The sequence below is a fragment of the Triticum dicoccoides genome, chromosome 4B (assembly GCF_002162155.2).
Source record: "Triticum dicoccoides isolate Atlit2015 ecotype Zavitan chromosome 4B, WEW_v2.0, whole genome shotgun sequence".
Taxonomy (NCBI): domain Eukaryota; kingdom Viridiplantae; phylum Streptophyta; class Magnoliopsida; order Poales; family Poaceae; genus Triticum; species Triticum dicoccoides.
Window position 1 is genome coordinate 567,264,175 of NC_041387.1, and position 72,089 is coordinate 567,336,263.

The 72,089-nt window shown below is 46.6% G+C and overlaps 1 protein-coding gene and 1 non-coding gene across 2 annotated transcripts; both read left to right on the forward strand.

Annotated features, from left to right (window-relative positions):
* Positions 1-45,739: 45,739 nt before the first annotated feature.
* LOC119291478 (serine/threonine-protein kinase EDR1-like) lies at positions 45,740-54,393 on the forward strand. Its single transcript, XM_037570237.1, has 13 exons — positions 45,740-46,428; positions 47,355-47,777; positions 49,494-49,597; positions 49,758-51,013; positions 51,266-51,306; positions 51,474-51,542; positions 51,656-51,756; positions 52,304-52,382; positions 52,462-52,560; positions 52,659-52,727; positions 52,836-52,885; positions 53,458-53,634; positions 53,744-54,393. Exons 1-13 carry the CDS (start codon positions 45,991-45,993, stop codon positions 53,880-53,882), a joined length of 3,045 nt encoding a protein of 1,014 aa, XP_037426134.1. The 5' UTR covers positions 45,740-45,990; the 3' UTR covers positions 53,883-54,393.
* A 742-nt stretch (positions 54,394-55,135) lies between these two features.
* On the forward strand, positions 55,136-55,332 carry LOC119296621. Its single transcript, XR_005145344.1, has one exon. It is a non-coding gene; the product is annotated as a U2 spliceosomal RNA (small nuclear RNA).
* The last annotated feature ends 16,757 nt before the right edge of the window (positions 55,333-72,089 follow it).

Genomic DNA, 72,089 nt, shown 5'->3' on the forward strand with positions numbered 1-72,089 from the left:
GATCCGCATTGTACAAAACTTTGTTGACCGACCATGGGCTTCAACCTCCTCGGCCGGTAGCCGAGGAGTGTTTGTCCTACTTTATAAAGCCTTTATGAGGGCAAAGATTTACGACAAACAAGGCAATCTGGTCATACGGTTTTCTAAACAAAGGTACGCAGAGAGATATGTTATATTGCTGTTTAACAAAAGAAATGTCTTCCAAAGAAAATAGTCCTGCTATCGGTTCCTTTCTTTGGGTTGTCATGCTAAGCATGATCATGAAACCTCAGCTCCAATGTAAGAGCAAAAGATCGAGGATTTAGTTTGGGAGGCCAGTTAATAGCCCCCGGTAGTGTTCGGCGACAGTCGAGGTCAAGCCGGAAACACTTCGGCCAATGTTATGAATGGCCCGTCATTTAATATAGTCATCGGATCGCTGACCAGTTTACACCTATTGTGACAGTCAGTTTTCGGCTTTCTCCACTGAGGTGCTTGACCATGCGAGCTGGAAGCACAATCGCAGTGGTTCTCCCTTTGCACACCTAGCCAAACAAAGCGGAACGTAGGAGGCAAGCGCGGGAGCCGGGCAACCCAACTATTGACCGAAGACACAATTCGAAGCTGATGCATATATAGCAATATCCGAGAATGTTTTTGCCGAATCTCTAAAGGTGTCCGGTGTTGCACTGCGAGACTTGTGCTGAAAACACACAAATAGTTAAAAGTGCCAAAAGCTTGGAAAACCAAAAAACGTCAGTAAAAACATGACGTCCGAACAAGATCAAGTGTTCGGTGCCAATCCGAAAATTGGACTTTAGAAAAAAAAAGTGCTTCTGCCGTGCTTTAACTTTGCAACGACTAAGAAGAAAAACACTTAGTATGAAACGGCTCAAATAAACATAGGAGCCCCCAAGCGACTTGGGTAAAAGTTGACTATAAAATGTAAGGTGGCATGTAGAATGCCTTCTAGCCGGATTGTAGATCGTTTGTCGTAGCGGACCTTTTCGCTTCAACCTCTGGACCCAATAGTCCGGAGTGTGTCCGAATACCCTCGCGGTTATAAAAACCGGTGCATGCGTGGAGGCCAGGCGTAGGGGTCATTAGTGCTTTATCAGACAAGTGCCCAACTAGTTATGTTATATTACATGGTTAGTAAGAAACATCTTCCAGGGAGAATAGTTCCATTAGGGGTTCCTTTCCCTGGGAGGCATGCCCTAAAGTGCATGTCCGGACTGCGAAAAGAGCAGAAAAACATCTGGGGGCAGGTAAATAAATAGGTAAGAAATCATCTTTTAGTTCACCGACCGAGTATTCCCTTAAGAACGCTAGCTTTCGGCTTCACCCAGTCTGAGGTACACCTCCGACTGACCCGGCAGTAACAATCGCACAGGTGCTCCCTTTACCACCTAGCCGAACAATCGGGAACGTAGGGGTAAGCACAGGAGCCAGGCAACCCAGCTTGGCCAAAACTTAAGTCATATCGATGCATATAATGGTGAATAAAAGGTACATGCGGAAGTGTGACACATGTGTTGGGCATAAAGCCCGCATTAATAAGCTTCTGTTAAAGAAGCCCCCAGGTATAATGAGCGCGGGTAGCGCGTCAAGTGTGTGCGAACAAATTTTCGACAAGGAAAATTTTTACAAGCAACTTTTTTACAAAAAAGTATAATTCTTGGTCGAACAGAACACAAGTTAGAAATTTAAAACTTTGAGCATGAAGGCAACTTAGCTGGTTAATGTGTTCGGTATTGACGATGCGGTCCGAGCTTGATGCGGGACAAGGTTCCATCTCCCAAGCCGGCCCCGAGGTGGCGGAGCAAGGAGCTCGGCACTCCGAAGTGGTGACATAGCACGGTCAATGCAGGACGGCAGAGTGATGCCGAAGTCCCCGGCATGTGGTAATGAAGTGTTGACGAAGCCCCCCGTCCAGCCGAGGTGACGTCAAAGGATATAGTCCGGCTGGATCATTTTCCTATGCACAAAAAATAGTGCAGACCGGGGATAATAGTAATAATAGGAATTAAAAAAATGTTACATAATAAATAATTTATGCAAAGTGAGTAGTAAAAGAAATATGGCCTGGCGCCGAAGTCGATGTCGATGCAGGTCGTCGGCGTAATGCAATAAAGGCGTGGCAAAGCCTGGATTCACAGGTCGGTCCGAGTTCCGGATGCGGCATTCGCCCAACTGTGTACGGAAACTGACCGAACCATCATGCGACCGTCGATAATGCGGCCACCATTTGATAGACCTGTGTACATATGCTGGACTAACCAGAGTAATAATTCCTTGGGAAAAATTTAACCCAAACAAGCAAAAAGAAATACTAGGATTAATAGCACCTGGTTTATTTGTTGTAGCAATCCGAAGGAAGGTGATTCCCAAAATTGGGACTCGATCCGCGCACCCATGCCTGGTCGGCTAGTGACGCCGAAGTGTCCGGAGTAGGTTGATGAAGAGATGGCGAAGCCCCCGGTCCAGCCGAGATGTCGAAGTAGGTCGGCGTGATGGACACCAGCTTGAAGAAGCAATAGTGCGGCCCTACCGATGCAGGTCGTGACGTGGTCGATGCCGGTTTGATGAAGCGACCGTGCGGCGATGCCGGTATGCCCGCTCCGTGTAATCCGTGGGGCGGCGATGTTGGTGATGATTTATCCTTCGCGATGTCGTACTCTTGTTCATATTGCCAAGATGATGATCCGAAGAAGTTGAGCTTGGCTCAACAAAGTGACGACGTGTCTAGCGCAGGTCGGCAGCCGTGGAGCAATATTGCCGGACTGGTTTGACACCAGCATGATGTTGAAGATCATGTTAAAAAAATCTTAAAGTTAGTGGGATGTGTTCGGGAACAAAACACAATACCCCATACAAAACTTCCTTCAAAAAGGATGTCCGAAATCCCGTTCATAAAAAAGACGAACTCGGGTCGGATTCGTTTTCGTGCAGAAAACAGATCCAAAAAATGATGCACTAATTGGAAGTTTCCCGGAGTTTGGACGATCGGATCGAGCTGAATTTTTGGCAGGTGGTAGATAAGGGAATTCCTCAGCAAATCAACGGTTGGATCCTCCAAAGGACATCCGAGCTAGACGCTGGATACCACGCCTAAACTCGTTCGGATTCTCGTCCAGATTCAACAGGGCTCCGGTATATCGGAGATTGCCGGAGATTCCTCCATCGGAACTCGACGAAATTTTTGCAGGGTTGTTGTAGACTTAATTCCGCATAATTCCACCGAAGTAATCGTTTAGGCGACACTCGAGGAGGCGGTGGCGGCGGGTACAAGTTTGTTGTCCAGAAAAACAGCACGGTCGCCTGAGGGCAATGTTGACGTTGAGCCCCCGAGCTCCATGGATGACTCCTCCATGATCTTGATAGAGATCGGAGTTGGTGTTGATGAAGGCCTTCATCCGAACATGACGATCGGAGGTAGGGCGCAGTCCTTGGTCAAGTCAAGGTGACCAGTCGAGCTGGTGACGAAAAAGCCGACGTCGCAGTTGACCTGCAGTCGAGCCATTGATCCTTTCGCTGATCACACAGCAGAACTCTCAATGAAAGCACCAATGTTGGTGTCAAAACCGGCGGATCTCGGGTATGGGGTCCCAAGCATTGCGTCTTAGGATCAATGGTAACAGAAGGCAAGGGACACGATGTTTTACCCAGGTTCGGGCCCTCTCGATGGAGGTAAAACCCTACGTCCTGCTTGATTAATATTGATGATATGGGTAGTACAAGAGTAGATCTACCACGAGATCGTAGAGGCTAAACCCTAAAAACTAGTCTATGGTATGATTGTTATTGTATATGTCTATCGACTAGCCTGGCCCCGGTTTATATAATGCACCAGAGGCCTAGGATAACAAGAGTCCTAGCCGAATACGCCGGTGGGGGAGGAGTCCTTGTCTTGATCGCCAAGTCTTGTTGATTCTTCCTTGTATGCGGCAGCTGTCCGGACTGGCCCATGAGTATACGGCCATGGGGGTCCTCGACCCAATCCAACTGATCGGGAGACGATGCGTTGAGTACCCCCTAGTCCAGGACACTGTCAGTCGGTTCTCAATTGCCGTCCCACATGTGTGTGCGAACGCAATATGACGCGTGTTCCATTCGAAGAGCAGCATGCCAGACTGACCGACCGTCTGGGGTGTGACGCGAACGCGACGGGCGTGCTGTATACTCCATACATGTGTACCGCCATTTTCTAGACGCTTTGCTCCATGGCGCGGGTGCAATCCATGGATATAAAATTAGTATACTGTATATATTTAAAAGTCGAGGGCGGGGCTTTTCCTGCGCGGTAGGCGGCGGGGCAGTTCCGCCTAGTCGGTTTGACAGAGACGCGAGAAGACGAGGGAGTAGGCTGCTGCAAACGTAGGGCTGTGTGATTTGATAGCGAGTTACTGCTGGACAGGTGAGGGCAGACGAGGGAGTAGGCTGCTGCAAACGTAGGGCCCCGTGATTTGACTTGCCATTATCATTTTAACTGCGGTGCTACGACCGGCGTGAGTCTCCCGATTCCTGACTACCTCCATACAGGTGCCTCTCCCAATGCTCCACCATGTAGTAGAGGCTGGCTCTTGCATGAGAGCCCACTTCTCCACTTTTTCCTTACCTCTCTTTCCTCCACATATGCAAAAATGCCATGTAAAGCGCACTATTGTACTTACTTGCTCCTACAGGTGCTTAAGCTTGCCACATAGGCATAAAGTCTGATGTGGCAAGTTAATCAAGAAGAGAGAGACTAGTTTGGTGACCCAAGGAAGAAACGGTGCTAAGCGCATGTACCTAGGTGAAAAGACAATTTTGAGTCTATAGCTAATTAAATGAAGCAAACTTAGCAACATCATTTCATTGGAAGAGGTCACTCCTTGGCAAATGCAATAAATACTAGTACTCCTTGTGTCCCATAATATAAGAACGTTTTTGGCACTACACTAGTGTCAAAAACGTTCTTATATTATGGGACGGAGGGAGTACGAAGAAATAGATAGAGAGGAGTAAAAAATATACACTTATAGCCAACCTTATAGCTAACCTTGTTGTAGTATGAGTGACTAAGTGATGGCTATGTATGACAAGCCAACATCAGATAGCCTAATGCACCATGTTAAATCTCCAAGGGCGCGACCGCGCGTGCGACGCGACGGTCGTGGTAGGTGCGACCATGATACGGGGTGCTGGCAGCCCTTGGATCTGAGATCAAACGGTCGCATGCTAAGTTGCTGAAAATTTGCAGAATAACCCTCCCGCGGCAACCGGCAAATTTCCTCCCGCGGGCCGGAGTAGGTTTCTTGGTTTGGATGCGGGTTTAATGGAGGCGAGGAGGCGTGTTCAGCCGGGCGTGCAATGGACGGCGCAGTACTATTCAATTGACAACTACAACTAGTATATTATAAAAAACAAAGAAGAGTAGTAGAGATAGAGATAAGAATAGAGACTAGGGAGGAGCACCGTCTACTGCTTCATGGGCTACTCCTGCGCTCCATTCGGCGGCCGCAACGTCCCCTACAGCCACTCCCTCCTGCGCTCCATTCGGCGGGCGTTGTTGACATTTGGGGAGCGCACTCTCGCGACTGCTAGCAGCCACGACTTCACCGACGACGACTTCTTCCCCGACCTCGGCAACCTCTTCCTCAACGACATGGGCGACAACCTCAACGCTAATGGTGCTGCTCCCGTTACATCGTAGGTGTTTCTTTCCTTCATGTTCGAAATTGTGGTAGAATTCATGTTTCTAGTTTGTGTCCTAGACTCGATCTGTTCATCTACTATGCTAGTCCGCATGATTAGTTTAATCTCTGTTATAGCCGTCATGATTTATTTTGTAGTAAATCTCGTAGTAACTTGCTCATATATTCAACTGGCGAAAAGTCCCCTACAGCCACTCCCGTTTCATGGATGGCCTGGTCGATGCCTCCAAGGAGCCCTTCGTCTACTGCTATGAGTGCCCGGTGCCGTTTTGGGGCTCGCCGGCGGACATCGTGCATCACCTGACGCAGGCGTGCAGCAATCACTACTGGCCCTTGGCGAAGAACATCAAGTACGAGACGTGCTACCCGTTCACCGTGCCGGAGTCGCTGGAGGATCAGCGCCGCCTGCTAGTCTCGGAGGAGGACGGCAGCGTCTTCCTCTTGATCGTGGCCACCGGCGAGGCTCGCGCAGGCTGCCGCCACATCTCTGTAGTGCGCGTCAAGGGCGACGCCGCTGACGCTGACACTGACACGAGGCCGATGTACGGGTGCGTGCTCACTATTACTACCCCTCGGAGGTCCATGGGCGGCGACACTTGCTACATCAAGCTGACTTGGACTCTGCCGAGCTGGGACCTTCCCGCCGATGTGGACATGGAAGATGCATGGTATTATTTGACCCCCAACAATGTGCATGGGGACTCCAAGGAGGTTCACGTGGACATATGCATTACTAAGTTAAATGTTGATCATTAGTCTTTGCTCAATGTAATCCGCTGTCTAAGCATGTGGAGACTTCCATGCATGATCTTGCTCTATTGGAGTATCGCGCAAGAATAAAAGTGTATCCATTTATGGTTTAGTCTAGAATCTTCCATGTATGAATTTTTACTACAGTACCGGTGAAAGACTTATGATGAACCATTTCCTACAAAGCACAATAAGAGTTATTTCTTCACAAGTTTTGGATGCAGGTTGAACAGTTGAACGCTTTTGTTTGCAAAAGATACTTTTTTTATCTATTTCACCCGGATGTTTCTGAACTCTAGAGATGAAATAATATCCAAAGAAACCTATTGATACCTGTTACACATGAGATGACCACCACATCCTTTGTCAAAATAAACAACACCCCGATCAATGCATTTCACTCTTCCGTGCAACGGACGGGCACCTTACTTGCTCCTACAGGTGCTTAAGCTTGCCACATAGGCATAAAGTCTGATGTGCCAAGTTAATCAAGAAGAGAGAGACTAGTTTGGTGACCCAAGGAAGAAACGGTGCTAAGCACATGTACCTAGGTGAAAAGACAATTTTGAGTCTATAGCTAATTAAATGAAGCAAACTTAGCAACACCATTTCATTGGAAGAGGTCACTCCTTGGCAAATGCAATAAATACTAGTACTCCCTGTGTCCCATAATATAAGAACGTTTTTGGCACTACATTAGTGTCAAAAACGTTCTTAATTATGGGACGGAGGGAGTACGAAGAAAGAGATAGAGAGGAGTAAAAAATACACTTATAGCCAACCTTATAGCCAACCTTGTTGTAGTGTGAGTGACTAAGTGATGACTATGTATGACATGCCAACATCAGATAGCCTAACGCACCGTGTTAAATCTCCAAGGGCGCGACCGCGCGAATGACGCAACGGTCATGGTAGGCGCAACCATGATACGGGCTGCTGGCAGCCCTTGGATCTAAGATCAAGCGGTCGCATGCTAAGTTGCTGAAAATTTGCAGAATAACCCTCCAGGATAGGATATTCACCCATAGGTCTAGAATCACGCCATGCAACCGTTCGATCTCAGATCCAAGGGCTCTCGGGAGCCCGTATCATGGGATAATGGAAAGCCACTACCCTGCCGTTCGCACGCTGGCAGTTCGCTCCTACTTATCCCCGCACGTCCTTTAATACTACGTCGGTTCGCTCCTAGTCGTCCCGTCCATTCACATTACGGCAGTTCCACTAATCCTAATCCTCCTCCCAAATCCATGGCGTCCCAAATCTCCCCGATCGGCGGTGAGTACAAGGTTAGAACCATCACCGGCGATGAGTTTGACATCATCTACACCTATTCTTCCGCGACGGTGAAAGGATGCCTTTCTCGCTTCAGACGCATGTTTGAAGACTCGGATGATGAGTGGGTCACTGGGCTAGATGTTGAGTACACCACAGTCGTGGGACGAGAGAAGGATCTGAAGGACGAAGAGAGGAAGAAGACCGCCATGATCCAGGTTTGCGTGCATGACTTATTCTTGGTCTACCACATATGCCATGCCGACGTTGAGTGCCAGGATTTTAAGGACTTCCTCGAGAGCAACCTAGTCAAATTCGTTACTGTAGACTTTGGTAACAACAAAGAAGTCATGTGTCGGATAGGCCTCGTTGTAGGCAACACCTTCGACCTCCAAAAGAATCGGCTGGTGTCCTCTCGTCAGCCTTCAATGCTGACCCTGGCAGGAGCCATGGTTCATCCTTCGTACGGTAAACTGGAGAAACCACCATACACGTTTCATCGTCATTCATGGTAGCGGAATGTACTAGATATAGACCACATCCACTATGCTGCAATGGATGGCTACCTTTGTTTCAATATCTAAGAGGGTTGGATGAAGAGCAACAGCCAAGTTGGCGGTTCAAGCAAAGAAGTATCGGCCAAGAGGAAGAGGGACAAGGACGAAGTCGAGGACGTGGAGAAGGACTCCGAGTAAGGTGGCAGTGTTATTGCTCATGGTGGTTCTAATGCAGTGTCTACCAGAATAGTTGCAAAGTTTAATTTCAGGTGTGCTTAATTTAATTTCAGGGGTGTGTTGTGCTGAGCCCCCAGCAGAACTATGTTATGTTCCTTCTTGTTACATTAACTCTTCAGTACGTACATACTAGTATTTCTTACATTTCATCTTTTAGTTGGTATAGTACTACCACTCATTTCTTCAGATTATATACATACAATATATATGGCCAACATCATATAGCCAGCAGTTTAGTTGTCAAAGAATTTCAGGGTGCTTAGTTTTGTCAAAGAATTCCAGGGTGCTTAGTTTTATTTGAGGGGTGGGTTGTGTTGGACACCATTATTGTGACTAGCCTTTTTAATAGTACTATATGCATAATTTGGCGACGAGCGCTCTCTATATGTACCACCTTTTTTTTAATTTCAAGTTTTGCTCCATGGCGCAATCCATCGAAACCACTGCTGTACAAAAGTATACATTTTTTAAAAGGCTAGAGGGAGGGGCAGTCTAGCTTGGTCGGTTTCACGAGAGGCGAGGGCCTTTGTGATTTGACGGCTCATTACTGCTAGAAGGCGGGGCCTTGTGATTTGACTGCTTGTACAAATGCGTCGACGACCTAATCGAGGAGGAGCAAAGAACCGTGCGGTATACTCAAGTTTTCCACTGGAGTAGTACTGCGATGGAGGAGCATGAAACACGGCAGCCCAGTGCCATATGGCGATAAAAATGATCTAATTTGCTAGTAATCTCGTTGTTAGCATTGTCCTATTCATTCCCTCAAAAAACCATTGTTCCATTCATGCCTCGCAGAGAACGTGACACATGCGGCGAAACACCCGAAGCAAAAGATGAAACACAACAGCAAAATAAGAAGGAAGATTATCACCCCAAATGATCTAATTCGCCACGGAGTCGTAACTGCTTCTTCATCGCCTCCACGACCTCCATCTCCTTGCGCGTCTCCTCCGCCATCTTCTTCATTCTGTCCATGACACGGGATTTCTCGACGCGAGCCTTCATCATCTGTTCCACGGCCGCATTACGTACCTTGACAGCAGCCGGGTGCTCGATGCAGAGCTTCGCCAACTCCTCCTTCTTCTCCTTCAACGGGTCGATCTCGTGGCAGAGCTTCGCCTTGTCCTCCTGAAGTCGCAGGATTTCGCCGGTCGCCTTCTTCTCCGAGGCAATGCTCTTCTTCAGCAGCATCACCAAGCTGACTGTCAACTCCCCCTGCTGATTGAGCTCAGCGGGCATGTCGTCGAGGCTCTCCTTCAGCAACTCCATCAAGCCTTGGATGAACTCCTTCTGCTTATTGAGGTGCTTATTGACCTGATCGGGCATGCCGTCGAGGGATAACGACTCCAGCTCCGCCGGCTCGGCATGTTCGCCTCCGCAGCTAGGGCGCTCCTGGGAGCCATCGCCTGCCCGTGAGAGATCTTTCGAGGTATCTGCGTGGCGGCGAGCCCTCTCTTTTTTCCGCAGCCTTGGTTGCCGCTCCCTTGTTACGAGTACTTCTCGAGCTAGAGCTCTGCTCACCGGCCATGGCAACGACGGACGAAGAAGAAGCACTTATGAGGAGGAAAGGTAGAGTAATTTTCGGTTAGGTAGTTCCCCTTTTTATAACCTAAGTACTAGCACTAGTACTAATACCTGCATAGTGGGAACACATTCAGGTTTGGTACGTACTAGTAGGTGTGAGCAGGCTTTCGAATGTGATGGGAACGAGGTAAAGATTAATTGATGGTTTTGGTTTCGAGGCCCGAAACGGCTCCCGATGAGTTTAGCGGAACATAAATTTCAAGTACTACACTGCTCAAATGCGTAAATATTATGTTACTATCAAAAATTGGCACAAAATACGAAGGAGACCAACGGAAGTACTACTAGCAACCCACGATTTAACTACTCGCATGCGCGCAGTGGAGTAATAATGTCTTTCTTCCGCCCTCACGTCCACTCAATTTGCATGCACTGTATTAATTGACCATCAATGAAGTGAACGACTTTTCACGCGTCAAATTATCACATAGGGTGGATCTTGGTACAAAATTGCGTCCATCCGTGTACCCGCATGTGCGTGCGAGGGAATGAGTGCGTGCGTGGCATGCGTGCACATCTTCGCTTCATGCATGTACCGCCAGTATGGCTTAGGGAGGATGAGTACATTCTTCTGGAACAAGCAGCACTTCACTGTGATCAATCCACGCAAGGAGGTCGCGACAATGCCTCCACATGTGCCACGTGGCTTCATGAACTGTAAGAGAGACACTGTGTAGCGTGCCATTGGTATTCTAATTTACGTGTTTTGCACATACTCGAAGTACTAGTAACGTACATGTGCATTGCACGCATCAGATTTTGCAACCAAATTATGAATAAATACCACACTATAGCATGTAAGCTCTGAGTCATATATGCCTAATGTAGCCCGTCATTTAATTCTTATAGTTCATCTCATTCAAAATCAATTAGAGGGTGCTTGGATACGTTTTAGTCCCATGACTAAAAGTAGTGAGACTAAAACATGCTAGCCTCATCCATGCTTGGATCCAAATACTAAGGAGACTAAAATCAAGTTAATGAGCATTTATTATCCTCCAAACCCTCCAATCCAGAACTCGCTCGTGTTAAAGGAGAGGAGTTAAATGAGGAGAGAGGACTAATCCACATTTTAGTAGGGGTACCCATGACTAAAAAAAATTAGTCTTAAGACTAGTTTTAGCCCCTCTTTAGTCAGGGGTGCTTGGAACTTTAGTCTCTTAAAGAGACTATTTTTATCCAGACTAAAATAAGTCCCTTGGATCCAAGCACCCTCTTAGTTTTTATAAAAAAGCTAAGAACGCGGAATAGGAAAAACATGGGATTATAGTGGAATGTCATCTTGAATCCTGCAGGATTGTAAGAGTGTTTGATTATGCATGGAAAAAACGCAAAATTATTTCAAAGAGGTTTGAGTGGATGGGATGTTTCCTATGAAATCTAGTGCAAATGAATCATATGGAAAAATTTCTATGGTTTACAATCCTACGAATCAAACAACCAAGATAGGAAAAATTCCTAATGATTAGAATCCTCCAAAATTCCTTTGAGAATCCTTTGAATCAAAGAAGCCCTTAATCTATTTTATGATTCATGGAATTGTGTGTTGTAAAGCATAAAGTAAAAACAAATTATGGCAATTCAACTAGAAAAAAAGTTTGGGCAGTTATGATACGGAAGACTCTAGAATAAAAGAGAACCACTGTTGTTTTGAGGTTTGTGCATTATGCTTAAGTTCAACCATGGAGTCTGCTAGATTGTACATGTGGCAAAATCCGGTGGGGGCTAGAAGATGGTGCGAGGGGCCGAGTGGAGGGAGACTATGAAGGAATGCACAAGTGCGAGATCGATATTTAGAGAGAGGGGGCGAACACGTGTGCTGTTGCACGCAGTGGTGGAGCCATGAAAAATAAATGAGCTAGGGGGCCAAGCATTGCTAATCCTTTACGAGGAGGGTCTATTCATGAAATTAAACCTTTTTTAGCAGCAATTGTCTAATGATCACATTCATATTAGCCTCGATATATAGTGATGTTAGGGGGGCAGGGCCCTTACTGCCCCCTGTCTTCGCCATTGTGCACGCGTATGAGAGATGAAGCGGAGGGCATGGATGATGAGAGGGGGGCATTGGATATATAATTAATGTGGGTGTATTAGCTATATATGTTAATCCTATATAGAGAGGTATAGATTGATCGATGTGGACGTGGGAAAGAGGGTGAGACCTCACTGGATATATCGATTGATCGGTTTGTCTGGAAAACTATGAAAGACCTAGCTATATACACACATACATAGTGGAACATCGATCATTGTGCATGCACGTGTGAATGATAAAGAATGCCCGATATGATGGAGAGGGGGATGTGTGTGGCTGTGTGCCTTCATGGGAGACCGACCTGAAGAAAAAGATTGCATGCATGCGATGGATAATGCCGACTGGTAGTGTGTGTGCATGCATGCACGAGAGAAAGTTAGTGGTACAATTATAAAGAGAAGACTACTGTGTGGGTGTAAAAGAATAGGTGAGGTCATAATCAATGTAAAGTTGAATTCAAATATTTGAATAAGAGATCCTGATGTTTGAAACCCATGCATGCATGAATATAACGGAGATCTATGTGGAGTGGTTTGGAAATGAGCATATTGTAATGTATACACATTGAACAAGGTCAGACTGATTTGAATTTGAGATACCGCTGGCTGACATCATTTGGCCACGTCGCATCCCTGCATGGACACACTATTCTAATTGGAGATGATGGGTGGCTTTCGCATCACATATCTATATCTATACCCCTATATGTATATTATATTATATATATTTTTTATATTGTATCCGGGTAACTTTAACTTTGAAAGATGGTCGTTGGATGAGGCGAATCCGATGGTCCAAAGATGGCAAATTTGAGCACTATTGGCCGTTGGATGTCATCTAGATTCCACCAGATTTCGCCACATGTATAATCTAGAAGACTCCACGGTTGAACTTAAGCATAATGCACAAACATCAAAACACAAGCACTTCTTATTTGTTCTAGAATCTTCCATATCAGAATTGCCCAAATGTTTTTTCTACATGATTTGCCATTATTTGTTTTTACTTTATGTCTTACAACGCACAATACCATTAATCTTAAAATAGATTAGCTTTCTTAAAAAAACTAGATGATTTTGAATGAAATGAAGTATAAGAATTAAACAAACATCTACATCATGCATATATGGCTCAAAGCTTGCATGCTATAATGTGGTATTTATTCATAATTTGGTTGCCAAATCTCATGCGTGCAATGCACGTGTACCTTACTCTAGTCTAAATGGTGTTTGTGTGTGTGTTGTGCGTGTTGAGGTGCAAATTGTCTCTTTTGGGGTACACGTTAAGCTTGTTCCTCCGAAATTTCAAGCCACGCCTTGTTATGCCGAAAATTGAAGCTAGCGTCTCTGTCTATCATGCTGCGAAACTCCCGCCTCTTCAACCCGTGCCTTGTTAGCCCGAAATATTTAAGATATATCTTTGTCTCGTTGTGCTCCGAGAAATCCCTCCATCTCAACCCGCGCATTGCTATTCCGAAATTACAACGCGCGTGAAAACTCCCACCTCCTGTGAAATCCTGACACGCAAAATGCCCATGGTACCCCTGAACCGAAAGAACCGCCTCAAATCGGTGGGGGGTACTTTCGTAACATTTTGGACAAGCGCGTCTATAAGCCATGGTTCCCCACTGCCATCCCATCCGCCCACCCATTCGTACACCGAGGCCGCGAAAACCCGCGAAGAAACCCCACACCCTGCTCCATCCGCCACCCAGCTAGAGCCTCTTCCCCAACGATGTCGTCCACAGCAACACCTCGACGTCCCTCATACACCGTACCGGATGAGGATCCGTCGTCGATCTCATCGTCCCGCCAGTTCAGCCATCCCATCCTCCACCTCCAAGGAGCTGCCCCGACGTTCCCCTCGTCTTTCGCGCCACCTCCATTCCCACACCACCGTCTTCACCTGCACCAGCGGAAGAGCATCATCATCACCGTTTCCTCAGATGAAGCTGCGGCCTAATCAATGCCACCAAAGAGGTTGTACACTAATCGATGCATTCTTCTTCATTCGATCTCACGGTGTTGCCGGCGCTCGGTCCCGAGCCGGCACGGCACGGCTCCATCCACAGCGGCGTCGCCGGCCACTTCCTCCATGGCGTCGCTCCCTCGGCGGCGGCGGCCACATCAGTAGGAGCTGCTGCTGTTTTAGCTCTCGCTCGCGTTGCTGCTCTGCTCTTGCTCTCGGTCCCCTGCCTGGTCTGCTCTTGCTATTGCTCTTGCTCGCGCTGCTGCTCTCGCTCTTGCTCTTGCTTGCGATGCTGCTCCAATTTAGCTACACTTCAGTCGACTGAATCGACTTTTGGGTCAGTCGATTTTCAAGGGGTGGGCTCGCCGGGGTGAAGGAAGAACCAGCCGCAGCGGGGAGGGGGGCTCGCCGGAGAGGTAGCCCACTATCTATCTTAGGGTTCAGGATGGGGGCGGTGGTCGCCGGCGGTGGCGGGGCATTGGCGGGGCGGTGGCGTGGGGATCGCCGGAGAAAAAGCTCGGCACGGGGGGGGGCCTAGAGGGATGGCCGGGGCGGTGGCGGACCGGCAGTGGGGAGTGTTTTCGGGGCGGGAGGGGCGGCGCACCGCTGGCCGCGGGCGGCAGGGGGCTGCTGTTTGGCCGGTGGTGGCTGGCGGCTCAGGGGGGTGGAGGTGGAAGATGAACCGCAGGCCCTTGATTTCGTATCCAACGGCTACAAAATCGACTGACCAGAGATGAAAAAGATAGTCGACCGACGTGTAGCCTCACGTTGCTAGTGCATTCAGTTTCGACAGCAAAATTCAGTTTCGACAGCAAAATTCAGTTTCGACAGTTAAGTTCAGTTTCGACCGTGAAGTTCAGTTTCGACAGTTAAGTTCAGTTTCGACAGTTAAGCTCAGAGATGAGCGGCTGATGTATTTTACATCTAGCACTTCGTGGTTATGTATTTTACGTCATGTATTGGAGATGCTATTAGAATTCCACTCAGGTTAATGTTGTTCATTGTCTCTCTTGTCCTGCTTCAGCCTCGGCGTCGTACAACTCACCGGAGCTGCTCCAACGACGAAACCCTCCATCACAGCAGAGCAGTTCCTCGGGCTCCATCTCCAGGCGCTTAAGATCTTCTTCCCCTCCTCCGACAACAAAGTCAGACGGAGCATCCTCACCGGCCAACCCAATCACGCTGAGATCGACATGGCTTCGCCAAAGAGGTTGCACACTTGTTGCATCTCTTTTTTACTCTACATGTTATATATATTGTCAACTAAGCACCCATAGTAACGGGAAATACGATTATTTTATCCTACTATATGACAAGCAGTGAGGTACCAGGCAACTTAGCTATCCGTGATCGACTCTCTTGAACGACATCATTATTTATCTCTGCGCATTTGAGCTGTGCATTTGTTGATGGGCCTGGGAGTTGAGATAGTATGGCAGTGGCCTGGGTCCAAAGTAATAGAAGTAGCACAAAAACATTTTTTTAGTGTAGGATTTTCCTTGCTCAAGCCTGCCTACTAGAATCGCCAGTGCTTGAAAGGAAAAGTGAATGAAAAACATAGGAATTGGAAAGTTTCCTATGGTACTACTTTTCATGAATTTGGTGCAAAGGAATGGAGCAAAGGAAAACTGTAGGACTTGTTCCTTTAGTGTCTCCTTGAAAGAAAAACCGTAGGAATTCTAATTTCCACTTCTCCTCCTTTTCATATTCCTATTAATCAAGCACAAGACTAAGAGGTAGTAGCATAATAGCATTATAACCGTACATTTTCTTGTGGTTTGACTTAATCTGACCAAGCTTTTTTGCATCCTGTGATCTTCCAATTGTTGTGAATCAAACACCCAGATTGGTAGAAATCCTATGTTTTTAAATTCTCTGTTTTGCATGTGCATTCCTATCCTATTCCTATCTATTTCCTATCCCTGCATTGTTAGAATCCTCAAATTCAAACAAGCCCTTACTCAATTACTTCTATTACAGATATGTGTCAAAGAAAACCTTGTGTGGTTTGTCCTCCTCCTGCAGCGCTGTGTTCCACCCCAGCTCAGCTGCTCCAACGATGGAAGGGTTCACCGCAGCAGGGATCCGCTCTCCAGACTGTCTTTCGCCACCTCAGATCTTCTTCCCCGCTGCCGGCAGCCACGACAACTGCATTACCATCATCAACTGAGCAGATGACCTTGAGGACTAGACGGGTCCGCAAGAGAGGTCGCACTCTTCCATGTCTGCTTATGTTATGCGTCGCTTAATATGATGACATCCTACATTATCGTCGTGTTCACCTATTAGACTCCGAGTCAGGTCCAAACTAATGCTGAAACTTGAGTTTTTATATGGTTGTGGGGTACATATTGGGGCAGCAATCAGTACTATCTGTCTACTATCTGGTTAATCTCCGGTGTCTACTATGAGTTTCATGTTGGGTGCAAACAAACATTATAGGAGCCATTATATGTATTTTTTAACTAAAGCTATTATCTGCCTGCTATCATTGGTTTTGGGTCTATCCACAGTTTGCTACCATCACTCTAGATTTGTGCATGCACTCCTTACATAATCTCACTATGTTTTATTCCTATGCATGCCAGTTATTGTACACAATAGAACTGATCATGTAGAGCAAAAGAGACAAGCCTTGCGTGGCAATAAAATTTCATGCAGACGTCGTTCCATGGTGGGTGCAAAGACAGTCCCCCCTCCACCCATTTCGGATCGTAATCAAGAGGAAGATAACTGTTCTGAGGGGGATTCAGAAGGAGAAGACCACTCCTATTTACCCCATGAGGTATTCGCTCTAACTTGGCATGTTGATGTTGGTAATATCATGCATATGGTGCCTTGCATTGCTTACTGTATACATTAAAGATGTCATCTGCTTAGTTTAGACATGCTTTGTGTCAATGCCATCTGTTTAGTTTCTTTATCGTATATGTGAATCATGCAATGCCATCTTGTCTAGCCAGGCATCATATATGTGAATTTTGCAATGCCACCCTGGTTAGCCAGTCATCTTATATGTGAATTATATCATGCCATCATTTTTTTTATTACGTGTTAAATTTGTCAACAATTTTAGTACGTTCAATTACTCTTCCTGTGCATCAGCCATTCGGCACGGTCATGGAAAAATCTGGAGTGGAAACAAGGTCTTCAGAGCATACAATGCTATCTGACGAAGCGCATGTCTTGCTGGTTACCGATAGCTCCTCACAAGAGGATTCAGAGACAGATGACCAGTCATATTTCCCCCCCGAGGTGCATGCCCTAACTTGGCAGGGTTATGTTGCTCATATCGTGCATATGGTATCTTGCATTGCTATGTCATTTGCTTAGTTTAGACATGCTTTGTGTGAATGCCGCCTGTTTAGTGTCTAATTACCATATATGCGAATTATGCAATGCTATCTTGTTGCAAGACATTATATATGTGAATTATGCAATGTTATCTTGTTGCAAGGCATTATGTATGTGAATTATGCAATGCCATGCTGTTTAGGCAAGCGTCGTATATGTGAATTATATCATGCCATCTTTTTTTTGTATTTCCCATTGATTTTGTCGACAATTTTTGTATATTCAACTGCTCTTCCTGTGCATCAGCAATTTGAATTGGTGATGGAGAAATTTGGAGTGAAAACAAGGTCTTCAGAGCAGACAATGCTACCTGCTGAAGCAGATATCTTGCTGGTTACAGATAGCTCTTTAGAGGAGGATTCAGAGGCAGATGACCAGTCCTATTATCCCCCGGAGGTGTATGCTCAAACTTCTAGGGTTATATTACTCATATAATGCATATGTTGTATTGCAATGCTTAGTTTTTACATCATATACACAATATTGAATGCCATCTCCTTAGTTGACACATCATATATGCGATTGCCCTCTGCTCACTTCCTTAGTATATAAATCATATATTTGAATTATGTCATGCCATGATGTTTACATAGACAGCATGTATCTGAATTATGGCATGCCAACTCATTTTCTAAAGACATAATATAGTTATATCATCTCATCTTGTTTACATAGTCATCATATTTTAAATTATGGCATTCTATCCGTGAATTATATCATGCCATCATGTTTCCATCGACGGCATGTTTGTGATTTATGGCATGCCAACCACTTTAATAGACACATCGTATAGTTATATCATGTCATCCTATTTACATGGTCATCATATTTTGAAGTATGTCATTCTATCATGTTTAGTTAGCCATCATACATGTGAAATTGTGTCATGCTATCCTATTTAATTAGCCATCATATATGTGAAATTATGTCCTGCTATTCTGTTTGCTTAGACAACATAAATGTGAATTATTTCATGCCCTGTTTTCTTCCCTACTATCCATTGCACCTGTCTATCTTACAATGTCTGTACATTCAATTACTTTTCTTGTTTATCAGCCATTTCAATTGGAGGGAGTGATGGCAGTATCTGTGGGAGTAAAAACACGGTCTTCAGAAAAGATCGTGCTACCTGTCGATGCAGATAGAACCACGGTTGTACTTGCCCAAGAACCAGCCCCACCACACATAACCCACACTCATGCAGATTGTACACCTACCTAGTTGGACAGAGAACCAGCTACACCCCTTCTAACCCCAACCCCAGCAGATAGACACCCAGTTCCTGTTGACACAGCACCGTCTCCACCACAGAGCACCCAAACATGAGCAGTTAGTAAGGCAACTGCAGCACCCAAATCACGAGGACCACCACTCCGAACCTGAAGTCAACGCTTAAAGCAGAAGAAGAATTGTTCTCAGGTCAGGTTTCGTAGCTATGGTTCATACTACTTTGCTCTTGCATCACTGTATTTACTGATACCAACCAATTTCAAATTTGAAGGATGCAATTGAAACTCCAATGGCGCAACAGGTATGTTTTAAACATGTTTCTTCAACATGTTTGGTTGTTTGCTGTTGTAACTTGCTCTATGCTGATTTCAGTTTCAATTGAATAAACAGTTATGTTCTCATGCCGTGCACATTACAAGTGTTGTTATTCTTGTGTAGTTTCCCACACTTATATTCTGTCTATGCTGCTTTGTCTTAAATAGATATGATTCGAACTATATCTATCTTGATTTGGCAACATAAACTAGAATGATATAGACCATACAGTGACCATACTACATAGATATATGTTTGTTTCATGCTGTTATCATGTTCACCTTACTACTGAACTAGTTTACCAAAATGAGTTCCATATACTACATTGTAAACCTGAGATGTGTTTGTTTGTTTCTCTTTTAGAACGCGGATAAAATATTGGAGAAGAGTACCCAGTTATGCAATGGTAAAGGAAGTAATGCAGATAAGGTTCAAGATAGTGAGACATCCCTGTTGGTCTCCAAGAAAGCTGATAAAAACTATATTGAAGACACTGAGAAACCCCAAAGTCATGTCTTGATGTAGTGTTCGAGTTACTGGCTACCACTTCTGGCACCAGCTCTTCGAACTCGTTGCCTGAATCAGTTCGGCTTCTTGAGTCTCAACTTCAAGTTGGAAGACATCGATCAGATGTTATGCGACAGGAAGCCGAAGGACTGAGGAAGTCCCTGCAGAATTCAGATGCATACTTTCTGGTGCAACAGCAAGCGCTAGAGGACTTAAGCGCCAAACAAGAGAAAGTTAATAAGCTTGCTAAGCATCTTGCCAGCATTATGGGTACCCAAGATATTGTTTCTTGAGCTCTTCTAAAGTGGTTTCAGTTCTGGACTTTTTTTGCTGCGGCGTTTATATGTTGTTGTGTTCCCTATATTTGCACTGGTGGCAAACTTTGATGCCCAGTGGATGTAATATGTGTAATAGCCGTGATAGCCTAGTGTAAGTTGCTTGCTTATTTATTTCCTTGTTGTCTTGTTTATTTGTTTGCTTGTAGTCAGTGCAGTTCTTTTTCTGCGGTTTGCTAGTGGCTGCAATAACCTATTTTCTAAAACTAGGCCACAATAACCATGGGCTAATATTTACTATAGTGACACTGGACCTACGGGTCGTAGAAACACTGGGCCTTCTACGGGCCGTATAAACAGTGGGCCTTCTACGGGCCGTAGAAACAGTGGGCCTTCTACGGGTCATGGAAACAATGGGCCTTCTACGGGCCGTAGAAACAATGGGCCTTCTACGGGCCGTATCATCAATGGGCCTTATACGGGCCATATGATCGATTGGCCAAACATGGGCCAAACAGACCGCATTATGGCCATAAATGGGCTAGAGTTGGAATAGTCCGTTCATGGGCCAACCATAACGGGCCATCGTTAATAGGCCGTATTTGATGACGCTACGAAAACGGCCCAACATATTAACGGACCACAAACGGGCCAACTGTAACCATGGGCTGAATTTGGCCCACAAGTAGAAAATGACAGTAACGGGCCGTAAGTAAACGAATGCTGGAAATGAGCCCAAGAATAAATGGGCTCTGAGAAAGCCGATAGATAACATGGGCTGGAAACGGCCCAACGGAATAATGGGCCGTTAATGGGTATAAAGTGATACACTATTCTATACGGGCCAGTTTCACCACAGGCCGTTAATGGGTGTAAAGTGATACACTGTTCATTACAGGCCAGTTTCACCACAGGCCGTTAATAGGCAAAGAGTTACATAGGGCCTCATATGGGCCGAAAGACGTCATGGGCCATACATGGGCCAGAAGTGAAAATGGGCTGGAATCATATTGGATGGCCCAGATGATGCTACTGGGCCTAATTCGAATAGGGCGTAACGGGCATTGGGTTAGCGGGCTGTAAATGGGCTATATGCGAACAGGCCATTAACAGGCTTTCCATGGGCCGTCCCGCCACCTTTTGACCAAGTCAAACGGGCCGGCCTTTTCACGGCAATGGGCCTCTGTTGGGCCGTGCCACGTGTCGATGTATCATAGGCGCCTTCTGTCCAATGAGTGGATGACATATGTCCCAGCGATGAGTCGACACGTGTTTCCTCCAGCCAATGATGATTTTACACGTGGAAAATCCCCATTGGTCGGGGCTGTTAACGGGTTATCGGATCCAAAACCTGACCCGATAGCTTAATGGCGTTCCGTTACGGTGGATGCCATGTGTCGGTCACCCTTGACGAAAGCACTTCTGTGACGCGCGATTTATCGTCATGGAAGTGGACACTTCCGTGATGATAATTTTGGTAATGTCATGGAACACTTCTACGACAGCAGAGGTATGACTATCTTGATTCTGTCATAAATTTGTCATGGATGTACATGCATGACAAAAAACGCGACCTACTGTGACAAACACGTATCATCACGGAAGTGTATTTTTTTGTAGTGCAAGCACACACGAGAATATCAACTCCACGCTATTGCACCCCGGCAACGGCGCCAGAAAAGAGCTTGATAATCCCCAAGTGCAGGGAATCATCGTAGAAATTCCCAAAGGTGGAAGTGATAAGTATGGAGTGTCGAACCCACAAGGAGATAAAGGTAAGATCAGTATTCTCTCAAGGCCTATCTGCCACTGATACGACTTTACGTGCACCGAACGTTTGCTTCCAACTAGAAACAAGAAATAAAACTGTGTTGTGGGTATAAAGAAGATAACTTTGCATGATATCGGAGAGCTAAAATATGAAAGTAGGTGTTGTTATCATAAAGTTAGAATATATTACTAAATATTATAAATAGCGAGTGTGGAATAATGATGGATCGGTGTGCGGAATTGTCCTAGGCAATTGTTAACCAGACCGATAGTCGTCATTGCAATTTCATATGAGGGAGAGGCATAAGCTAACATACTTTCTCTACTTGGATCATATCCACTTATGATTGGAACTCTAGCAAGCGTCCGCAACTACTAAAGATCATTAAGGTAAAACCCAACCATAGCATTAAAGCATCAAGTCCTCTTTATTCCCATACGCAACAACCCCCTTACTCGGGTTTGTGTTTCAGTCACTCACCAACCCACTATAAGAAAATCATGAACGTATTGCAACACCCTATAGCGGGAATCCCTCACGCTTGCGTGACACGGAGGGCACCATAGGACAGCACCAAAATAAAACATACAACTCGTACCAATCTAGACCATCAATCAACCCAAGGACAAAAGATATCTACTCAAAACATCATAGGATGGCAACACATCATTGGATCATAATAAGCGGCATAAAGCACCATTTTCAAGTAGGGATTACAGCGGGGTGCAGGAGAGTGGACCGCGTAAAAGAGATGAGGATGGTGATGATGATGGTGATGTTGATGAAGACGATCACCGCGGCGATGATTCCCCTCCCGATGGCACTCCGGTGCCACCAAGAGAGAGGAGGAGAGGTCCTCCCCCCTTGTGCTTCCTCCTCCATGGCTTTCCCACTCTGGTCCTTGGCCTTCATGGCGATGATGGCCCCTCCGAGATCCTCCTCCATGGCCTCCGGTGATGATGGCCCCCTCCAGCAGGGTGCCGGAGAGGGCCTAGATTGATTTCTCGTGGCTATAGAGGCTTGCGACAGCGGAACTTCTGATCTAGGTTATTTCCCGAAGGTTTCTATATTTATAGGAATTTTGGCGTAGGTTTCACGTCAGGGGGGTCTCTGGGCTGTCCACGAGATAGGGGGCGCGCCCCCCACCCTCGTGGGCAGCCCGGGTGAGGGAGTTCCGGACTAGGGGGTGTCCGGATAGCCGAACTATCATCATCGGCCGGACTCCAAGACTATGAAGATACAAGATTGAAGACTTCGTCCCATGTCCGGATGGGACTTTCCTTGGCGTGGAAGGCAAGCTTGGCGATATGGATATGTAGATCTCCTACCATTGTAACCGACTCTGTGTAACCCTAGCCCTCTCTGGTGTCTATATAAACCGGATGGCTTTAGTCCATAGGACGAACAACAATCATACCATAGGCTAGCTTCTAGGGTTTAGCCTCATTGATCTCGTGGTAGATCCACTCTTGTAACACACATCATCAATATTAATCAAGCTGGACGTAGGGTTTTACCTCCATCAAGAGGGCCTAAACCTGGGTAAAACATCGTGTCCCTTGTCTCCTGTTACCATCCGCCTAGACGCACAGTTCGGGACCCCCTACCCAAGATCCGCCGGTTTTGACACCGACATTGGTGCTTTCATTGAGAGTTCCTCTGTGTCGTCACCGATAGGCTCGATGGCTTCTTCGACCATCATCAACGACGCAGTCCAGGGTTAGACTTTTCTCCCCGGACAGATCTTCGTATTCGGCGGCTTCGCACTGCAGGCCAATTTGCTTGGCCATCTGGAGCAGATCGAAAGCTACGCCCCTGGCCGTCAGGTCAGATTTGGAAGCTTGAACTTCACGGCTGACATTCGCGGGGACTTGATCCTCGATGGAGTCGAGCCACAGCCGAGCGTGCCGCACTGTCACGGCGAGCATGATTTAGCTCTGCAGTCGGACAGTACCCTGGAGGCCGCACTCGAACCCGCTCCGATCTTCGATTCAGAGCTGGCTGCGCAGATCGGGGACGGATGGCTAGACACCGCCTCGGGGGCTGCAACCTCTACGGCGATAGAGCCGAACACTGATCTTGTCCCTCATAAAGCTCGTGACTCCGAGGTGCCGAACTCCTTGCCGGACTTCGAACCTCCCGCGCCCCCTCCGATCGAATCCGATTGGGCGCCAGTCATGGAGTTCACCGCAGCGGACATCTTTCAACTCTCACCTTTTGGCGACATCTTGAGTTCGCTAAAGTATCTCTCGTTATCAGGAGAGCCCTGGCCGGAATGCGGTCATGACGGTTGGGATGCGGACGACGAAGAAATTCAAAGCCCACCCACCACCCACTTGGTAGCCGCTGTCGACGATCTAACCGACATGCTAGACTATGACTCCAAAGACATCGACGGTATGGACGATGATGCCGGAGACGAACAAGAACCAGTGCCTACCGGGCACTGGAAAGCCACCTCATCATATGACATATACATGGTGGATATCCCAAAGGATGGGAATGGCGAAGGAACAGAGGAGGATGACCCCTCCAAGAAACAGCCCATGCGCCGGCGTCAGCGGCGCCGCTCTAAATCCCGCCACAGCAAGAATGAAGATTCCGGCACCGGAGATAACAATACACCGGACAGTGCCGAAGACAACCCACTCCAGCAAGATCCAGCGCAGGAGGATGGAGACGCCAGCCCTCATGACAGAGCGGCAGAAGAAGAGGTAGAGGATTATATGCCTCCCTCTGGAGACGAAGCAAGCCTCGACGACGATGAATTCGTCGTGCCCAAGGATCCCGTCGAACAAGAGCGTTTTAAATGCAGGCTTATGGCCACGGCAAACAGCCTCAAGAAAAAGCAGCAACAGCTTAGAGCTGATCAAGATATGCTAGCCGACAGATGGACTGAAGTCCTCGCGGCCGAAGAGCATGAGCTCGAACGCCCCTCTAAAAGCTACCCTAAGCGCAAGTTGCTCCCCCGATTATAGGAGGAAGCGTATGAACCCGCATCACCAGGAGACAATACGGCTGACCGACCACCCCGTGGTCGCGACAGAGAGGCCTTTAAGCCCTTCACTAGACCCGTATCCTGGCACCGCTCGAAAAGCACAAGGCCACAGGGGAATGCTCCGGACTTGCGAGATATATTGGAGGATAAGGCAAGACGATCAAGATCGATCTACGGATCACGTGGGTGCCCCACGGTACGTGACGACAACTGTCGCGCCGGACATAGTAAGTCTGGCCGGGCCGAACAGAACAGACAAAGCTCTTTTGAGCTCCGTCATGATATTGCCCAGTACAGAAGCGCCGCACACCCACTATGCTTCACAGATGAAGTAATGGATCATCAAATCCCCGAAGGGTTTAAATCCGTGAATATCGAATCTTACGATGGCACAACAGACCCCGCGGTTTGGATCAAAGACTATCTTCTTCACATCCACATGGCCCGCAGTGACGATCTTCACGCCATCAAATATCTCCCCCTCAAGCTTAAAGGACCAGCCCGGCATTGGCTTAACAGCTTGCCAGCAGAGTCAATTGGGAGTTGGGAAGACCTGGAAGCCGCATTCCTCGATAACTTCCAAGGCGCGTATGTGCGACCACCAGACGCTGATGACCTAAGCCACATAATTCAGCAACCAGACGAATCGGCCAGACAATTCTGGACACGGTTCTTAACCAAGAAAAACCAAATCGTCGACTGTCCAGATGCGGAGGCCCTCGCAGCCTTCAAGCATAACATCCGCGACGAGTGGTCGCCCGGCACCTGGGACAGGAAAAGCCGAAATCCATGGCAGCCCTTACATCACTCATGACCCGCTTTTGCGTGGGTGAGGACAGCTGGCTAGCACGCAGCAACAACCTCAGCAAAAATTCTGGTAGTCCGGATTTCAAGGACCGGAATGGCAGGTCGCGTCGTAACAAAAGCAAATGCCGCATCAACGGTGACAATAGTGAGGATACGGCAGTCAATGCCGGATTCAGAGGCTCTAAACCCGGTCAACGGAAAAAGCTATTCAAAAGAACTGCTCCGGGTCCGTCCAATTTGGACCGAATACTCGACCGCTCGTGCCAGATACACAGCACCCCCGAAAAGCCAGCTAACCACACCAATAGGGACTGTTGGGTATTCAAGCAGGCAGGCAAGTTAATTGCCGAAAATAATGACAAGGGGCTGCATAGCGATGACGAGGAAGAGGCCCGACCGCCGAACAATAGAGGACAGAAGGGTTTCCCCCCACAGGTGCGGACGGTGAACATGATATACGCAACGCACATACCCAAAAGGGAGCGGAAGCGTGCACTCAGGGATGTATACGCGATGGAGCCAGTTGCCCCGAAGTTCAATCCATGGTCCTCCTGCCCGATCACTTTTGACCGAAGGGACCACCCCACCAGCATCCGCCATGGCGGATTTGCCGCATTGGTTTTAGACCCAATCGTCGATGGATTTCACCTCACCAGAGTCCTGATGGACGGCGGCAGCAGCCTAAACCTGCTCTATCAGGATACAGTGTGCAAAATGGGCATAGACCCCTCAAGGATTAAACCTACCAAGACGACCTTTAAAGGCGTCATACCAGGTGTAGAAGCCAATTGTACAGGCTCAGCTACACTGGAAGTGGTCTTCGGATCCCCGGATAACTTCCGAAGCGAGGAGTTAATCTTTGACATAGTCCCGTTCCGCAGCGGCTATCATGCCTTGCTCGGACGTACCGCGTTTGCAAAATTCAACGCGGTGCCGCACTACGCATACCTCAAGATCAAGATGCCAGGCCCTCGAGGAGTCATCACGGTCAAAGGAAACACTGAACATTCTCTCCGCACGGAGGAACATACGGTGGCTCTAGCGGCAGAAGTGTAATGCAGCCTCTTAAGGCAATTCTCGAGTCCGGCCGTTAAGCGGCCGGACACAGCTAAGCGCGCCCGGAGTAACATTCAACAAGACCACCTGGCACGTTCCGAGCACGCATAGCAGTGCAGCCCCAACCCCAACCCCTGCAAAATGTCCAAACAGGTCCTTCGCGTACACAATTACGCTCTGAAGATACCATGGGCATGGGGAGAGGGGCACGACCACAATAAGCCCAGACTGCGGCTCAACCACACCAGGGGCTCTCAAGTGTGTCGTTCTTTTTCTTCTTTTTACCTTTTATTTTTTACCCACAGGACTCCGTTCGTCAGAGGCCCTGTCCGGCAGCAGATCTGCCGAACTCACGATGCAACAGCCAGGGAAGGATAAAGGCTACAACGAATATACAGGTGGTCTCCATTACGAGCATTTTTATACACCAGTCCGCAGCCTACCCCTGGAGGGGGACATGTTTAACAGTCCCATCCCTTGCTTATCGCACTATTTGTATCATTCTACATTCATAGCAACACTTATTGAATAAAACAATGCAGCACCTTTTTGCTTATAATTGCATTTCTTTTTCATACATATGTTCATTTAAAACATGTCGCATCCGTACACTTTGGTATGGCTAAAAACACACCAGGGGCTTATGTTTCCCGTAGCATGGTGTGATAAGTCCGAACACTTTCACAAGTGCGGCACCCCGAACTTATAGCATTATATGCATCGGCTCCGAATCATGTCTTGGGTCAATAGTTGGGTTTGCCCGGCTCCCATGTTTTGGTACCTTATGTTCCATTGTATCGGCTAAGGTAGCACTGGGAGAACCACTGCGATTGCGCCCCAGTTGAGCTGGGTTAACGCCTCAGTGGAGAAAGCTAAAACAGACCGTCATGATGAGGCGAGAGCCGGTCGCTGTTCGAGAGGTTTTTGCGAGTCCTTAAAGACTTATGCCGCTTAGAGCGAGGAGCCGGATCTTGTCCGGCCTAGGCGTGGATAGCGCCCCAAATTCGGCCTTCCGAAGACTAGGGGCTTCGCCAAAATTTAAAATTATAGAATTCTATGGCTAAGTGAGAGTGTTCAAGCATTATAAGTCCGGTTGCCTTGTTCGCTGTGTTTAGCGCCTCCCTAGATGGACCCAAAAATGGGAGCAAGAGTGCTCAAGTTTATCCCAAACACCCTAGCACTCGTGGCATGGGGGCTGAAGCCGATGACTTGCCATCTCTCAGATTTGATAAACAGCCGCACAGAAGGTAATATTTTAAATTAACAAGCGTTGCTTAGCGCATATGAACTAAGTTTTCAGCGCACGGGATAACAAAATGCGAGTCTACTCAAAAATTACATCTTTGGAGCACTCCCCCGCAATAGTGCGGGCGCCCTTCAGCACACTCATATATTACATCTCGGGTGTGCGATGCTCCTTGCCCTCTGGTGGCGGGTCCGTCACAAGCTTCTGGGCATCCATCTTGCCCCAGTGCACCTTCGCGCGGGCAAGGGCCCGACGGGCACCCTCAATACAGGCGGAGTGCTTGATGACTTCAACCTACGGGCACGCATCCACCAGCCGCCGCACCAGGCCGAAGTAGCTCCCAGGCATGGCCTCCTTAGGCCACAGCCGAACTATGAGGCCCTTCATGGCCTGTTCGGCCGCCTTGTGGAGCTCGACCAGCTGTTTCAGCTGGTCGCTAAGGGGCACCGGATGTCCGGCCTCAGCATACTGAGACCAGAAGACTTTCTCCGTCGAGCTCCCCTCCTTGGACCGGTAGAATGCGGCAGCATCGGACACGCTGCGAGAAAGATCTATGAACGCTCCTGGAGAGCTCCGAATTCGGGTAAGCAACAGGTAATTAACACTCACATGCTTACTTTGCATGAAAAATGCCTTACCCACTGCTATTTTCTTCACCACCTCAATCTCCTAGAGGGCCTTGTAGGCTTCGGCCTTAGTGGCTTTGGCACTCTCAAGAGCCGTTGCAAGCTCAGACTCTCGAGTCTTCGAGTCACGCTCCAGGCTCTCATGTTTTTTCACGAGATCCTGGAGCTCTTGCTATACCTCCGCCACCCGCGCCTCCTGCTTCTCTCGCTCGGTGCGCTCCACGGCCGCATTGCGTTCGGCCGCAGCCACCGCCTCTTTCAGGGTCGCCACCTCATTAGTGGCCCCTACAATACCCACGTTATCCTTGTCATTCTTTTTTTTGCAACCAAAATCCTTTTCTGTAAGGTACAATTTTACTCAGGTGTTACTCACCTTCCTTATCCTCGAGATGCTTCTTGGCATGGCCAAACTCGTTCTCGGACCGCTCGAGGTTTTCCTTCAAAGTATTGACCTCTGCAGTCAGTGCGGCAGAGGTCAGCAGCACACCCTACAATCACATATTGACATATTTTTTAACTCCTGCGTATATCTTTTTAGATCCTCAGTACGTCTTTTCTTTCCGAACACCGAACCGAGCATCAGGGGCTACTGTCTATGCGGTACCATTTTTTACATATTGAAATTCTTACCTCAAAGCCTGTTAGAAGGCTGCTGCAGGCTTCGGTCGGCCCGCTCTTGGCGAGCTGCACCTTCTGAATCACCGCACTCATAACAGTGCGGTGTTCCTCTTTGATGGAGGCGCCATTGAGCGCCTCCAGCAAGTTATCCGGTACCTCCGGTTGGACGGAGGCAGCCGGCGTCACGGTCTTGCCCTTCTTGCGAAGGGGTCGCCCGCCGGACTCCGGAGCCACTATGGGTTCCGGGGCTGAGTCCGGTGCAAAGTCCGGGAGGTTGTCCTATGACACCTCCGGGGCCTCCGCCTCCTGGTGGGTCCCTTCCTGGGACCCCACCTTGGCATCGTCCGCGGCGCGGGGGGTGGAGGCAGTCAGAAGGGAATCCATATCCAACGCACCTAAGGACCCGCTCGACGAAGCAGGAAGATCATCCTTGGGCGGGCTGCAGGATCGTATGCGGCATTAAAAAGACATTATGTGGCGAAAAGGAAAAACCTTGAAGTTATTCGGGAATCCGGATACTTACGATCTCGCCAGGGGCTTGGCCCTTGGAGGACAGTCCTCGTCGTCGTTACTGGCATTGGTGGAGCAGTCCGGGGGAAGAGTTTTTCCCTTCTTGGACCCCTCGGCCTCCCTTGTTGGGGAGGCCTTCCTTTTCTTCCCTCCCCTCGCTGGGGGAGAGGCTTTCTTCCTCTCCTCCTCGCCTTGGTGGGAGGAGTCGGCCTCGGATTCATCATCCGATAGCACCTGAAAACGGGAACTCTTCCGAGTCCCCGTGGCCTTCTTCTTGGTCTTCTTCTCCGGCACCACGTGGGGTGCCGGAGCCAGCAGTCCCATTAGGCGGGCGTCCGCTGGTCCTCTAGCAATGGGGCCGGACAGATAGTCCATTCGGCCTTCGCCAGCCAGTCCTGTCAAAGGTAAAGGGAGTTTAGATCCCGCATAGAATCAAACTATGGAAAACAAGTGGCAAATCACTTACCTCGTCAGCTAGGCGCTGCGAGCGGAATCCGCGATCTTCGGTAGCGGATGCGGGTGCCTCGGCGCCTTTGAACAGCACCTTCCAGACATCTTCGTACGTAGTGTCGAAGAGCCCGCTCAGAGTCTGGTGCTGCGCCGGATCGAACTCCCACATGTTGAAGCCCCGTCGTTGGCACGGGAGAATCCGGCGGATGAGCATGAGCTGGACTACGTTGACAAGCTTGAGCTTCTTGTCCACCAGCTTCTGGATACAGGCTTGGAGTCCGGTCAACTCCTCCGAATCCCCCCAAATCCGGCCACTCTCTTTCCAGGAGGTGAGCTGTGTAGGGATGCCGGATCTGAATTCGGGGGCCGCTGCCCAATCAGGGTCACGCGGCTCGGTGATGTAGAACCACCCCGATTGCCACCCCTTGATGGTTTCCACAAAAGTGCCCTCCAGCCACGTAAAGTGGGACATCCTGCCCACCATGGCGCCTCCGCACTCCGCTTGGCTGCCCTTCACAACCTTCGGCTTGACACTGAAGGTCTTGAGCCACAAGCCGAAGTGGGGCTGGATGCAGAGGAAGGCCTCGCACACGGCGATAAACACCGAGATGTTGAGGATGAAATTCGGGGCCAGATCATGGAAATCTAGGCCGTAGTAGAACATGAGCCCCCGGACAAAGGGATGAAGTGGGAAGCCCAGTCCGCGGAGGAAATGGGGAAGGAATACTACCCTCTCATGGGGCCTGGGGTTGGGGACGAGCTCTCCCTCGTCGGGGAGCCGATGCGCGATGTCGCTGGACAAATATCCAGCGTCGCGCAGCTTCTGGATCTGCCCCTCCGTGACGGAGGAGGCCATCCACTTGACTCCCGCTCCGGACATAGTTGGAGAGGGTTGAGGTGAGAAGTGCGGACTTGGGCGCTGGAGCTCGAGTTCGCGGAGATGGATAAGCCAAGGAGGAAGAAGGCGCAGGTAAAAGGGTTGGATCTTTATCCCCTTATATGGGCGGACAAAAACATGTGTCCCCACCGGCCTAGTAAAACTCGCTTATCTCCCAAGCATCACAATCAATGGCGCGGTTGGGTTACCCACGTACGTATTGATGAGAATCCCGGAATAAGGGGAACACAATCTCTGCTTCGACAAGACGTGCCAAGGAAACCGCCTCGCTAAACGCGCGGAGGTGGAACAATAAAAACAATTCAAGTAAAGGCTTGGTAATGGTGTGACGTCACACCGCAGAATACGTCAGCAGATTGAACTTGTGTGATATTATTCTCTCTACGGTGGTATGTGGAATTTATTTTGCAGAGCTGGACACTATCCTGGTGTTCACAATCTCTTATAAATTATTCGGAGGAAGAACCCGCCTTGCAATGCCGAAGACAACATGCGCACCGGACTCGTCGTCATTGAAGCCTGGTTCAGGGGTTACTGAGGGAGTTCCGGACTAGGGGGTGTCCGGATAGCCGAACTATCATCATCGGCCGGACTCCAAGACTATGAAGATACAAGATTGAAGACTTCGTCCCATGTCCGGATGGGACTTTCCTTGGCGTGGAAGGCAAGCTTGGCGATACGGATATGTAGATCTCCTACCATTGTAACCGACTCTGTGTAACCCTAGCCCTCTCTGGTGTCTATATAAACTGGATGGCTTTAGTCCATAGGACGAACAACAATCATACCATAGGCTAGCTTCTAGGGTTTAGCCTCATTGATCTCGTGGTAGATCCACTCTTGTAACACACATCATCAATATTAATCAAGAAGGACGTAGGGTTTTACCTCCATCAAGAGGGCCCGAACCTGGGTAAAACATCGTGTCCCTTGTCTCCTGTTACCATCCGCCTAGACGCACAGTTCGGGACCCCCTACCTGAGATCTGCCGGTTTGACACCGACATCGGGACTCTTCTGGCCCAACTCTGATGCTCCGTGGTCTTCTTTTGGTCCATAAAAAACCATCAAAAATTGGCACGTCAATTGGACTCCATTTGGTATTCCTTTTCTGTAAAACTCAAAAACAAGGAGAAAACAGAAACTGTCACTGGGCTCTAGGTTAATAGGTTAGTCCCAAAAATCATATAAAATGGCATATAAATGCATATAAAACATCATAGATGGATAATAAAATAGCATGAATACTTCATAAATTATAGATACCTTGGAGACGTATCACTCGGCGCCACATTCTAATGGTCGTCTCTTTAAAAATAAGATATTTGTGCATAAGGCATGGCATAAGGAAGGAATCTTCTTCGGGACGTTGCAGCTTTGCTTACACGCGACGCAGGGAGCAGTCCGGGATAATCGGCGATAATAGCCACCAAGGTGCCGTTGCAGCTTGCCTGATAAAATGTCCCATCGACAAGCTCCACGGATATATCCGGATCTTCTTCAAGTTCGGGGTCGAAGCCCCGGCCAGGATCCTCTGGCTGCGGAGGAGGGCTATTTAACTCTTTCACGGCCTGCCTCAGTTCCTGCTTAGAAATATCAAGGTAAATGATTGTGATGAAGGGCGCAAGAATGGATAAAGTTGAGTAAAGAGTAACGGCTCACCCAGCTTGGGGGGTTGTACATGGAAAATCCATCCCGCGGTTTGATGCGGAGGAACTCCTCTTCTTCTCCTTTATATAAATCAGACAGTATTCTCGCCAGAGCAGTGGCGGAGTCCGGACCTTTACGACTGCAACGGGTGGCATCTTCTTCCCCATTGAAGTGCCACATGGGCTTCCCCAATATTGAAGTGGCTGCATCCCCCGCATTATGCATATTGATATAACCTCAACTATTGCCAGTCCTAAGTGGGCCAGTGTCTTTATCCTGCTCATCAGGAAGTAGACTTCTCTGGTATCTTCCTCCTGGGGGCTCCAAGGGCGCCAACTTCGGCGTTTCTTCAGCGGAGCTTTATTGAACTCAGGGAGACCTGTACGGATTGGGTCCAGAAGGGGAACGTCATCTACATAAAACCACTCCGAGGGCCAGTTTTCAGATGCCTTCTTTGGACTGCCGGACAGGTATCCGGTCTGGGCGACGCGCCACATTTCGGCTCTGCCCACTTGATATATAGATTCCCCCTGATTGCGAGGGACAAGGCAGAATAACTTCTTCCATAACTTGAAGTGAGCCTCGCAGCCCAGGAATAATTCACAGAGGGCAACGTATCCTGCGATGTGCAGCACGGAGGCGGGGGTGAAGTTGTGCAACTGGAGGCTATAGAACTCCAGGAGCCCGCGAAGGAATGGGTGGATTGGAAACCCGACGCCTCTTAGCAAATATGGGATGAGGCATACTCGCTCCCCTTGAGATGGGCTAGGAGATCTCTCCACTTGCTCCCCGCCATTGTAGGTGGCTAGTCTGGCTCGGACGGGGACCATGAACGCCGGGGGAAGAAACCCTTGGGTCTGCAACTCAACTAAACGGCTATGAGGGACAGAACATTCTTCCCAATCACCTGGCTTAGAGCTAAGGGAGCAAGAAGAGGAGCTGCTGCGACCGGCCATGTTGGAATGGTTTTTTCCGGATGCACTCTATTGGATGCTTGCTCAAGGGAATAAGGTGAGATTTGGATCTGAGGATCCCCGTCTCTTCAAATAGACGGTTTGCCTGCAGGGTCAGGGTGGCAAATGTAAGAATGCTCTAGCTCCTCGTATTCGCTCGACACATGGAGATGGCCATTATTGAAGCACAGAAGCCGAGGAGTACAACATTGATGGGAAGCCGGACACTGTTCGCTACAACGGGTACTTTGGAGTATTCGGAGATGGAACCCGCCTTGCAATGCCGAAGACAATCTGCGCGCCGGACTCATCGTCATTGAAGCCTGGTTCAGGGGCTACTGAGGGAGTCCTGGATTAGGGGGTATCCGGACAGCCGGACTATATACTTTGGCCGGAGTATTGGACCGTGAAGATACAAGACTCAAGACTTCGTCCCGTGTCTGGATGGGACTCTCCTTTGCGTGGAAGACAAGCTTGGCAATTCGGATGTTAGATCTCCTTCTTTGTAACCGACTCTGTAACCCTAGCCTCCTCCGGTGTCTATATAAACCGGAGGGTTTAGTCCGTAGGACGAGGACAATCAGAATCATAGGCTAGCTTCTAGGGTTTAGCCTCTATGATCTCGTGGTAGATCTACTCTTGTAATACTCATATCATCAAGATCAATCAAGCAGGAAGTAGGGTTTTACCTCCATCGAGAGGGCCCGAACCTGGGTAAAACATCGTGTCCCCTGCCTCCTGTTACCATTAGCCTTAGACGCACAGTTTGGGACCCCCTACTCGAGATCCGCCGGTTTTGACACAGACAACAGTGGCAAAAGTGACAGTAGCAGTTTTATAGTAATTGTAACCATGGCAACAGAGAAGTAACTAAGCAAAGATTAATATGTGAAAAGCTCATAGGCAATGGATCAATAATGGATAATTATGTCGGATGCAATTCATCATGCAACAGTTATAACATAGGGTGACACAGAACTAGCTCCAGTTTATCAATGTAATGTAGGCAGCATGTATTCCAAATATAGTCATACGTGCTTATGGAAAAGAACTTGCATGACATCTTTTGTCCTACCCTCCCATGGTAGCGGGGTCCTATTGGAAACTAAGGGATATTAAGGCCTCCTTTTAATAGAGTACCGGACAAAAGCATTAGCACTTAGTGAATACATGAACTCCTCAAACTACGGTCATCACCGGGAGTGGTCCTGATTATTGTCACTTCGGGGTTGCGGGTCATAACACATAGTAGGTGACTATTGACTTGCAAAATAGGATCAAGAACTCACATATATTCATGAAAACATAATAGGTTCAGATCTGAAATCATGGCACTCGGGCCCTAGTGACAAGCATTAAGCATGGCAAAGTCAAAGCAACATCAATCTTAGAACATAATGGATACTAGGGATCAAACCCTAATAAAACTAACTCGATTACATGGTAAATCTCATCCAACCCATCACCGTCTAGCAAGCCTATGATGGGATTACGCATGCACGGCGGTGAGCATAACGAAATTGGTGATGGAGGATGGTTGATGATGATGATGGCGATGGATTCCCCTTTTCGGAGCCCCGAACAGACTCTAGATCAGCCCTCCCGAGGAAGATTAGGGCTTGACGGCGGCTCCATATCGTAAAACGCGATGAATCCTTCTCTCTAATTTTTTCTCCCCGAAAGAGAATATATGGAGTTGGAGTTGAGGTCAGTGGAGGTCCAGGAGGCCCTCGTGGACAGGGTGTGGGCCCCCTTATGCTGATTCTTTCGCCAATATTTTTTATAAATTCCAAAACATGACTCCATGGATTTTCAGGTCATTCTAAGAATCTGCACAAAAATAACACCATGGCAATTCTGCTGAAAATAGTGTCAGTCCGGGTTAGTTCCATTCAAATCATGCAAGTTAGAGTCCAAAACAAGGGCAAAAGTGTTTGGAAAAGTAGATACGTAGGAGACGTATCAGTTACCTCAACGGGGATATGCATGCCCCCAACAATAAGAATCATATTCTTTTTGACAGTAGGAATAGGAAATTCAAAACCTCCAATAGCAATAGTTGAAATTTTTCCAATAGAATTGATGCTATTAACTTGAGGTTGTTTCTTCAAAAATGTGTCGTATGCTCATTACCATTAACATGAAAATTGGCATTGCCCTAGTTGCAATCAATAACATCCCCTTTAGTATTCGAAAAGGGTCTACCAAGGATGATCGACATACTATCGTCCTCGGGAATATCAAGAATAACAAAGTCTGTTATGATAGTAACGTTTGCAACTACGACAGGTACATCTCACAAATATCGATGGGTATAGCAGTTGGTTTATTGGCCATTTGCAAACATATTTCAGTTGGCGTAAACTTATTCAATTCAAGTCTATGATACAAAGAGAAAGGCATAACACTAACACCGGCTCCAAGATCACATAAAGCAGTTTTAACATAGTTTCTTTTAATAGAGCATGGTATAGTTGGTATTCCTGGATCTCCTAGTTTCTTTGGTATTCCACCCTCAAAGTGTAATTAGCAAGCATGGCGGAAATTTCAGCTTCTGGTATCTTTCTTTTATTTGTAACAATATCTTTCATATACTTAGCATAAGGAGACATTTTCAGAATATCAGTCAAACGCATACGCAAAAAGACAGGTCTAAGCATTTCAACAAAATGCTCAAAATCCTCACCATCCTTTTTCTTGGATGGTTTAGGAGGAAAGGGCATGGGTTTCTGAACCCATGGTTCTCTTTCTTTACCATGTTTCCTAGCAATGAAGTCTCTCTTATCATAACTTTGATTCTTAGATTGTGGGTTATCAAGATCAACATCAGGTTCTACCTCCACATCGTTATCATTACTAGGCTGAGCATCAACATGAACATCATTATTAACATTAGTACTAGGTTCATGTTCATCACCATGTTGTGTCTCAGCGTCAGAAATAGAAATATCATTTGGATTCTCAGATGTATCTATAACAGGTTCACTTGAAGCATGCCAAGTCCTATCACCTTTCCTTTTCCTTTTAGAAGGACTAGGTGTATTAGTATTAACTCTCTGAGGATCTTGCTCAATTCTCTTAGGATGACCCTCATGATACAAAGGTTCATGGGTCATTTTACCACCTCTAGTCATAACCCTAACAACATTATCATTGTTTTTACTATTCAACTATTCAACAAATCATTCTGAGCTTTGAGAACTTGTTCTACTTGAGTTTTCACCATGGAAGCATGCTTACTAATAATCTTAAGATCATTAACAGTTCTACTCATATAATCACCCAAGCAGTCAAGCATATAAGCGTTATGTTTCAATTTTCTACTAACATAAGCATTGCAATTTTCTTGTTTAACAATAAAATTATCAAACTCATCCAAGCATTGACTAGCAGACTTATTATGAGGAATATCACCTTCAACAAATCTATAGAGAGAGTTTACCTCTACTACCTGTGTCGGATTATCAAGACCATGTATTTCTTCATTAGGTCGTAAATTCTTAACATCTTCAGCTTTAATACCTTTTTCTCATTGATTTCTTTGCCTCTTGCATATCTTCAGGACTGAGAAATAGAATACCTCTTTTCTTCGGAGTAGGCTTAGGAGTTGGTTCAGGAAGAGACCAATCATTATCATTACTCAATATATTTGTTCAATAGCAATTCAGCTTGCTCAACAGTTCATTCCCTCAAAACACAACCAACACAACTATCTAGGTGGTCCCTAGAAGCATCAATTAGTCCATTATAAAAGATATCAAGTATTTCATTTTTCTATAGAGGATGATCAGGCAAAGCATTAAGTAATTGGAGAAGCCTCCCCCAAGCTTGTGGGAGACTCTCTTCTTCAATTTGCACAAAGTTAAATATTTCCTTTAAAGCAGCTTGTTTCTTATGAGCAGGGAAGTATTTTTCAGAGAAGTAGTAAATCATATCTTGGGGACTACGCACACAACCGGGAGCAAGAGAATTAAACCATAACTTAGCATCACCCTTTAATGAGAAAGGGAACAACTTAATAATATAGTAATAGCGATTGTTTTCCTCATGAGAAAATAGGGTGGCTATATCATTCAATTTAGTCAGATGTGCCCCAACAGTTTCAGATTCATAACCATGAAAATGATCAGATTCAACCAAAGTAATTAACTCAGGATCGACAAATAAATCATAATCCTTATCAGTAACAAACATAGGCGAATTAGCAAACTTATGATCATATTGCATTCTAACATTCAAAGATTTTTCTTTCCACGTGCATAATAACTTCTTAAAATCATCTCTATCCTTACAAGCAAGAAAGTCCCTAGCTACCTCTCCATCCATAACATAACCCTCAGGCATAACATGCAATTCATATCTAGGAGAGCTAGGTCTAACAGGTGTCTCAAAGTGTTCAGTTTCAATAATTTCATCAGTTTCAGAAATATCATCATCTTCAGCATAATCAATAGTTCTAACTTTAGCAAGATCTTCATCAAGTAATTCACCTAATGCCACAGTTTTATCAAGCAAAGTAGTAGCATCATTCATAGCAGAAGTAGAAACATCAATAATGTGCGACATATCAGAATCAATAGTAGGTGTAGGTGTTGCAAGCTTACTCAAAACAGAAGGTGAATCAAGTGCAGAGATAGATGGCAGTTCCTTACCTCCCCTCGTAGTAGAGGGAAAAATCTTGGTTCTGGTATCTTTCAAATTCCTCATAGTGATCAACGTATATAAATCCCAAGTGACTCAGAGAATAGAGCTATGCTCCCCGGCAATGGCCCCAGAAAAAGGTCTTGATAACCCACAAGTATAGGGGATCGCAACAGTTTTCGAGGGTAGAGTATTCAACCCAAATTTATTGATTCGACACAAGGGGAGCCAAAGAATATTATCAAGTATTAGCAGTTGAGTTGTCAATTCAACCACACCTGAAACACTTAATATCCGCAGCAAAGTATTTAGTAGCAAAGTAGTATGGAAGTAGCGGTAACAGTGGCAAAAGTGATAGTAGCAGTTTTATAGTAATTGTAACAATGGCAATGGAGAAGTAACTAAGCAAAGATCAATATGTGAAAAGCTCATAGGCAATGGATTAATAATGGATAATTATGTCGGATGTAATTCATCATGCAACAGATATAACATAGGGTGATATAGAACTAGCTCCAGTTTATCAATGTAACGTAGGCGGTATGTATTCCGAATATAGTCATACGTGCTTATGGAAAAGAACTTGCATGACATCTTTTGTCCTACCCTCCCATGGCAGCGGGGCCCTATTGGAAACTAAGGGATATTAAGGCCTCCTTTTAATAGAGTACCAGACCAAAGCATTAGCACTTAGTGAATACATGAACTCCTCAAACTATGGTCATCACCGGGAGTGGTCCCGATTATTGTCACTTCAGGGTTGCCGGATCATAACACATAGTAGGTGACTATTGACTTGCAAAATAGGATCAAGAACTCACATATATTCATGAAAACGTGATAGGTTCAGATCTGAAATCATGGCACTCGGGCCCTAGTGACAAGCATTAAACATGGCAAAGTCAAAGCAACATCAATCTTAGAACATAATGGATACTAGGGATCAAACCCTAACAAAACTAATAACTCGATTACATGGTAAATCTCATCCAAGCCATCACCGTTTAGCAAGCCTAAGATGGGATTACTCATGCACGGCGGTGAGCATCATGAAATTGGTGATGGAGGATGGTTGATGATGACGATGGCGACGGATTCCCCTCTCCGGAGCCCTGAACGGACTCCAGATCAGCCCTCCCGGGGAAGGTTAGGTCTTGACGGCGGCTCCATGTCGTAAAACGTGATGAATCCTTCTCTCTGATTTTTTTCTCACCGAAAGTTAATATATGGAGTTGGAGTTGAGGTCGGTGGAGGTCCAGGGGGCCCTCGTGGACAGGGTGTGGGCCCCCTTAAGCTGATTCTTTCACCAATATTTTTTATTAATTCCAAAACATGTCTCCGTGGATTTTCAGGTCATTCCGAGAACTTTTATTTCTGCACAAAAATAACACCATGGCAATTCTGCTGAAAACAGTGTCAGTCCGAGTTAGTTCCATTCAAATCATGCAAGTTAGAGGCCAAAACAAGGGCAAAAGTATTTGGAAAAGTAGATACGTTGGAGACGTATCAGTTACGTCAACGGGGATATGCATGCCCCCAACAATAAGAATATCATATTTCTTCTTGGCAGTAGGAATAGGGAATTCAAAACCTCCAATAGCAATAGTTGAAATTTTTCCAATAGAATTGATGCTATTAACTTGAGGTTGTTTCTTTGAAAAATGTGTCGTATGCTCATTACCATTAACATGAAAAGTGGCATTTCCCTAGTTGCAATCAATAACAGCCCCTACAGTATTCAAAAAGGGTCTACCAAGGATGATCGACATACTGTCGTCCTCGGGAATATCAAGAATAACAAAGTCCGTTAAGATAGTAACATTTGCAACTACGACAGGTACATCCTCACAAATATCGATGGGTATAGCAGTTGATTTATTGGCCATTTGCAAAGATATTTCAGTTGGTGTCAACTTATTCAATTCAAGTCTACGATATAAAGAGAAAGGCATAGCACTAACACCGGCTCCAAGATCACATAAAGCAGTTTTAACATAGTTTCTTTTAATAGAGCATGGTATAGTTGGTATTCCTGGATCTCCTAGTTTCTTTGGTATTCCACACTCAAAGTGTAATTAGCGAGCATGGTGGAAATTTCATTTTCTGGTATCTTTCTTTTATTTGTAACAATATCTTTCATATACTTAGCATAAGGAGACATTTTCAAAATATCAGTCAAACGCATACGCAAAAAGACAGGTCTAAGAATTTCAACAAAATGCTCAAAATCCTCATCATCCTTTTTCTTGGATGGTTTAGGAGGAAAGGGCATGGGTTTCTGAACCCATGGTTATCTTTCTTTACCATGTTTCCTAGCAATGAAGTCTCTCTTATCATAACTTTGATTCTTAGATTGTGGGTTATCAAGATCAACATCAGGTTCTACCTCCACATCATTATCACTACTAGGCTGAGCATCAACATGAACATCATTATTAACATTAGTACTAGGTTCATGTTCATCACCATGTTGTGTCTCAGCATCAGAAATAGAAATATCATTTGGATTCTCAGATGTATCTATAACAGGTTCACTAGAAGCATGCAAAGTCTTATCACCTTTCCTTTTCCTTTTAGAAGGACTAGGTGCATTAGTATTAACTCTGAGAATCTTGCTCAATTCTCTTAGGATGACCTTCATGATACAAAGGTTCATGGGTCATTTTACCACCTCTAGTCATAACCCTAACAACATTATCATTGTTTTACTATTCAACTCATTCAACAAATCATTTTGAGCTTTGAGAACTTGTTCTACTTGAGTTTTCACAATGGAAGCATGCTTACTAATAATCTTAAGATAATTAACAGTTCTACTCATATAATCACCCAAGCAATCAAGCATATAAGCATTACGTTTCAATTGTCTACTAACATAAGCATTGAAATTTTCTTGTTTAACAATAAAATTATCAAACTCATCCAAACATTGACTAGCAGACTTATTATGAGGAATACCACCTTCAACAAATCTATAGAGAGACTTTACCTCTACTACCTGTGTCGGATTATCGAGACCATGTATTTCTTCAATAGGTGGTAAATTCTTACATCTTCAGCTTTAATACCTTTTTCTCATTGATTTCTTTGCCTCTTGCATATCTTCAGGACTGAGAAATAGAATACCTCTTTTCTTCGGAGTAGGCTTAGGAGTTGGTTCAGGAAGAGACCAATCATTATCATTACTCAATATATTGTTCAATAGCAATTCAGCTTGCTCAACAATTCATTCCCTGAAAACACAACCAGCACAACTATCTAGGTGGTCCCTAGAAGCATCAATTAGTCCATTATAAAAGATATCAAGTATTTCATTTTTCTATAGAGGATGATCAGGCAAAGCATTAAGTAATTGGAGAAGCCTCCCCCAAGCTTGTGGGAGACTCTCTTCTTCAATTTGCACAAAGTTAAATATTTCCTTTAAAGCAGCTTGTTTCTTATGAGCAGGGAAGTATTTTTCAGAGAAGTAGTAAATCATATCCTGGGGACTACGCACACAACCAGGAGCAAGAGAATTAAACCATAACTTAGCATCACCTTTTAACGAGAAAGGAAACAACTTAATAATATAGTAATAGTGATTTTTTTCCTCATGAGCAAATAGGGTGGATATATCATTCAATTTAGTGAGATGTGCCCCAACAGTTTTAGATTCATAACCATGAAAATGATCAGATTCAACCAAAGTAATTAACTCAGGATCGACAGAGAAATCATAATCCTTATCAGTAACAAAGATAGGCGAAGTAGCAAACTTAGGATCATATTGCATTCTAACATTCAAAGATTTTTCTTTCTAGTTGCATAATAACTTCTTAAAATCATCTCTATCCTTACAAGTAAGAAAGTCCCTAGCTACCTCTCCATCCATAACATAACCCTCAGGCATAACATGCAATTCATATCTAGGAGAGCTAGGTCTAACAGGTGTCTCAAAGTGTTCAGTTTCAATAATTTCATCATTTTCAGAAATATCATCATCTTCAACATAATCAACAGTTCTAACTTTAGCAAGATGTTCATCAAGTAATTCACCTAGTGGCACAGTTTTATCAAGAAAAGTAGTAGCATCATTCATAGCAGAAGTAGCAACATCAATAATGTGCGACATATCAGAATCAATAGCAGGTGTAGGTGTTGCAAGCTTACTCAAAACAGAAGGTGAATCAAGTGCAGAGATAGATGGCAGTTCCTTACCTCCCCTCGTAGTAGAGGGAAAAATCTTGGTTCTGGTATCTTTCAAATTCCTCATAGTGATCAACATATATAAATCCCAAGTGACTCAGAGAATAGAGGTATGCTCCCCGGCAATGGCGCCAGAAAAAGGTCTTGATAACCCACAAGTATAGGGGATCGCAACAGTTTTCGAGGGTAGAGTATTCAACCCAAATTTATTGATTCGGCACAAGGGGAGCCAAAGAATATTCTCAAGTATTAGCAGCTGAGTTGTCAATTCAACCACACCTGAAAGACTTAATATCTACAGCAAAGTATTTAGTAGCAAAGTAATATGGAAGTAACGGTAACGGTGGCAAAAGTAACAGTAGCAGTTTTGTAGTGATCGTAACAACAGTAGCAACTAAAGTAACTTAGCAAGGATCAATATGTGAAAAGCTCGTAGGCAATGGATCGGCAATGATAATTGTGTGGGATGATATTCATCATGTAGCAGTCATAACCTAGGGTGACACAGAACTAGCTCCAATTCATCAATATAATGTAGGCATGTATTCCGTATATAGTCATGCGTGCTTACGGAGAAGAACTTGCATGACATCTTTTGTCCTACCCTCCCATGGCAGCGGGGTCCTAATGGAAACTAAGGGATATTAAGGCCTCCTTTTAATAGAGAACCGGACCAAAGCATTAGCACTTAGTGAATACATGAACTCCTCAAACTACGGGAATCACCGGAAAGAATCTCAATTATTGTCACCTTGGGGTATGCGGATCATAACTCGTAATAGATGTCTACAACTTGCAAGATAGGATAAAGAACACAAATATATTCATGAAAACATAATAGGTTCAGATCTGAAATCATGGCACTCGGGCCCTAGTGACAAGCATTGAGCATAGCAAAGTCATAGCAACATCAATCTCAGAATATAGTGGATACTAGGGATCAAACCCTAACAAAACTAACTCGATTACATGATAAATCTCATCCAACCCATCACCGTCCGGCAAACCTACGATGGAATTACTCACGCATAGCGGTGAGCATCATGAAATTGGTGATGGAGGAATGTTGGTGATGATGATGACAACGAATCCCCCTCTCCGGAGCCCCGAATGGACTCCAGATCAGCCCTCCCGATGAAAAATAGGAGGCGGCGGCAGCTCCGTATCGTAAAATGCGATGAATCCTTCTCTCTGATTTTTTCTCTCTCCAGATGTGAATATATAGAGTTGGAGTTAGGGTCGGAGGAGGTCTAGGGGGCCCACAAGCCTCTAGGGCGCGTCCTAGGGGGGCGCCCCCCATGCTTGTGGCCAATGGGTGGACCCCCTCTGGTTGATTCTTTCGCCAATATTTTTTATATATATTCCAAAAATATTCTTCATGAATTTTTAGGTCATTTCGAGAACTTTTATTTGTACACAAAATAACACCACGGCAATTCTGCTGAAAACAGCGCCAGTCCGGGTTAGTTCCATTCAAATCATGCAAATTAGAGTCCAAAACAAGGGGAAAAGAGTCTGGAAAAATAGATATGATGGAGACGTATCAGCCACCACATGCCCGACCCGACACGCCTACAGGGGCCACTTTTGTTCCCTCGGCAATCTCTCCCACGATGGCATGTAGCACTCCCATCCCATCCCAACAGTGTGCAGATAAATCCACCCCCACAATTTATACTTGGTGCACACATGAGCAAAAACTGGATTTTTACAACACAAACAACTTTCTAACCTAAACATCGTCGTTTCTTCCCTTCTTCCTATAATTAAGGCATCTCTTAAGAATCCTAACTACTAAAATGCTTTGCTCGAGGAATATAATGCATTGTTATGGAATGACACTTGGTCTTTGATTGCTCATCCTATAAGTGTGAATGTCATGACAAGCAAATGGATCCACCACTACAAATTTCGAACCGAGACTTTAACGCGGTACAAGACTCGGTGGGTGTTACTGTTTTTACCCAACAGTCTGTCATCGACTACAGGGAGACATTTAGCCGAGTGGTCAAATACGCGATGATCCTCATCATGCTCGACATTCCTTAGCTCTTCTTGGCCTATCCATCAATGAGAAGCGCCTTCTTGCATGGACATTTGGCTGAGATCATGTACAACAACCAACCATTCGGCTTATTTGACTCCTTTCGTCCATCGCACCGTCTACTAATCACTTTATGGCCTACAACAAACCCCCGAGCATGGTTTCCTCGTTTCACCACCTACCTTGTGTCCATGAGGTCAGTCACTTTGAAATCAGACTCCTCCCTCTTTATTTTATATTGAGATACATCTGTCGCCTACCTTCTTATCCACGTAGATGATATCATCCTCACGGCTAGCCACGTTCCCCTTCTCCTCAACATCATTGGCTCTCTCCAATGATTGTTTTCCATGTTCGGTTTATGGGGGCTCCATCACTTCCTGGGCATCAACATACCTCGAAATAGCAGAGACCTATTTTCTTTTTACCAAGAGCAATATGCTAGAAATCCTAGATCGTGGCGTCCACCTCAACGTCAATCCTATCACCACACCGATTGACACCAAATCCAAAGTTTTCGCGTTGAACAATGCTCCTTTTTCCAGTCCCACCCACCACTGTAGCATAGATGGTGCCCTATGGTACTTAACGCTCACCGCCCCGTTTTTTCCTATGTCGTACAACAATGTTGCTTATCCAATCATGATTGTGGAGAAAAACACCACCAGCCAGCCAAACGAATCATCCGCTACTTGAGAGGCACGATGCACCTTGCCCTGCAAATTTAACGCTTCTCCGACGATGATCTCGTGACCTTTTCTGGTGGCGATCGGGCAGGGTGTCCAGACACGCGCAAATCTGTGTCTGGTTTGTACATCTTCTTGGACAACAACGGAACATTGTTTCGCGGTCGAGCCATCGTCACTAACTCTATGGTGTAATCCTCTGGCTGCACAACTCCCACCACACTCTGGCATCTCATACAATGAGCGACTATCGTCTTCTACGACAACATAGCAGCGATGTGGCTCTCGAGCAACCCCGTCCCGCACCAACACATCAAACATGTCGAAACCGACCTCCACTTCGTCTGCGACCGGGGTCTCTGTTTTGGCAAGGTGCGTGCCATGCACATCTCGGTGAGCTCTCGGTGCGCGGATATCTTCGCCAAGGGCTAGCTGACGGCGACCTTCGACTACTTCCGAGCCAGCCTCAAAGTCCGTGCGCGCGTCGATGTGACGACGGCGGGCTGTCAGAACGGCCACCTCGACCCCTCTGGACGTCGTCATCCGAGTCAGGCGCTCTGGATCTCGTCGGAGGCCCGCCGGTTGAGCCCCCACCACGGTGAAACACGGCGCCGGCACATTGTATCCGCACATCATCCATCCTCCACATGTCCCTCTCCCGGTCGGTACCCACACACGGCACATGACCGCGCCGTGAGACGGGCCCGAGCGCACGACCCGCGCCCGGCTCCCTGCCGTCTGCTGCACTCGCGTCGCAGTCTCCAGTGGCCCCCGCCCCCGCTGCCGCCCGCCGCCCGCTGAACTTTACTCGCGTCGTGCTAAACCCGGCGGTTTCGTCGGGTAAACATCCCGGAAACCCGGCCCAAAGCCCCCAGCGGAGGTCACCCCCACAGCACCGCGTTTTCGCAGTCTCCCCCCTCGGAAACACCTGTGCCCGCTCGCCCGCTCGCTTACCCAGCAAGCTTTCCCCACCTTCCCCCGCCCCGTCCCCTCCTCCTGGCGGTGGCGACGCGATCACGACACGGAGACTTTCTGTCACCCCTCCCCGCCGATCACCGTCGCTCCACGCGCCCTGCAGCCAGCCAGATAAAAGCCTGGGGGTGGGGAGACTCGGAGCCCCTGGCCGAGCAGGGGGTTGCGAGTCGCGGAGATGAAGAACCTGTTCAAGAGCAAGATCAAGTGGCAGCACCGGTCCAACGACCCCGCCTCCTCGTCGCAGCCGCAGTCGTCGGCGACCTCGCCGGCGAGCTCCCCGTCGGGGACGGCTCCGGCGCCCGCGTTGTCCTCCGCCGCGGCGACGCCGACGGCCTCCGCCCCGTCCCCTTCCGCCCCGGTGGCGACGACGCCCATGGCGGGGGTTGGTGGTGGAGGGGGAGGCGCAGCGGGCGGGGACGACTACATGTACTCGGAGGAGGAGTTCCAGATGCAGCTGGCCATGGCGCTGTCGGCGTCCAACAGCGACTGCGCGGGGGACCGGGACAGGGACCAGATCAGGGACGCCAAGCTCATGAGCCTCGGCGGGGGCGACCGCTTCGCCGCCGGCCGGGACGACGGCCACACCGCCGACTCGCTCTCCCGCCGATACTGGGTGAGGCTCCACTCCTCACACCGGCGAATTCCATTTGAGCTGAGATGGAATGCTGAACCGCACAGTTCTCTAATGAGATAGTAGTACTATTAGGTTGCAGTTGCTTAATTACGCCAGTTTTCAGAATTGACACACTTAATGTGGAGCAAGACTCATGATTCAAACAAATGTCTAGCCAGATTCCGGTGGTGCTACTTGCTTGCTAGTTCACCTCCACCATTTACCATTTCAACCCACGATACTACTAAGTTTATCTATCATTGTTCAAATTAGTAAAGTTTTTTTAGTTGGAATATAAGTAAAGTTTTTCTGTTCATATCACTATATTCACATTTAAAATAGGTCAATGGGGGTTGTTGGATAGTAGTGGGCAGTAGCTAGATCTGGATAATTCGCAAAAAGAAAGAAGAAGAGTAGCTAGATCTGGTTTGCTGGCAAGCTTCACCTGGGTCCACAGTCAAAATCACATAAGAGGAGAGGTGCTACAAGCTACTGCAGAAGTAGAAAACACTAAGATGGCAATAGGGATCGGTGCTTGTGGTAGCAACAACAGGCTTGCTCGACCACATCAAAGCTATAGATATGCTATTTGTTACTGCTTCCTATTTATAGAGAGAAGACAGATATTGCTGTTCTTTCCTGATGCAATTCAGCTTACATGCTCAACATTCAACAAAATGTGATGTCCGTTTGTTATATACATTTGTAAAAAATATTCGCTGCTGGATCGCATCTAGCTGTTTTTCTACGTGCTGTTTTGATGCCATTCACATACTTAGTGTGCCAGATACTATTCACTGCTGCTTTGTTGTTGTAGCTATTCTCCTTGGCTAGGCAAATATCTGCGTCTTTTCCTCTTTGATTTATTAATTAATCTCAAATTCTCTGTGAGTGTATTTACAAATGTGCTCCATTCTGATTTCCAGGACTACAACTGCCTCGATTATCATGAGAAAGTTGTCGATGGTTTCTACGACATATTTGACCCCTCCATGGAGTCCTCTAGGCAGGGGAAGATGCCATCACTAGAAGACCTTCAAACAGGCATTGGGGACCTGGGCTTTGAAGTCATCGTAATCAACCGTGCAGTTGATACTGCCTTGCAGGAGATGGAGCAAGTGGCGCAATGCATCTTGTTGGACTTCCCTGTTGCAAATATTACACTCCTAGTGCAAAGGATAGCTGATCTTGTTACAGATAATCTAGGTGGACCTGTGAAAGATGCAAATGCTATGCTTGCAAGGTGGTTGGAGACAAGTACTCAGCTGAGAACCTCACTACATACTAGCTTGCTGCCAATTGGCTGCATTAAATTAGGGTTGTCTCGTCACCGTGCCCTACTTTTCAAGGTCAGCTCCCCTCCCTCTCTATGTGTGTATGTCGGGTAGTGCATGTGTAGTGCCCCTGTTGTTCCCTCAGAATTGTAGAATATCTCTCACTCGGCTGAAAACGGAGCGGAAGCGACAGAACTGATTGCCGCCACATTTGATTTCGTATTTCTTAGCAGAAGCGGAAACCAATACGGAAATTCTGGAGATGATTACGGAAGCAGATATTGCTGGAAACGAATACAGAGCAAATACGATGCGGACACGATACAAAAGCGAAAGTTTGAAAGAACTCGAAAACCTCTTGGACCATACAAAAAAACACAACCAAACCGACAAACTTGTTAGGTTATGCGCCAAAGAAGAGGCAACAAGGTTTGACGGTGAGCAGGCGTGGAGGATGGGAGTGGCGGCGTGTAATCAGAGGGACGACGATTACAGGAGTAGTGGATGATTAGTTTTTGGTGGATATGATTTGGTTGGGCCAAAAATGTATATGGGCTGGGGCCCATATAGACTAAAGATAAACGCATATTTTCGCATGTGCGGATACAGAAATTCTGTTTATGCGGGAGTTATGCCGGAACATGCTGTTCCGTTTCTGTTTCAGCTGCTGCTGTGTAAATTTCCATTTCCATTTCCATTTTTGTGCTTTGTTTCCATTTGTTTACGGAATGGACGGGAAGTTTCTGCTCCATTTTCATCCCTCTGCCAGTCTTATTTATACCAGGCAGACCTTTGAAAAGTGCAGTTTTATCAATCTTTAACCAGTTCCTGGTCCATGGCTTGGATAAATATATTAAGCCCATACCGATAGCCACCCTGATCAGAATGGTAAAACCTAATGCCAATGGACTCACTCACCCACGAAGTTAACCTTGAACCTATGTGTACATTTATTTCACTGTTTGTTGACCGAAGTTAAGTTTAAACACTATCCTCGCTCCATTTCCATCTATTTATCATTGTCAAACCTGGAACTGGGCAACCAATAAATTATATAGACCCCAGGCGGCATCTGCAGCCAGCATTACACAGCTTGACACCAGCACCGGACATGGATAGAGGTGCCTGGGTCTAACATGTGGCTGTGGCGGAATAGACGGTATTAAAAGAAACATCTAAGAGATAGTATGATGGTTCCACCGGGCTTTGGTTTGGACAACTTCCATACTTGAACTCTTTTGGTTATTAGATGTGTGCACTCTAGATAATATCAGTATAAATTTGTTCTCTGTCTAATTTAGGACGTCTTGCTTTAAAAATTAAAATTAGCCAGCATTTTTGCCTGGTATAGAAAGGAGGATCAATCTTCACCTAAAATACTTCCTTCGTTGTTTGACATGTTTAGTTATTTAATAATCACTACATGCCACGTGCTTACCTATGTTATATCTTGTGAAAGAAGTATCTTTGTAGCTTGTTACAAGATTGACTGATGTCACCATGTCTGTGGAAGCATACCAAAAATTTATTGATGTAGTTGGCCATTTGAGTGGGTTATTATGTGTTTACATGTGTTTCTTCATGAGCCTTATCAGACAGCAGAGAGCAACATGTTGGTACTGTATTCATTACTAATTGTTGAATTTCCTTTTTCTGTATAAAAATAAACTGGCAGTGCTTAAGAGTCAAGAGCAGATGCAGAAAAACCCAAATATATTGAAGATAGCACTAGATCTGTTCATTTGCCTAACATACATAGCATTCTTATAGCTCATGTGGCTCTTTGTGCAGATTCTTGCTGATAGTGTTGGCATTCCATGCAAACTTGTCAAAGGGAGTAATTACACTGGTGATGAGGATGATGCTGTTAACATAATAAAGGTGGACAAAGAAAGGTATGGACAAGATTGCGCATTGTGATTTGTTCACGTCATAGTAATTTCTCAGGGAAACACAATCCAAGTGCATTGTTCATCTGCTACAACTATTGCCGATATATTTTAATTCATTTGTTTTCTCAAATTTGCTAAATAGTTTTTGTGCTGCAACCTGCAGGGAGTTTTTGGTAGATCTGATGGCTGCTCCTGGTGCTCTTATTCCAGCAGATGTCTTAAGTTGGAAGGGCAGTTCGTCAAATTCTAACCATAAACTTGGCCAGAAATCTGGACTGAATCAAATGGCTGGGTCATCAAGTACCATTTATCCTACTCTGGGTGCCAATGCATTGCCACTTGAACATAAAGGTAACCAGCTACCTTTGTTAAACAGCGGTGATTGGATATCGGCCAGTCAATCTGGATACGAGAAAGAGGCGGCCATAACACATTCACAAACCTCTTCCAGTGGTACACCATCTGTTACTGCTGCAGATGTTTTTGATGGTTCTTGGACATTAGTTCCTCATGCGCAATCGGACGAGCCGTCTACTTCTGCTGGTACATCGTCACAGCATAAAGTTGTACCCCCAGGTGGAGAACATCCTGGGGCCGGGAATATAAAACTAAGCCCAGGTCACCAGGAAAATACAGAGTCCAATAACCTATTTGCTGAGCTTAATCCTTTTGGGCGTATTGAGCCAAAGAAAGCTTCAGTACCATTCAACGGGCCAGATAATAGAAACAACGAGTTACAAAGGCGTAGAGAAAATGTAGTCCCTAGCACTGGAAGGCCACAGCAAAGATTGGTTATGAAAAACTGGTCCCCTTACAATGATGTTTCCAACAACAAGCAGTACAACTATGTTCAGGACTCATTTGCACGTAGAAATGTTGGTGATAATGTTGTATCATCGCCGCAGGTGCCACGATCTGCTGCAAATAATATTAATCTTAATATTGGAGCACGCAATGATGGATCACATGCAGTGTCAGCTCACAATAATGACAGTTTTATGGCTGGTTCCTCTGCCATGAAGATGCCTTCTGCAGCTGAGATTGGGAAGGCTGCTGAAATGGCTATGCGTGGTGATTTGAGCAAAGGTCCTACAGGTTCTAGACTGGAGGATCAACCACCATTTGGAAGACAAAAATGGGGTGATTCTACTGAACGAAGGGTTCCGACTAATTCAGTTCAGAACCAAGCAAAAGAACGTGAAACTAACTTCGACGGAAAGCAAGACCATAAGAAGTTGCCTCCTGATCCAAAGAAATCTCCACTTGACAGATTCATGGACGTGTCGATGCCATCAAGAAATTCAGAATCTGTTTCACCATCCTCTGCCAGGTCACACAGGCTTGATTGCGTGTTCGATGATGTTTCTGAATGTGAAATTCTCTGGGAAGATCTTGTGATTGGTGAACGGATTGGCTTAGGTATTTCTTTGCAACCAAGTTTTGATGTGTTCCTTGCTGCCCTTTGCACTAACAAGTTGAACTGACACTCTCAGGTTTAGGGAGAAATATTTATATATTTATATTATACTTGTCATACACTGTCAAATTGTTAGTGTGGCTCAGTTATGTACTTCTAATCTTTGCGCTATTAAGAGCCAATTTGTTGCGAACTTGCATCTTTGTAGTTCTCCATGAGAAATAATTGAATGAATTGCTTCCTCCTTCCAATAGGTTCATATGGTGAGGTATACCGTGCTGATTGGAATGGAACAGTAAGCAGTTATTTCCCTTTCTTTCTATATCTTGAGATTGGCCCTTTTTACAGGATATTACATGCATGAAATGGTCGACATGATTAGAGACCAAATCATGGACCATCTTCACTTTTAACTTCTTAAGTTGGTTCTGTCAGCGCACTGAACTTTCTGTTAATTTGCAGGAAGTAGCTGTGAAGAAATTCTTGGATCAAGATTTCTATGGCGATGCTTTGGATGAATTTCGAAGTGAAGTAGGTGAAATTATACGTTTTTTTTCTAAGAGTACTCAGTGTATACTATATATTCTGGTTTAGTTCATTCTTGATGCACTTCTTTTTGTAATTGCATATATTCTCTTTGCAAGGTGCGGATTATGCGTCGACTGCGTCATCCAAATATCGTTCTCTTTATGGGTGCTGTTACACGCCCTCCAAACTTATCTATTGTATCTGAGTATCTTCCAAGGTATACCAGTTTTGTATCTATCTTATTTTATGCGTATCTTGGTATAATCTCATGCTTTTCCTGAATTACAACTTAGAAGCAGGGGTGGAGCTAGCTCCTGACCCGGGCAGCTGCCTGGGCTGCTCTGGCTAGTCTCCCTTAAATATTGTTGTTATCTAGGGCATTAGTAGTGATGTTATTGGGGCCAATGGTTGCCAGCGTTCCAGTGAGTAGACCTTGCCCGGGCTCCTTGGGTAGGCTTGCTACGCCACTGCTTAGAAGTATCTGGGTACAGATATCATTGAAGAAATTCCTACATGAGAAGTTCCTTTGAACACCTAGCTTTGAATTGGCACCTAATACTGAAGGTGCTACATGCTACTTTGTTGAGAAAATACTTCTGTTAGTTGGATTCATAAAATCTGATGAACAGGGTTTACTGGAGGTGGCATATGGCTCTAGCATAATGTCATGTAACTTGTGTTCCAGTCTTAAGCAAGTCTAGAATGGATTTATTGGTTCAACTTTGATGGCCCATCCTTGATTTCATTGTTATTTCATTGCTTAGGGGAAGTTTATATAAGATCCTTCACCGTCCTGGCTGCCAAATTGACGAGAAGCGTAGGATTAAGATGGCCATTGATGTGGTATGGAAAAATCTTCCATAATTTTTTGCCATTTTTGTTTATTTGCCCCTGCTTATGTAGATGACTGTTTTCTCATTAGGCCAAGGGCATGAATTGCCTGCACACTAGTGTACCAACAATTGTTCACCGGGATCTTAAATCACCTAACTTGCTGGTCGACAATAATTGGAGTGTCAAGGTGTGTTTCCTTTTTGCATTTTAACTATTAGAACCTGATGGCTCGTAGTCATATTAATGTTGGGTTTGGTCTGTTGGTTCACCAATGATATGAGGCAGGTTTGTGATTTTGGACTTTCACGCTTGAAGCACAGCACATTTTTATCATCCAAATCAACTGCTGGAACTGTAAGTAATTAGCACCTCTAATCTGTACTATTACGGGGCGATTTTCAGTTTCTTTAGTCACACTGAATACTTACTACTTGTTTTTAATCTAAAATTTTATTCCACCAGCCTGAGTGGATGGCACCTGAGGTCTTGCGGAATGAGCAGTCAAATGAAAAGTGAGTAATTCTTGATGCATTTCATTCTAACGTTTTCTTCATGTCCTTGCAAGTCTCGTTTACTTATCCATTCAGAATAGTTCATGTGAAAGAGAGATCTTCCCATTTGAATTGTGGTGTTTCCATTTTTCAAGCAAGGAGGGTAATCCTTGCTTTATATGTTAAGAGCATAAACAAAGTAACATTACCCACAAAATAACGAGAGCTGTCAATTGGCTCTGGTGCCGTTTAGTGTTTACAGAGCAGTATCGTAGACACCACACCAACATTGACATGAAAATAATACTGGATAACAGATCTAACACTATTTTGGTACCAGGTGGCAAACCTGGTAAGCTGTAAAAACACACACTGTATGTTGGTATATAACGACTATGTGCGTACGTGACTATCCTTCAAAGGCATGTTCTCAGTTTTGACTCCTAGAGTTGTGATGGGATACAATACTGCTCCTATACTTTAGAAGGACCATTAGTCCTTCAGCTTGTTTCCTTCATCTTCTTTTCCTTTTCTTTTTTCCTCAAGTGGTGTGGCATCTTAGTTAATCTTACTCAACCATTACTGGAATGCAGGTGCGATGTCTACAGCTTTGGCGTCATCTTGTGGGAGCTGGCAACACTAAGAATGCCGTGGGGTGGGATGAACCCGATGCAAGTCGTGGGAGCGGTTGGCTTCCAGGACCGAAGGCTTGATATCCCCAAGGAAATCGATCCTCTAGTCGCTAGGATCATATGGGAGTGCTGGCAGAAGTAAGTCTCTAAGTTTCCAGAGCACTCTTTTCTCATGTCCTCCTGTTTAGGTCTTGACAACTCAGAAATATGTCGCTGATGCTACTGTTTTCTGGTTTATGGATCCCAGGGATCCGAATCTGCGCCCTTCATTTGCGCAGTTAACAACTGCTCTGAAGACGGTCCAAAGGCTTGTCGGCCCCTCTCCTCCGGAGACGCAGAGCCCCCCTGTGCCCCAAGAGATCTGGGTGAACTCCTCTACCCCATGACAGAGGAGAGTTATCGAGGAATTCGTTCGTTGCTGCGGCCTGCAAATGTGAGCGCGTTGTGTATAGTTTGAGCGCCCCAGCCCAGATGTGGTAGGCATGTCCTGCTGCCGCAGCAACGGTCCAGTGGCAGCCATAGAGTATTTACTTACTTACAGAGTCGCCCATGAGGCAACGGTCGGCAGAAGAGAAGAGACCCGCGTTTCGTCTTTCCCGTTGCGTGTGACAACCGGGTGTGAGCCCTCCAGGAAGCTGGTGGATCAGTTAAATTAGTATGTACTCCCTCTGTTACGAAACATATGACGTTTAAGCAATTCAATTTGAACTGCTTAAACGTCATATATTTCATAACAGAGGGAGTAGTATATCTGGCTGTGCTTACTAGTGGATCAGTTAAATTAGTCGCAATGTGCTTGTAAAAGATATAGTACACCTGTTCTGTTCATGTTGCTGTCTCGGGCTGTCGTCCACCGGCACTGACTGTTATACATCCGTTAGCTTCTGCAGCCCTGAATAACAGGAGACGCCACCATGCATGTTGGACGAAGCCATCGCCGTCAACGCCTTGAGCAAAACCCTCTTGCAGCTTACTTGCAGGTTTGTGCGATCGATCAGCTGAGGACCGGCGTTTGGTTTACTTGTGGCATCATACATCATGCTTTAACATGGTGTGCTCGAAGAACTGGTGCCTATTTTCATCTCTAACGGCGGCTATAACCTGCGTTAAGAGATTTGGGCCTCACACATGTGCAACCCTATAACCCGGGAAGATGCTGGCGGTTCCCAGTGCGTCCCCGCTCGTCATTGTTACTCCTGCTAGCCGTGTGCTACATGCAGGGTCGCACCACCAGAGGTCCGAGCCCGTCGGCCGCCGACCTTTACCCCTGCCCACGACTCCATTGCCGTAAACATCTTTTTTTAGAAGCCATTGCCGTAAACTTTTGTTTAGAAGCCATTGGCATTGCCGCAAACTCGATCTACGGAGTTCACCCCCTCCCCTCCTCTTAAGTCTTGCGTTGCCGCCGTCCAAAGATGAAAATAGGCAAATTTCGCTGTCGGTCCATGCTACCGGAATCAGCTACGGCCCAAGTAAACCGGCCTTATTCAACTACGGCCCAAGTAAACCGGCCAGAGCCTCTCGAAACAACGAACGAAGCAGAGAGCTGCGTAGCGCTCTCTCGTTTAGTCCCACCTCGCCCAGGCAGAGGGGGGTCGAAGGCCCGCTATATAAGCAGCCCACGGCTGCGGAGAGAAGCATACCTTTCTCGGCCTTTTGGCTAAGATCAAGTGTAGTATCTGTTCTTATCAGTTTAATATCTGATATGTGGGCCATGGGTCTACAATGATATTAAATTTATTTTTTATGGGAGAGGGCCCACCACAGTAGCTTGCTATTGGGGTCCTCGTGTGTCGCCCAGCCGTTGCACTGCTGGCTGGGCCTGGCGCGCCCCAACCAAAACGAATTGAAAATTTGTTCCTTTGGGCCTGACTGCTTTCTTCAGAATTGAGCACTGTTGGAAGCCTGTTTTCGGAAGTAACAGTTTAATCATACGATTGATATATAAAAAAATCATACAATTAATACTTCTATAAGATGCGACCCTACATGCGTTTGTGTGGCCCAAATCTGTCAACGCAAGGTATTAATTTATGCTTCGTGCCAAATAATTCTGCTTCTAATCTTCAGAAACTAGCTTCACATACATGAGCATTATCAAGCTCATCATGATTACTACTTATAAATCGTGTGTTTGTTCTACTACACACCATTAATCCTTTCAATCTTCTGAAACTAATGCAGGGGTTTGGATAACAAACTACTACTTCCGGTTTAAACATTTTTCTGAATTTATTTCCTACTATTTGCGTCTTAGAAATGTGCAATCTTCGACAACAAATGCCAATATTGGATATAGGATGATCACTACTACTTTAAAGCATTTATTTGGCCAACAAACTAAACTAATGCAGGAGCTGGATAATGAACCAAAAATGTGTCGTTAGGGAAACAAATAGAAATAGATAAATAATTAGTCTGAGAATAAGTGTGGAACACCCGATCTTCACATACATGCATATCTAATCTCCATCGTACTATGCCGCAAATGAAAAATATCCATCACACAATCTTTCTAGTCCTATAAATACATGTCCACATAAACCAAGACCCATTCAAAGTGTTCGCCATGGCTTGCAAGACCACAGTCGTTGTTGCTATCGCATGTAGCTTTATGTTGGCACTCCTTGTGTCTTCTGGTAAGGAGATGAGATGTGTTGCAAACTTGTTCTATGAAGCTTCAAGATAATGATCCTTCCATACATTGCTTCTTGTTTTGACAATACCATGAGATAACTTTTGTATCTTACTCTATTTATTTATATGGATGCAGCTCTAGGGGACTGCAAGGGCCATGCTATTAAAGTAGAATGCAACAACAATGATCCATGCATTAAGTGGTGCCATTACTTCGGAATCCCTCGTGGGCATTGTCATATTCATAGTGGTGGAGGCTATTGTGTGTGTGATGTTTGTGACTAGTTAGTTTGTACCAGCAAGTTTCTCAAAATAAATAAATAAGGTGCATCTATCCAACATATCGTTAGCATCTATGATGTCTCTAAAAAGAACCATTTGATGGAAAGAGAAAAAAAATACTCCAACACATCAGTTACTGTACATCTAAAAAATGTGTCGCTAGTTTCCCCAGTTGGTTGTTGCATATCCCTAAAAACTCCACCACACAACCTTTTAGGCCTATACAGTTTCCTCTAGTCAGCACCATAGAAATTTTCTTCCAATCTTCAACATCTAAAGCCGATCTTAGATGTAAATGAACGATCTGAGCTAAATCTAATGTTATTATAAATAAATCATCTGTTTGCTAGTGTACTCATCATAAAAAAATAATCTCAACAACTAATGAAGGAGCTGGATACTAAACTGAAATATTTTGTGTTCAAAACAAATAGAAATAGATAAATAATTAATATGGACAAGTAGGCGTGAAACCTCCAGTATTGACCAAAATGCATACTCCATCATACGTCACTAAGAAAAATATATTTCTAGCCCTATAAATACATGTCTAGAAAAACCATTGTCATTGTCTCCATCACATCTATCTTTGTGCACTAGTAGAAAACGGGCCTTTAGTACCGGTTCGTAAGGCCCTTTAATGTCGGTTCTGAAACCGGCACTAAATGGTGGAGACTAAAGCCTCCCCCCTTTAGTTCCGGTTCAACACGAACCGGGGCCAAAGACCCACCACGTGGCACGAGCCCGCGCCGTGGTCTGGGGGACTTTTAGTCCCGGTTGGTAATTTTGAATTTTTTGGAAAAAAATGATTATGAATTTTTTTCCGATTTTCAATTTCCTGAATTATTTGACGATTTAGTCTCTAATCACGCCTCATAACTGCTCAAGTGTGGATCACTCATTCCAAACCGTCTAACTTTCCGGCCGGTCACCCATCCTCTCACTACTCCAGCCTGAGCATGCTTAACTTTCAAGTTCTATTCCCCCTAGTTTCCAAGCCTGCACTTATTGTTTTGCTGACAATAGTAAGTTGTCAATCCTATTAACCCTCAGGAGTTTAGTTTGAGCATGAAGTCACATATTTCACCGTTTGAGTTTGAAGCTATTATTCTAAAAAACAGTAATTATTTAGTAACACTAATATTTCTTGAATAAGTAGTTTGACCATAATTTGACCAGATTTGACCAAAATTCAAAAAAACTGAAATAAATATTTAGTATCACTAATATTCTTGAATAATTATTTAGTAACACTAATATTTCTTGAATAAGTAGTTTGACCAGATTTAATCAAAATTCAAAAAAAGGAAATTTGAGTATATCTTTTTTTCCTTTTAGAATTTGGCGATTCTAAAAGTTTGCAAAATGGCCTACAACCATCAAAATCGTATGCCGGCTTTCGTGTTGAACATTTTTGATATATTATACGTTTTTTTCGACATTGTACGCAAAAGATATAGTCGTTTTACTTTTTCATCACGCTTTTTTGCAAAACATGTCGAAACTTACATTTTTAAATTTACATAACTACATTTCGAAGGATTTTAATTTTTGAAGTTTTTATCATTTTCTTTTGTTTCTTTTTCAAAACTGAAAAGGCGATGAGGGGTGTAGAGTTTGAAAATTGCTCTTTAGTCCCGGTTTGTGTCTCCAACCGGGACTAAAGATTAGACCCCTTTAGTCCCGGTTTGTGACACAAACCGGGACTATAGGTTAGCCCTTTAGTCCCGGTTTGTGACACAAACCGGGACAAAAGGGGCTCATGGGGCCCCGGCCTGACGCCAGCCTGCCACCACCCTTTTAGTATCGGTTCGTGACACGAACCGGTACTAAAGGTTCAACACGAACCGGGACTAATGCATAGCCGTTCGAACTGGGACTAATGGTACCATTAGTACCGGGCCAAAATCGAACCGGGACTAATGTGTTTCACGTAAGGTCGTTTTTCTACTAGTGGTATTTGGCACTCTTCATGTCCTGTGGTAAGGAGAGGAGAGTGTTGCTAACTTGATTTTATGAAGCTTTAGGATAAAGAACCCATCTTAGTCTATTTACGTAGGTATAGTTCAAGGCAGGTGTAAGGAATACCCACTAAAATGGCATGCAGTGACTCTACTAATTGCTTTCGGAGCCTGAGCTTATATACTCTCACATGGACAGTAAATTCGAAAAAGATAGCAACTTTTTTTAAAAAAATCATAAATATTTTGACACGAAAGATGCTCGAATGATCTAGGTGCGTGCAAAACTTTGTGAAGAAATGACATACTTGGTGCTTGATTAGCTCGATCCTGATTGGATTGACATTGTAGTAAAGGACCTTCTTCTCTAGAGACCTATGTTTTATCAAACCAGAAAGTGATGGTGCACGCCGACGGGCAGTTCCATCAAGTATCTATTATCACGTAATATTCTTGTTCCCTGGACCAGTGCCCTACAATATTAGCTAATGCACAATACAAACGGAAATGAAGTTTTCGTAAATAATAAGAGGAAATAGTCCAGAGAAGATGTTTCACCTGGAGTTGTGTACATTTACGTGGGATCACAAGATACACAAATAAATATAGACATGATGATTAAATAAATATGAGCTTGTAACTAGATAAGGGGTATGACCAACTGTCGTCGTATCGAGGATTGGATTATTAAACCTTGACCATATTTCGTCTCATGGGGTTACCTCGATTATTAAGGATTTATCGGGCCAACGTATTATGAATGCATCGTTCTTCCCCAAGGATTTGGTCCGGGCTACTGTAATAGCCTTATTGTCGCCAGTCTTCAGTGTAGCCTTCCACTTTCCTTTGATAATTGCCGCTTCTTCTGCCGGTTGCCGGTGCATCAGGTACCAGCGAGTCCTAGGGTCCTAGGGTCAAGGAGGAGACAAGGGACAAATCATTGCACACACATAATATAAAGGAAATCATACCATGTATCCCATAGATAGTACGTGCCTTCGCCCGAGGGGACCACTCACACATCGTAGTCGAATCACAATCAAGAGAAATGCTAGATGGATTTACTTGATGATAAATGACCAACAATCTTATGATATTGCCGGTTGCAATGGAATCTTGAGTACATGACTAATCTAATGGGAGATGGAGATGGTGGATATTTCTTAGAGATGATGGATACAGTCGTGGCTTCAAAGTACATGGCGACGACGAAGTGGTACGAGCAAGAGAGAGTCACCCGGGAGTCCTTCCTCTCCTTTATATAGTGTAGACATCTGTAGCAGGATTTTTGGGGCGCGACGTCATGAATTAGACTTTGGGTGACAAGATATCTTCCCATCAATATACATTTGAGGGTAGTGTAGGCGTCAAAGATTCAGATGGTGTGCATGAGGAGATTTACATTGTCTCACTCCCTCGGATCAAGGTAATACCATATGTCCTTCTTGTCTGTATTGATGAATCTATCCTTCTACAAGAACTAGGGTTTGTGTCATTGTGTGTACATGTGTTTGACCATAAGATCATGTAGGGGTGCTTGCCTGAGACTAATAGATGGCTAGATCGTAAGATACCAATGGGATGTGCCTGCCATGCCTTATATAGGTGGTCGTGGGTGTCGGCGTCAAAACCGACGGATCTCGGGTAGGGGGTCCCGATCTGTGCGTCTTAGGCTGATGGTAACAGGAAGCGAGAGACACAATGTTTACCCAGGTTTGGGCCCTCTCGATGGAGGTAAAACCCTACTTCTTGCTTGATTAATATTTAAGATATGAGTAGTACAAGAGTAGATCTACCACGAGATTGTAGAGGATAAACCCTAAGAGCTAGCCTATGATGGTATGATTGTAATTGTGATCGCCTTCTAAGGACCAACCTCTCCGGTTTATATAGACACCGGAGAGGGCTAGGGTTTTCATGGAGTCGGTTACAAGGAAGGAAACACAATATCCGGATTGCCAAGCTTGCCTTCCACGCAAAGGAGAGTCCCATCCGGACACGGGCCGGCGTCTTGAGTCTTGTATCTTCACGCTTCAATAGTCCGGACGATGTATACAGTCCGGCTGTCCGGATACCCCCTAATCCAGGACTCCCTCAGTAGCCCCTGAACCAGGCTTCAATGACGATGAGTCCGGTGCACAGTCTTGTCTTCGGCATTGCAAGGCGGGTTCCTTCTCCGAATACTCCAAAGTAATTATCGAACACATAGACCGTGTCCGGATCCGCAAAATGATCTTCACATACCGCTGTAGAGAGAGAACGATATTTCACAAATGCAATCTGCTGACAACTTTTTTAGACAACGTGACATGTCATTAAGGTCGGGTCATTATTCGAACCATTTTCCTACAACCAGCCACAACGCATATTGCGAGGCGGTTTCCTTGACACGTCTTGTCAAAGCAGAGATCGTGTCCCCTTATCACGTGATTCTTATCAATACGGGTATGGGTAACCCAACCACACCGCTAATCGCGGCGAGTGGGAGGTGAGCGGGTTCCACCAGGCCAGTGGGGAGGTGCAAAGAGCTTTTACCATTTCTATAAAGAGATAAGGTCTCTTTCTCTTTACCCACGCCTTCTCCTTTCGCTAGCTCATTCCCCTCTGTTCAAGCCCTAACGCCCAAGCATTCTTCTTTTCCATCGAAGAGAGGTTTTCCAAAGATGTCCGGATCCGGAGCAGGAGGCAGATGGATGGCCTCTACCGTCCGGGAGAAGGATATCAAGAAGCTCCGGGAAGCCGGGTATCTGGCCAAGAAGATCGGCCACCGTCTCCCATCGGCGGGACAGGTCGTCCCCACTCCGGAGCCTCACGAGAGAGTCGTGTTCCTTCCCCATTTCGTCCGCGGGCTCGGGTTTCCCCTCCACCCATTTGTCTGTGGAGTCATGTATTACTATGGGAATTATTTTCATGATCTTTCCCCCAACTCTTTCCTCAATATCTCGACGTTCATGTCATGTGTGAGGCCTTTCTCCGGATTTCACCTCACTTCGGCCCGTGGCTGAAGATTTTCAATGTAAAGCCCAAGGTGGTGAGTGGCGAACACGCCGAGTGCGGCGGCGCCATGGTGAGCAAGATGCCCAAGGCCGTTTGGCCGAAGGGCACCTTCAACGACTCCATCAAGGAGTGGCAGCAGCAGTGGTTCTATATCACCGAACCACGCGGCAAAAAGTGAGCTGCAGCTCCTGAGTTTAGATCCGGAGCTCCACTGCGACTCACGTCCTAGCCCAAGAAGGGCCCGAACTAGTCCTCGTCCGATGAGCTGTCACTGCTCCAGACGTGTGTTTAGAGCGTGGTCGACAAGGACGTCAAACACGTCGATGTTTTCCAGGTGATGCTAGTTCGCCTGGTTCTCCCTTGCCATCGTCGAGCCTGCACTTTGTGGGAGTTTGACCCGAGCGAGCACCAAACCCTTCGGGAGCTCTATGATTCCTCCCACAAGGATATCTGGAAGGTGCTCTTTAAGTCCGGCAAATTGTGGCCGGACTCCGCCGAGGACCGCGGGTACCAATTATCCCATTTTGCAAGCCCGATAAGTTACAACCACGCTCTGTCCATCCATGCTTCAGTTGACATGTCATGAGGGAGACATTTTAATCATGTTTCATCGCGACCACAGGGATGGATAAAGAAGGTGGAGCGGATACATTGTCCGGCCCCGCTGCCGAAGGAACCGGCCGGACCTCGACGAAGATGTTGGTCCCTGCGCCTTACGAGGCGCCAAAGAAGGAGGCCTCCAAGAAGGTCAAGAAGACCCGGAGTGGCCTCCGTCGCCGCGAGGCTTTGGACACAAAATCCGAAGACTCCAGCGACGCTCCTTCTTCCGAAGACGAAGAGGAGGAAGTAGAGGAGGACGAGCCTCACTCTGAAGGTGGGAAGAAGCGTGCGGCTTCCCCGTCCCTGGAGGCCAAATCGCCTAAGAGGGGGAGAGGTTCCCATCCAGAGGCATCCACCACGGCTGCCGACAACAGCCAGGAGTGGGATCCCAGGGCCTAACCCTTGAAAAATCGTAAGTAACCGAAATCCTAATGCGCATATGCATCCAGGGTCGTCTGGGTACAGTAGTTTTAACTATTGCTGTCGTGGTTCTAAGTCTGACAGTAGAATAGGGGGTAGGTATGGAGAGGCAAGATCCTAGCTATGGAGCAGTTGTGCACACAAGTGTTTTACGAGTTCAGGCCCTTCTCGGAGGAAGTAATAGCCCTACGTCTCGGAGCCCGGAGGCGGTCGACTGGATTATATGTGTGAGAGTTATAGGGGTGCGAACCCTTCTACCAGTGGAGGGGGGTGGCTTATATAGAGGACGCCAAGACCCCAGTCAGCCCACGTAGCGGAGGGTTAAAGTACATTAAGATATGGCGTTACTGGCAACGCCCTACATAAAGTGTCATCATGACCATTAAGACTACTTAATTACAGACCGTTTGGATACAGAGTAGATCCTGAACTCCTGGTGGTCGAGTGAGTCTTCATGGTCGAGTGTCTTCAGGTTCGTCGAGTGTCTTCTAGTCCGTCGAGTGGAGTTCCTCTTAGTCGACTGGAAGACGACTTCTTCTAAAAAGATGTCCTTGGGGAGGGTACCTTGGACAGGTCCGTAACCCTACCCTAGGTACATGACTTCATCAGTAGCCCCCGAATGGATCGAGGTTTGAGTGAGGAAAGAGTTGGCAATCTTTCCGACCCGCTTTCTGGTACTGTAAAGGTGTTTTTTGCTTTGGATCAATGACTTTCAAGTGAGGGTGTCAACTTTTGTTCAGTCGCCTTGATCCATTCTTTATATCTATCGAGTGAACTTTGTGAACTTGGAGATTCCCGAGCGACAGATCGTAGGAGATCTTCCGTCTGACAAGTTGCCCTGTGGTTAGCGGATTTAGTGGGATCCGAATTTTGGGAAGCGCGTGAAGCAGAGAAGGCCGCGGTACTCGGATGGGATAAGGCAGGGACGCCTCGATTCCCGCGCCACCTTTTTCGCCACGTATCGCGTGCGCGACTGTTTCGGGATTTGACAGGATTGTCTGGGCCTACCCGTTAGTCACTCGGAAGTGACCCCATATAAGGAACCGGGCGGAGGTTTTCCGAACAGTGCCTCCTCATTTTCCCCTCCCTCGTCTCCAGATTCATTTGCTGCGCTCGCCAACTGCCCGGTGCCGCTGCTCTGTTCCAGCCTCGTCGACGACAATGGTGAAGGAGAAGCGGCGGCTTTGGAGCGGGCGAAGAAGGCAACGGCGCAAGCGAAGGGGAGAGCGCCCAGTCGGGGTGGATCCTCATCGCGGTCTCGCCTGCCATAGGGTTGGATCCAAGGGGATTGGATCCGCTCGACCATCACCCAGAAGGACCTCGATGACCTAGCCAACGAGGGGCTGATCGAGCACGGAGCAGCGAGGCTTCCGGGGGCGGAGTGGCAACCGCAACCTCAGGAGGGTGAGTGCGTCCTCTTGGCGACTCATGTAGATCGAGGGTTCTCTCTGCCACCGCATCTTTTCTTTCGAGGGTTTCTGAATTTCTTTGGAGCTCATCTTCACCACTTTACCCCCAATTCCAATGCCTATCTCTCCGCCTTTGTATCTTTGTGTGAAAACTTCTTGGGTTGTCGGCCGCACTGGGGCCTCTTCAAACACATATTCACTTGTCGTTCTCAGGCGGTGAAAAAGGCCAGCCCCAATGATGAGAGAACTCAGTTAATCCAGATGTGTGGGGGTCTCGGGGTACATATGTGGAGTAAGAGCGCTTTCCCAGCTACGACCCTTCCCGAGTCAGTCAGAGGGTGGCAGTCGACCTGGTTCTACTGCCAAGACCAGCCGACGCCAGGGCAGTCGATTGGGCTCCCTCCCTTTTCTATGAGTCGAGTGAACAAGCCATCTTCTCTGAAAGTAGTTCCGAAGGAGAAGGCTCAGGTTAAAATGTTGATGGAGCGAGTAGTCCAATTGATTCACGACGGCGTGACTGGCATGGACCTTCTGGAGGTTTTCCTTTGGCGGCGCATCCAACCGCTCCAGTACTGGGGCCACCCGATGTGGTTGTACGCTGGTACTGAAGATACCAGTCGGGTCCACCCAGAGGAGGTCAATGATGCCACACTGGAGAGGTGGATGACTGCCATTACGGGGAACAAGGACAACCCTCGTGGAGCCAGGAGGATCCCACCACTCGACCATTCTTATGAAGCGGACAAGGTACGACCACTTTTCTCCGATTGCTCCGTCCGTTCTGTTTCGTTGTAGATCAGTCGATTGACTTTTGTCTTGCTTGTTGTCTTTCAGAACCACCGAGTTGTACTCGATGCCCAACGGGGCGCAAGCACAGGCCGAAGAGGAGGAAGGAAGCGGAGGCGAAAGCCAAGAGGAGTGGGAGTCGGACGCTGATGAGGGTGATGAAGATGCAGGCTCCGATGCGGAGGAAGAGGAGGAGTAAGAGGAGGAAGAGGAGGAGGAAGTTGCGCCTCCTCGTTCTGAAAGGAGGTCCAAGCTCGTCCACGACCCTGCGGCCGAACGTGGCAAGGGAGTCGCGCCTGCTGGACAGTCGACGAGACACCCTCGGACAACTTCACCGGCGCCAACTGAAAAGGCGCCGAAGCAACCCCGAGCGGCCCCGACAAAACCGGCGAAGGCCCTACCGAAGATGAGGATGGAGATTCCGTCTGTTTCTGGGTAACGGCATAACTCATGTTTTCCATTCTTGGTCGACTTAATCGCTGACCGACTGATATTTGAAAATCGCAGTGCTGCTACTTCTGAGACTTCGGCCAGGCATGAGGATCAAGAAATAGAAGATGCTGCTACTTCTCATCCTGGTATGATCTGCGCAGTTTTGCTTTCGGTCGATTGACTCTTTATTTTTGACTTTGAACTTCTTCTGCAGCTCCACCTAGTGTTGTCATCAATCTTCCTGACGATGACGATGAAGCGCCACTGCGGCAGAGGAGGAGCAGGAAGGCGACTGTTGGCAAGGCTGCATAGGTTATGTAGGCACCTGGACCACAGATTCCAGAGGGGAGCAACGTTGCTCGGGCTACCGTGTCCTTTGCGGAGCCATTGACAGTTGCCCGCCCTTCATCGTCGAGTGCTGACCCGCCTTCTCTCTTATCCACCTACCACGTCCCGGAGGACCAAGCAAGCGCCGCATATGAAGCCATATGCCAGGCCGGGATTATGATGGAGCAAGTGAAGGCGATCCGAACCGCCAGCCAAGCCGCTTATGACGCGAGTTCAGCTCTCCAGAGTAATGTCCAGGTTAGTTAAACACTGACTGAAAACCTTGAAATTTGTCATGCACCCACTAGGTGTGTCAATTCTACGGTAGACTGCTGGCAGTCGACTGGAGTCCTTGTGTCTTGAGATTTCTCACTTTACTTGTTTCGCTCGAGCTTGGTCAAGTGGAACAAATAAAACTGGTGGGGGCACGCTGAGTGCACCCATTGGGTGTAGTCCCCGAGACCGTGGTCGACTGCTGACAGTCGACTATGGTCTGATTTTTTTTCACTGCTGACAGTTAACAGCTTCCGGTCGACTGATTGACTTTGAGTCTAGCTGATAGAACTAGTGGGGGCACGCTGAGTGCACCCACTGGGTGTAGTCCCCGAGACTTCAGTTGAATGTTTAGATTCAGCTGTAGTCTTAGAAATACTACGATTTTTCTTTTAATCACTCGGAAGTGATCTGTCGTTGATGTCTGTCGAGTGATCTTTCACAGAAATCTTGTGACCTTGTTTCTCGTTACACCAAATTGGAGAACAAGCATATCCAGCTTGAACTTGACCAGAAGCTTGTCCAAGAGAACTTTACGAAGTCGAAGGAGGAGGCAAAAGGTATGTTTGGTGAGAATCTTGACGACTGTCCTTGCTTCTTGCCTGTCTCCGAGTCTGATCTTATTGTGATTTTTGCAGAAAAACTGAGGGATGATCTGAAGAAGAAAGACCTTGACCTCGCCGCGGCGCAGAAAACGGCTTCGGACAAGACAAAACTTGCATAAGAGAAGTTGGCCTCCGTCAACAAACTTGAAGAGGAAAACACTAATCTGAAATCTGCTCTCGACGCGGCCAACCAAGAAGTCACTCGACTGAAGAGCGCTAATATGGCCCTGAGCGACAAAGCTGGTGAACTGGCGGGAAAGAAGAAAGACTTGGAGGTTTATCTGGGAGGACTCGCCAAGAAGCTATTCCTCATGCTCGAAGGTAACCCCTTATCTCCGATTGGTAATTACTGACTTGCTATAAGGGGGTTAGCTTATCCTTGAATCATGTCCACAGAATTCTGCCAAGACTTTGAAGAGGAGACTAGTCGAGTCGAGACTGGCTTAAATCCCATCAATTCCCCGGTGAAGGATGAAACCGCTATGAACGTGCTCCGCCTCGAATCTCGCATTGCTGCAGTGGTCGATTACCTTGCAAGACTGAAGGCCGCAACTTCGCGCATCGACACATCGCTCTGGCCAGAAGAAACGCTTCAGAATGACCTTGAGTTGCTGATGACTCGACTGAACGAAGTTCCAAGTCGAGTGCAAGAATGGAAGAAGTCTTCTGCCAGGTGCGGTGCTGATGTCGCCCTGTCCTTGGTCCGTGTCCACTGCAAAGAAGCGAGAGAAGACAAGCTGGTGTCTCTCAAGGTGGCCAACACTAGGAAGCATGACTTCCGTTCTTTCATGGAGACCTTCGTCGCGGCTGCCACTCGGATCACAGATGGGATCGACCTGGACGAGTTTGTTGCGCCTTCTAGCCCTCCGCGGGAGGGGTAAAAAACTTCTATGCTCGATGATTTGAATTTTGCCTCGGAATGCCAAGTGATTTTTGTAACCGCCAAACTTTAACAGGCTTGATGCCTGAGTACTTCTGGGTCCGTAGGACGTTATCCAAACTTTATTTGCCGTCGAAATACGTTTGCTTCTTTTGGACAACCATCTTCTTTGGATTGGAGTATATACTAGCATCTGTAATGCTCTTTTTTGCAGGTGGGAGTGAAGCACAAATCGCAGTCGACTTGTGCTCATCATGTTTGGGCGAGTGCTGGGTTGCAGCTAAGCCCGCGAGTGGGAGGTTTGCTCTCCACTCGGTAGTATTTTAGAAACTTAGGCAAGCATTGGGCTACAGCTAAGCCCCCGAGTGGGAGGTTTGTTCTCCACTCGGTAGGTTTTTTAGAAACTTAGGCGAGCACTGGGCTGCAGCTAAGCCCCCGAGTGGGAGGTTTGCTCTCCACTCGGTAGGTTTTTTAGAAACTTAGGCGAGCACTGGGCTGCAGCTAAGCCCCGAGTGGGAGGTTTGCTCTCCACTCGGTAGGTTTTTTAGAAACTTAGGCGAGCACTGGGCTGCAGCTAAGCCTCCGAGTGGGAGGTTTGCTCTCCACTCGGTAGGTTTTTTAGAAACTTAGGCGAGCACTGGGCTGCAGCTAAGACCCCGAGTGGGAGGTTTGCTCTCCACTCGGTAGGTTTTTTAGAAACTTAGGCGAGCACCGGGCTGCAGCCAAGCCCCCGAGTGGGAGGTTTGCTCTCCACTCGGTAGGTTTTTTAGAAACTTAAGCGAGCACTGGGCTGCAGCTAAGCCTCCGAGTGGGAGGTTTGCTCTCCACTCGGTAGGTTTTTTTAGAAACTTAGGCGAGCACTGGGCTGCAGCTAAGCCTCCGAGTGGAAGACTGGCTTACCACTCGGTAGGATTTTGTTTACTTAGGCGAGTACTTGGACTGCAGCTAAGCCTCCGAGTGGAAGGCTCGCTTACCACTCGGTAGGATTTTCAAAAACTTAGGCGAGCACTGGGCTGCAGCTAAGCCCCCGAGTGGAAGGCTGGCTTACCACTCGGTGGGATTTTGTTTACTTAGGCGGAACGGATTCGCAGCTAAGCCTCCGAGTGGAAGGCTGGCTTACCACTCGGTAGGATTTTTTACAAGCTTAGGCGAAATGGGTTCGCAGCTAAGCCACCCACCGGGGGACAGATTTATGAGAGCAAAAGCAATAACAATTTCTAAGAAAATTATGAAACTCTTGTCTTTGATGAATACACTACAGGAGTACTTTTATTACAACTCATGCGAGTGGAAAACTTAAGTATAGAAAGGGCGGAGTAAGTCCGCGTTCCATGCTCTGGGCTTGTCAATCTGGTGCTCAACATTGTAAAGGCGGTATGCCCCATGATGGAGAACCTTGGTGATGATGAAGGGACCTTCCCAAGTAGGAGCAAGCTTGTGTGGTTTCTGTTGATCCACTCGGAGAACTAAATCTCCCTCCTGGAAAGCTCGACTCTTCACATTTCTGGCATAGAAGCGACGCAAGTCCTGCTGGTAAATGGTCGATCGGATCAAGGCCATCTCTCTCTCTTCTTCTAGAAGGTCGACCGCGTCCTGTCGGGCTTGCTCTGCTTCAGCTTCGGTGTAGAGTTCGACTCGGGGTGCATTGTGAAGCAGGTCACTCGGCAAGACTGCTTCAGCTCCGTAGACCAAGAAGAACGGAGTCCTCCCAGTCGACCGGTTTGGTGTGGTCCTTAATCCCCAAAGTACCGATGGAAGCTCATCGACCCATGCACTAGCTGCATGCTTGAGGTCGCGCATCAGCCGGGGTTTCAATCCTTTGAGAATTAAGCCATTTGCTCGTTCTGCTTGCCCATTCGACTGAGGGTGGGCGACTGAAGCATAATCGACTCGCGTACCCTGAGATGTGCAGAAGGCTCTGAATTCTTTGGAGTCAAAGTTTGACCCATTATCTGTGATGATACTGTGGGGAACTCCATATCTGAATACCAACTCCCTGATGAAACTGACGGCGGTGCCGGCATCCAGATTCTTGATGGGTTTAGCCTCAATCCACTTAGTGAACTTGTCGACTGCTACCAATACATGGGTGTATCCGTTTCTGCCTGTTCTCAGTGGTCCAACCATATCCAACCCTCATACAGCGAAAGGCCAGACGAGTGGAATGGTCTTCAAGGCTGAGGCGGGTTTGTGTGACATATTGGAGTAGAATTGACATCCTTCACACTTGTCGACTATCTCTTTCGCCATCTCATTTTCTCTGGGCCAGTAAAACCCCGCTCGGTATGCTTTAGCCACGATGGTCCGAGAGGACCCATGATGGCCACAGGTCCCCGGTGGATGTCGTTGAGAATCATTCGACCTTCTTCCGGTGTTATGCATTTCTGGCTGACTCTAGTCGCACTTTCTCTATACAACTGTCCCCTCATGACGGTGAAGGCTTTGGATCGGCGGACGATCTCTCGAGCCTCTTCTTCATTCTCGGGGAGCTCTTTCCTCAGAATATAAGCGATATAGGGCACTGTCCAGTCAGGAGTGATGACTAGAACTTCCATGATTAAGTCGACCACAGCTGGGACCTCGACTTCAGTCGGATCCGTGGCGCTTTTTGGCTGCGGGGCTTCCTCATTGAAAGGATCTTCTTGAACCGACGGCGTGTGAACATGCTCCAAAAACACACCACTCGGAATGGCTTCCCTCCTGGAACCTATCTTCGCCAAGTCATCGACTGCTTGATTTTTCAGTCGGGGAACGTGATGGAGCTCTAAACCCTCAAATTTCTTCTCCAGTTTTCTGACTGCATTGCAGTATCCAGTCATGGTTGGGCTTCTGACGTCCCACTCCTTCATCACTTGGTTAACCACTAAATCTGAGTTGCCGTAGACCATGAGGCGACGGACGCCGAGTGAGATGGCCATACGCAACCCGTACAAGAGTGCTTCGTATTCTGCTTCATTGTTGGAGGAATCAAAGTGAATCTGGAGTACATATCTGAGCTTATCTCCTCGGGGGGAAACCAAGACCACTCCGGCACCGGAACCATTCAGCATTTTGGAGCCATCGAAGAACATAGTCCAGTGCTCCGAGTGAACTTGGGTCAGTAACTGCTGTTCAGTCCACTCGGCGAGGAAATCTGCAATTGCTTGGGACTTGATAGCTTTTTTGCCTCAAATCTGATATCTAGGGGAAGAAGTTCAATCGCCCATTTTGCCACTCGACCAGTTGCGTCTCTGTTGTGCAGAATCTCTGATAAGGGGGCGTCGGTGACGACTGTGATAATATGATCAGAGAAGTAGTGAGCAACCTTCTTCGTGGTCATATAAATCCCATATACAAGCTTCTGATAATGAGGGTATCGTTGCTTGGACGGGGTCAGGACTTCGGAAATGTAATATACTGGGCGCTGAACTTTGAAGGCTTTCCCTTCTTCTTCCCGCTCGACCGTAAGTACGGTACTGACGACTTGTCCTGTGGCTGCAATGTAAAGCAGCAAAGGCTCTTTGATGATTGGGGCAGCAAGCACCGGCTGGGTGGAAAGCAGGGTTTTTAGCTCTGCAAACGCTTCATCAGCTTCTGGAGTCCACTCGAACTTGTCTGACTTCTTCATCAGTCGGTAAAGAGGCAATGCCTTTTCACCGAGGCGAGAGATGAATCGACTTAACGCGGCCAAGCATCCAGTAAGTTTCTGGACATCGTGCACACGCACGGGGCGTTTCATTCGGAGTATAGTGCCAACTTTTTCTGGGTTGGCGTCGATTCCTCGTTTAGAAACAAGAAAACCGAGTAGCTTTCCGCCAGGAACTCCGAATGTGCACTTTGATGGATTAAGCTTGATATCATACCTCCTGAGGTTGGCAAATGTTTCAGCGAGGTCGGTCAGCAGGTCGGAACCTTTTCGTGACTTGACCACTATGTCATCCATGTACGCTTCCACATTCCGATTGATTTGAGTGAGCAAACACTTCTGAATCATCCTCATGAATGTGGCTCCGGCATTCTTGAGGCTGAATGGCATGGTGACATAACAGAAGCACCCGAATGGGGTGATGAAAGCCGTTTTGATCTCATCAGGCCCAAACAGACAGATCTGATGGTACCCGGAATAAGCGTCCAAGAAAGACAGTCGCTCACATCCCGCAGTTGAGTCGACTATTTGGTTGATGCGGGGAAGAGGAAAATGATCTTTCGGGCAGGCCCGATTGATATGCTTAAAATCGATGCACATGCAAAGTGAATTGTCTTTTTTGGGGACCATGACAACATTGGCGAGCCACTCGGTGTGGTAAATCTCTCGGATAAACTCTGCTGCTAGGAGCCGAGCCACTTCTTCGCTAATGGCCTTCCTTTTCTGGATGGCGGACCGTCACAGATGTTCCTTCACATGTTTTGCTTTTGAATCGACTCGTAGGCGATGCTCAGCCAGTCCCCTGGGTACACCCGGCATGTCAGAAGGTTTCCATGCAAAGATGTCCCAGTTCTCACGGAGGAACTAGATGAGCGCTTCTTCCTATTTGAGGTCGAGTGATGTGGAGATATGAGTCGGGCAGCGTTTGAGTCGGTCGGGTGGATGTGAACAGGTTTTGTCTCACCGGACGACTGGAACACTGACTTCGTGGCAGGCTTTTTGGCTCGCAACAAATCACTCGGATCTGCATTCCTTTGGTGTTCCTGCCACTCTTCTGCCACCATCTGAGCATCTGCTATCTTTGAGCCTTTCTGGAAGAACTCTTCTGCCTTCTTGTGATTACCAGTGACAATGATCACGCCTTTAGGGCCAGGCATCTTTAATTTGAGGTACACGTAACATGGTCGAGCCATAAAGCGCGCATAAGCTAGTCTGCCCAAAATTGCGTGATAGGCACTCTGGAAATCTACCACCTCAAATGTGAGCTTCTCCTTGCGGAAATTCTTTGAATTGCCAAAAAATACATCAAGAGCGATCTGGCCGAGTGATGCGGCCTTCTTGCCAGGGATGACTCCATAA

What these genes read in the sequence shown, in the direction of transcription:
- LOC119291478 (XM_037570237.1), top strand. Translation starts at nt 45,991, where the DNA reads ATGAAGAACCTGTTCAAGAGCAAGATCAAGTGGCAGCACCGGTCCAAC. An exon ending in ATAAAGGTGGACAAAGAAAG is followed by an intron (nt 49,598 to 49,757) that starts GTATGGACAAGA and finishes TGCAACCTGCAG; the next exon opens with GGAGTTTTTGGTAGATCTGA. An exon ending in TGGATGAATTTCGAAGTGAA is followed by an intron (nt 51,543 to 51,655) that starts GTAGGTGAAATT and finishes TCTCTTTGCAAG; the next exon opens with GTGCGGATTATGCGTCGACT.